This window comes from Culex quinquefasciatus, chromosome 1 (assembly GCF_015732765.1).
Source record: "Culex quinquefasciatus strain JHB chromosome 1, VPISU_Cqui_1.0_pri_paternal, whole genome shotgun sequence".
Classification (NCBI taxonomy): domain Eukaryota; kingdom Metazoa; phylum Arthropoda; class Insecta; order Diptera; family Culicidae; genus Culex; species Culex quinquefasciatus.
The window spans coordinates 28981909-29052758 of record NC_051861.1 but is presented as its reverse complement, the minus strand read 5'-3'; the positions used below and the strand labels follow the sequence as shown (position 1 = coordinate 29052758).

General features: G+C 39.0%; 6 protein-coding genes and 1 long non-coding RNA gene across 7 annotated transcripts; 5 read left to right on the top strand and 2 right to left on the bottom strand.

The window, feature by feature from the left end:
• Window positions 1–2299: 2299 nt before the first annotated feature.
• On the bottom strand, window positions 2300–3269 carry LOC6031897. The gene is made up of 3 exons (XR_005276649.1): window positions 3111–3269; window positions 2602–2807; window positions 2300–2541 (listed from the first exon to the last, which is right to left on the bottom strand). It is a non-coding gene; the product is annotated as an uncharacterized LOC6031897 (long non-coding RNA).
• Window positions 3270–10874: 7605 nt separating this feature from the next.
• Window positions 10875–12900, top strand: LOC6040699 (odorant receptor Or2). The gene is made up of 4 exons (XM_038248711.1): window positions 10875–11762; window positions 11819–11923; window positions 11985–12140; window positions 12201–12900. The coding sequence occupies exons 1-4, from the start codon at window positions 11445–11447 to the stop codon at window positions 12255–12257; spliced, it is 636 nt and encodes a 211-aa protein (XP_038104639.1). The 5' UTR covers window positions 10875–11444; the 3' UTR covers window positions 12258–12900.
• Window positions 12901–17729: 4829 nt separating this feature from the next.
• On the bottom strand, window positions 17730–38008 carry LOC6040700 (alkyldihydroxyacetonephosphate synthase). The gene is made up of 5 exons (XM_001850003.2): window positions 37428–38008; window positions 26139–26225; window positions 24890–26078; window positions 24586–24690; window positions 17730–18407 (listed from the first exon to the last, which is right to left on the bottom strand). The coding sequence occupies exons 1-5, from the start codon at window positions 37508–37510 to the stop codon at window positions 18042–18044; spliced, it is 1830 nt and encodes a 609-aa protein (XP_001850055.1). The 5' UTR covers window positions 37511–38008; the 3' UTR covers window positions 17730–18041.
• Window positions 38009–44538: 6530 nt separating this feature from the next.
• LOC6040701 (alkyldihydroxyacetonephosphate synthase) lies at window positions 44539–51546 on the top strand. The gene is made up of 4 exons (XM_038261979.1): window positions 44539–45894; window positions 45951–46401; window positions 51213–51386; window positions 51458–51546. Exons 1-4 carry the CDS (start codon window positions 44551–44553, stop codon window positions 51544–51546), a joined length of 2058 nt encoding a protein of 685 aa, XP_038117907.1. The 5' UTR covers window positions 44539–44550.
• A 3094-nt stretch (window positions 51547–54640) lies between these two features.
• LOC119769460 (uncharacterized protein K02A2.6-like) lies at window positions 54641–58923 on the top strand. The gene is made up of 4 exons (XM_038261967.1): window positions 54641–55530; window positions 55761–56097; window positions 56141–57758; window positions 58076–58923. Exons 1-4 carry the CDS (start codon window positions 54641–54643, stop codon window positions 58921–58923), a joined length of 3693 nt encoding a protein of 1230 aa, XP_038117895.1.
• Window positions 58924–61858: 2935 nt separating this feature from the next.
• Window positions 61859–62583, top strand: LOC6040704 (protein BUD31 homolog). The gene is given in 3 exon segments (XM_001850006.2): window positions 61859–62063; window positions 62147–62350; window positions 62353–62583. Coding segments are annotated over 3 exon segments (432 nt in total). The 5' UTR covers window positions 61859–61969; the 3' UTR covers window positions 62487–62583.
• A 649-nt stretch (window positions 62584–63232) lies between these two features.
• Window positions 63233–64535, top strand: LOC6040705 (integrator complex subunit 12). The gene is given in 4 exon segments (XM_038249620.1): window positions 63233–63265; window positions 63336–63393; window positions 63445–63910; window positions 63913–64535. Coding segments are annotated over 2 exon segments (1014 nt in total). The 5' UTR covers window positions 63233–63265; window positions 63336–63393; window positions 63445–63453; the 3' UTR covers window positions 64470–64535.
• Window positions 64536–70850: the final 6315 nt, after the last annotated feature.

Genomic DNA, 70850 nt, shown 5'->3' with positions numbered 1-70850 from the left:
CACGTGGTTTATGCGTTAGAAGTGGTTAAGTGTTTTCCATCTAGAAATCAATAAAATTCTCGGTTAAATCTTTCGCAACTTTTTCAAAACACGATTTTCATGCAAAACATGCTTTTGATCAATTTGTTGCGTAATAAAAGTTTTCTAGAGGAGTGTGTTGTTAGAGAAAAGTTTGAAGTGTCTTTTTGCCTGGTTGCATGGAGTTTTGACCGTTTAGGCAGGATTATTTGTTAAATTCAGCATTGAATTGTTGGGCAGAGAAGGTCTTCTTCTTCTTAGTCCCTAAACAATCTTTTCACTTTGTCGGCAGCTATGTCGACTGTCAGGGGCTAACTTCAAGGCCGAGCGAGCAAGCTAATGATGGGTTGCTCAGTTGCTGTGGGGCAAAGTGTCAGCACGTGACGTTTATTTTAGGTAAACGATTTGAATTATTGTGAAAATAAATAAAAATAGGGGAACAGCATCTAATTCCAGCGTGCCTGTAATGTTGCCATATCAGCTCTTTGACATTCAATTACAGCTCATTAAAAGCGTTTTCAACTGAAATCGAGTGATAAATAGCTCAATAGGAAGTGAGCAAGCAAGTTTCTTCAAAAAGTTTTGCAAAATTTGTTGTTTAAATAGTGAAAACCAGCCAATTGGACGGAGTTAGGAGCGAGTGCTTAACCTGCCAAACATACGAGAATTTCCCCTACTTGAACGGAAGGAGTTTCACTAGAGAAGAAGTTTCGTTTAAATCGTGTAGGCCGTCGAAGGTAAATATTTTTTTCGCGAGTGTGGGGCAAAGTCGGCATCGGAAGGGTGCACTGGAAGCAATTTTTATTTGCTGTGTTGGGCTTCAGCGTTTACACTGCTCAAGTCGTGCGAAGGCGGAAGAGGCGAGCCTGTGTTTAAAGGAGCTTTCCAGTCCGAAGGCAGCGATAAATTACAAAAAAAGTTCCTTGACTGGATAACCGATTCAAAGTTGGTGAGCGAGAGATGGATGAAATTCACAACGGTAGGGACTAGAAGACCTGTGATTAGAGGTAAGTTTTTCTAGTTTTCAGAGTGATTTGGCGTTTTATTTATTTACCAAGGTTAGTCCAGTTTTTTCGGTTAATTTTATGTGTACACTTTATAATATTTGTTTTTTATACTTCAAATCTTTTTTATTAATCAGTTCAATCTGGCTGAAATGTGTATGTTCTGTTTATTTATGTCTTTTCTTAATAATTATTCCAATATTATCTCATCAACAGAGAGCGAGTTGTGGCGCTATAACCATGGCAAATAGTGTCCAGGGCATTTGTGGAAATACTATGTCCCATCCTAGAGGGTCCCGGAGCACCAAAACTTCTTAGCATGGTGCTCCCAACGATAAATTGCCAAAACAAACAGGAACGTGAGCGGGGGATCCCCACGTTTCTTCCTCCCCTGTAGATTCAGAAATGTATTGCTGTTTGAACACTCGTGCTCAAACTCAATCCAATTCAACGAATCATCTTTGCGGTAAACTTTACGCAGTTGGCCTGGCCGCTTTAACGTTTGTGTTGTTTCAATGCATTCTAATGCAATGGCGCACTGCAAATGTTGATAATGACAAGAAGATGCTAGGCGTCAATCAACCTAAGGCATTCTCCAGGATGCCCTCGAAAGACTGGCTGCGCTAGGGTTAGATTAGATTAGATTAGATTAGATAAAAGTTTTCTAGAAATGCATAAAACATACAATTTAATTAATTTTCCATTCATTTTGTATATCATCATATAGTAGCAAGAACGGAATGACGTCATCACCAGAGGCATCGCGAATGTTGACACTGTTTTGCTTACTAACACTAAACCAAAGCGTTTTCAGCCGGACCTGTTAAATATACGGACATTGCCCGAGCAACACTCCAAAGAGAAGCATATGTTGGTGCTCTTTCACTCACTTTTCATCAAGCGTCCATGGCGCGGTGGTAGCGTGTCGGATCAATAACCAAGAAGTTGGTGGTTCAATCCTCGTTCTACTACACTGAAATAAAAAAAAAGTACAAAATTCCTTTATTCTAGGAATTTTGCCCCTTTTCCTTATTTAGTAATTTGGCTTCCTTCTTCGCAAGAAGTAACCAAATTCCTAAATTTGACAGCATGCTTTGCCAGCCTGAATTGACCAGTGGCGCCAACTTCATTTGATTAATTGAACTTCAGAAAAGTTCAGAAAAGCTTGAAAGCTCATCAAAGCGACATCTGGCGGTGGTGGAATGATTCTGAAGCTGAAAGCACGTTAGGCGACATCTGGTGCCAATCGGCAGAAATAAATTTGTTGTTGGTAAAAGTTGAGTTTGATTTTGGTAAAAATAAAAGAAAAACCAAAAACTCAAATTTATTCGACATTTTCCGTAATTACACATGAAAAATCGATACATTGTAATTATTAATACTATTCTTTTCACAAAATTCTGCCCGTCATGTATGCTCTTCCGAATTCCGCCATGAGGTTGAATCTTCGAGAAGCGAATGTCCATTTCCGGCCAGCCAGCCCATTCATCCGCTGAGAAGCATTCGTCCGGAACTGTGCCTAAAAGGACATTGAACATTGTTATTTCTTGTCTAAACTGCCACACGGCGTCGAACTTACTTTTTCGTGGAGGAAAACGGTTCCACGTCCATTTCTCCGGCTGACAGCCAGCGGATCAGCTACTGTTGTCATCAGATCCGTCAAAAGTCCGCAGAACAGGTGCCCGGACGTTGACTGAGCAGCTTGGCCATTGTTGGATTTCCGGCGGACGTCGATCTTGTCGGGGATGTCGAAATCCGGCAAAAAACCTTCGAAACTTGGCGTGACTGAAAAGATGAATCGCACTTTAATTATAGAAGCAATTGGCAAACAAATTTAAACTAGGGGAACTATACCCTTTCTCAGCCTATTTCTATTATCGGCCTATCAGCACTTTGATCATGAATTACAGCTTATAAAAAGTGTTTTTGACTGTTCCAAAGTAATAAATAGCTCAAATAAAAGTGAGCAAGCAACTCTCCATTGTTGAAACATCTGAAAATATTGATTTAATAGCAGAAACGGCAAAAGTGATGAGAATTGGTCGAACGGCTTAGTGTGATTAAAATGGGTATATTTCCCCTACCTACCATATTTTAGTCAAACAATCCAACGTAGATTCCGTGTGGACAACCGACGGAACAACCACCGGTACCGGAACGTTCCTGCTTGGGTTGTTCTTCGCAGCTCTTGCTCTGCGGCGTCGAAATTGTCATGGCACACTTTGACTTTGACAAGCCGCTTTTGTTCTGCAGAAGGGTACAAGCTTTAACCCTCATGAGTCCACGATATTAAAAAAATAACCCTTGACGAAACATGTGTAAATAAAAATATGTTTTAAACCAGGATTGAAATTTGAAATTTATTGTAGAAAAAATCTAAATTTGAAAAGGTGGTCATCCACAAATGACGTAGCATTTCAGGGGAGTTGGGGTTACGCTCTATATTGAGTAATTTAAAAAGAGTGAGTATTTTGATTTTTGTCTGCTTTCACAATATTCAAAATTTAAAATGCTAAATACAACTAAAAAAGTAAAAAACAAGATCAAAAATAGAAGAATTTCGAAACTCTTTAGAAATTGGAGGAATTGAAAAATAATTAAAAAAAATTCGAAAAACAAAAAATTCTAAAAATCTCAAATAAATAAATTCCATAAAAACTATTAAAAAAAAAATCACTTGGTTCTAAAATTCTAAAATTCTAAAATTCTAAAATTCTAAAATTCTAAAATTCTAAAATTCTAAAATTCTAAAATTCTAAAATTCTAAAATTCTAAAATTCTAAAATTCTAAAATTCTAAAATTCTAAAATTCTAAAATTTAAAATTCTAAAATTCTAAAATTCTAAAATTTAAAATTCTAAAATTCTAAAATTCTAAAATTTAAAATTTAAAATTTAAAATTTAAAATTTAAAATTCTAAAATTTAAAATTTAAAATTTAAAATTCTAAAATTTAAAATTCTAAAATTCTAAAATTTAAAATTCTAAAATTCTAAAATTTAAAATTCTAAAATTCTAAAATTCTAAAATTCTAAAATTCTGAAATTTAAAATTCTAAAATTCTAAAATTCTAAAATTTAAAATTTAAAATTCTAAAATTCTAAAATTCTAAAATTCTAAAATTTAAAATGCTAAAATTCTAAAATTCTAAAATTCTAAAATTCTAAAATTCTAAAATTCTAAAATTCTAAAATTCTAAAATTCTAAAATTCTAAAATTATAAAATTATAAAATTATAAAATTATAAAATTCTGAAATTCTAAAATTCTGAAATTCTTTCTAAAATTCTTAAATTCTAAATTTCTAAAATTCTTAAATTCTTAAATTCTCAAATTCTCAAATTCTCAAATTCTCAAATTCTCAAATTCTGAAATTCTGAAATTCTGAAATTCTGAAATTCTGAAATTAAAAATATTCAAATCATGCAAAGAATTTAAAGTATTAAAACAAAAAAAAGTAATTAAAGTTTTTAAAGTATTTACAGTATTTCAAGTATTTCAAGTATTTAATGTATTTAAAGTATTTAAAGTATTTAAAGTTATTAAAGTATTTAAAGTTTTCAAAATATTTAAAGTATTTAAAGTATTAAAAGTATTAATAGTATTTAAAGTATTTAAAGTATTTAAAGTATTTAAAGTATTTAAAGTATTTAAAGTATTTAAAGTATTTAAAGTATTTACAGTATTTAAAGTATTTAAAGTATTTAAAGTATTTAAAGTATTTAAAGTATTTAAAGTTTTTAAAGTATTTAAAGTATTTAAATACTTTAAAGTATTTAAAGTATTTAAAGTATTTAAAGTATTTAAAGTATTTCAAGTATTTAAAGTATTTAAAAACTTTCAAATATTTATAGTATTAAAAACATAAAATTCTTAAAACACTTAAAATACTTTAAAAAAAATTAAAAACTTGAAAATATTTAAAGTATTTAATACTTAAAATTCTTAAAATTCTTTACAAACCTAAAATTCTTTAAAAAATTTAAATACTTTAAATACCAAAAATATTTTAAATACCTTAAATACTTTAAATACTTTAAATACTTTAAATACATTAAATACATTAAATACATTAAATACATTAAACACTTTAAATATTTTAAATACTTTAAATACATTAAATACTTTAAATACTTTAAATACTTTAAATACTTTAAATACTTTAAATATTTTAAATACTTTAAATACTTTAAATACTTTAAATACTTTAAATACTTTAAAAACTTTAAATACTTCAAATACTTTAAAAACATTAAATACTTTAATTGCTTTAAATACTTTAAATACTTTAAATACTTTAAATACTTTAAAAACTTTAAATACTTTAAATACTTTAAATACTTTAATTGCTTTAAATACTTTAAATACTTTAAATACTTTAAATACTTTAAATACTTTGAATACTTTATATACTTTAAATACTTTAAATACTTTAAATACTTTAAATACTTTAAATACTTTAAAACTTTAAAACTTTAAATACTTCAAATACTTTAAATACATTAAATACTTTAATTGCTTTAAATACTTAAATTGCTTTAAATACTTTAAATACTTTAATACTTTAAATACTTTAAATACTTTAAATACTTTAAATACTTTAATTACTTTAATTACTTTAAATACTTTAAATACTTTAAATACTTTAAATACTTTAAATACTTTAAATACTTTGAATACTTTATATACTTTAAATACTTTAAATACTTTAAATACTTTAAATACTTTAAATACTTTAAATACTTTAAATACTTCAAATACTTTAAATACTTTAAATACTTTGAATACTTTATATACTTTAAATACTTTAATACTTTAAATACTTCAAATACTTTAAATACATTAAATACTTTAATTGCTTTAAATACTTTGAATACTTTATATACTTTAAATACTTTAAATACTTTAATACTTTAAATACTTTAAATACTTTAAATACTTTAAAAACATCAAATACTTTAATTGCTTTCAATACTTAAATTGCTTTAAATACTTTAAATACTTTAAATACTTTAAATACTTTAAATACTTTAAATACTTTAAATACTTTAAATACTTTAAATACTTTAAATACTTAGAATACTTTATATACTTTAAATACTTTAAATACTTTAAATACTTTAAATACTTTAAATACTTTATATACTTTAAATACTTCAAATACTTTAAATACTTTAAATACTTTGAATACTTTATATACTTTAAATACTTTAAATACTTTAATACTTTAAATACTTCAAAAACTTTAAATACATTAAATACTTTAATTGCTTTCAATACTTAAATTGCTTTAAATACTTTAAATACTTTAAATACTTTAAATACTTTAAATACTTTAAATACTTTAAATACTTTAAATACTTTAAATACTTAGAATACTTTATATACTTTAAATACTTTAAATACTTTAAATACTTTAAATACTTTAAATACTTTAAATACTTTAAATACTTTAAATACTTTAAATACTTTGAATACTTTGAATACTTTGAATACTTTATATACTTTAAATACTTTAAATACTTTAAATACTTTAAATACTTCAAATACTTTAAATACTTTAAATACTTTGAATACTTTATATACTTTAAATACTTTAAATACTTTTATACTTTAAATACTTCAAATACTTTAAATACATTGAATACTTTAATTGCTTTAAATACTTAAATTGCTTTAAATACTTTAAATACTTTAAATACTTTGAATACTTTATATACTTTAAATACTTTAAATACTTTAAATACTTTAAATACTTTAATACTTTAAATACTTCAAATACTTTAAATACATTAAATACTTTAATTGCTTTAAATACTTAAATTGCTTTAAATACTTTAAATACTTCAAATACTTTAAATACTTTAAATACTTTGAATACTTTAAATACTTTAAATACTTTAAATACGTCAAATACTTTCAATACTTTAAATACTTTGAATACTTTTTATACTTTTTATACTTTTTATACTTTTTATACTTTTTATACTTTTTAAACTTTTTATACTTTTTATACTTTTTATACTTTTAATACTTTGATATATAGTTTTTTATTTGAACGAATTATTAAATTTCCATTACACTCAAACCCCGATGGTTTGACACCAACTGTTGTCAAACGAACGGGGTCACTTTTTAGTTTGACACCCCTTTTACACGGAGTTCACACACACTACCAAACGTTTGTTTTGATAGTGTGCGTGAGGGCCGTGTAAAAAGTGACAGTTCGTCACTTTTTAGTTTGACTTTGACCAACCAACGGGGTACAAACTAAAAAAGTGTCAAACGAAAAAGTGACCAACCACCGGGGGTTGGGTGTATCTGAAAATATTTTTAAATGAAAAAGTATTATTCTGGCATTTATGTGGATCGATCATCAGAATCCTGTCGAAACAAGTCGAGTTTGAGCAGCTTCTCTCGAGAACAAAAGAAAGAGGAAAGTTCAGACTGTTAAGCTCTGAAGAATAATTCCGAGTTTCAATATCAGATGGCGCAGTTGAGCAAGATAAGCTTTGCTGTCAGTTTAAGCTCATTTTTCCAAAGAAGTATCAGAATTCCTAAATTGGGCCAGCAAATTTAGGAATTGGGTGACTTCTCTGGCAGAAGTTGGCAAATTCCTAAATTTTAGGAATTGGATTCCTTCTTTTTTTTCAGTGTAAGTGTTTTTTTTTTGTGAAATACAACCAAAAAGTCGTCGGTAATGTCGATAATTGTCGGTAACGGGCAAAAATGTCATACTCCTATATCGCAAAAAATGCATGAGGACAGATTTCATGCAGATTCTGATATACTTTCATGCCGCCATGCATCACAATCATGCGACTGCCAGTTGGGTGCACAAATAATGCTGGCAACACTTCAGAGAAAAGAGTATGTTGGTGCTCTTTCCCTCCCAACTCATCAAGCGTCCATGGCGCGATGGTAGCGTTACGGATCAGCAACTAAGAAGTTGATGGTTTAATCCTTGTACCATGCATGAGGGCAGATTCATGCAGAATCTGATTAACTTTGATGCCGCAATGCATCACAATCATGCGACCGCCGGTTGGGTGTATGAATGTATAAAATGACCATCCTTGTTACAATCTTCCGGACATAAGTCAAAAACATTTTTAGGCATAACTTTTGAAGTACTTTACTAAACTTCATGGTTTTCAAAAGGGACTTATGGGCTTCCAAGCCGCATCGAATGAGACCAAAGCGGTTAAAATCGGTTCAGCCAGTGCTGAGATAATCGAGTGCATATTTTTGGTGCACATACCAAAATCCCTACACCCAACCGGCGGTCGCATGATTTTGATGCATGGCAGCATGAAAGTATATCAGAATCTGCATGAAAACTGTCCTCATGCATTTTTTGCGATATAGGGGTATGACATTTTTGCCCGTTACCAACAATTATCGACATTACCGACGGCAGATTGATTGTATTGCAGAAAAAAAAAACCTTAACAGAACGAGAAGTGAACCATCAACTTCTAGGTTGCTGATCCGACACGCTACCACCGCGCCATGGACGCTTGATGAATGGTGAGGGACAGAGCGCGAACATAATGTTCTCTCTAGATTGTTGCTCGGGGACGCGCCAGCATTCTATGTGTTGGTGAGAACTGCAGATCGCTGACGTGTTTACACGCGGGCAAAAATGATCTATGGGCTTGCTGCAAAAAATGTAATAAAATATAACATTTTCTGCAGCAAATTCACTGTTGCAGATTTTGAGATATATTTTTCCTTTGGGTGTACACACACAGACATTTGCTTAGAATTTTAGTCGTTATGTATACGTATAGGTGGATCTAGGAGGTCAAATAAGAAAGTTTATTCAATGTGAAAAAGGCAAAATATAGACCCTTCAAATCTATTAATTTGAAACACTTTTTTTTTTCTTACTGATGTAAACCAACTTTAATTCCCTCCAATAGTGTATGTTTTATTACAAAATAATGACTTCATACACTGAAATCAATGAAACTCAAGCTTAGTTATGTTTTATGAATTATTGGATAACGTTTTTTGCCTACACTGAAAAAAACCAATTCTCGAAATCGTGAATTAAATTCACGAATGCGAGAACCACGAAGGAATATATTCACGTTTATAGTGCAAATGCACCATACTCATGAATAAATTCCTTCGTGGTTCTCACATTCGTGAACTTAATTCACGGTTACGAGAATTGATTTTTTTCTGTGTATCTTACTAAAGATAAGTATAGGGTTGAAATGAAGATTGTTTTGCTGCTCTTGCTAAAAAGAACATCTCTTACTAGTGAAATAGCAAGAGAATGTTCAAATAAAGATCATAAAAATAGTTGCCACACCAAATAAGGCAGCCTCACCAGCACGATCGGCAGATTTGAAGAAGTTAAAGAATGCCGAAGCGCTACCTGCAAAGCCAGGCAGTTTGAGCAAGGACGCTCAAAATTCGTCTGGAAACCAGTTCGCTACCCTCCCTGTGAACGTGAGCGAGAAGGAAGAATTTGAACGACGGGAAAAGTTGCCACCCATTTTTGTGAAAACATCGTCATCGGACTCGGTGCGAATGTGGCTGACGCCGTCTGAGCTGAAAGCAGTTCGGGCAATTTTCAACATCATCGTGACTTGGGAACGTTATCGTCCAGTGCACCGTGACGCAATGTTCGAACTGCTTGCAGTTTGGACATGGTGGAAGGAACTGTTACATCAAGAGTCGTTGTGCAACCTGCGGAGGTGAGCACAAAACTCAAGCTTGCAACACAATCAACGAGAACAACGAAGCCAAATGCTTCAATTGCGGTGGCGACCATTCGACCAAGAATCGAAGCTGCTCAAAACGTGCTGAGTTTGTGAAAATTCAGCAGCAAGCGACGACGAGGCATCTGCTTTGTGACTTGTTTTCACCACAAGAACTTCTGAACGTTTTCATCGAGATGACAACAACACTGCGTGGGTGCAAAACTCGTCAAAAACAAGTAAGAACGCTTGAACTGCCCACCATTGAAAAAACGGCTAATATCCACTTTTGGCAAAATCGAGATAGTAGCACCAGGTGGTAGAGGCTGTTCCAACGCATCTTCTAGAACTTGAATTTTACTGAAATAGTGTTTAGACTTGACTGCCGATGCGATAATGATTTTGAATAATTCAAAGTATTTTAATTTTAGTTTTAAGCTAGGATTGATTTTTTTTTTCTTTTTTACCCAAATGTATTCAATTCAATGCAAAAATGGAAAACAATTTGAAGTTAATAAATGAATGTGAACAGTTCATAATAAAACGAAAAATACAATTAATGAGGAGCATTAAGCCATACTACTTATCATGTAAAAGAAATGTAATTATTACAAGAAATTCAATAAAGACATATTTAATTTAAAAAAGTGCATATTGACAAATTATCACAAAATGTTCCGAGTTGGGTGGGTGTTCCAAAAAAGTGAGATGACTGTAATTTGTTTTTATTTTTTTATTTGTGGGACGAAATTGCCCTGCATTTTTCACAGCTTGCTTTTTGTTTATATAGGGCATTTATGTGATCATGGGTAGTGAATGATTTATTCGCAAATTGTTTTTTTTTCGATAATTTTAAATTTTTGATGGTTTGAATCTATCAATTCGATTTCAAAAAAATATTTCAATAATTTTCTTAAACGGCAAGTTCGAAATATTAACTTTGTTGTGCGACGTCAGGTCCCTTTTGTTGCAAATTACCATTCACGTAATTGATAATTTCTCCTCGTGCAGCAAATAATTGCCTTTTTCTGTTGTTTCAAGAGAAGTATCCAGAATTCCGCTGAAAATTCTAATTGTATGCTTTATAAAACAGGTACTTTTCTCAAATTAAAATCCACTCCATAAAGGGCACACCATGAAGCTGGTAGTTCAAATCCTCCAAGCTCTGGGCTTCACCAGTGAAAATGGTGACCGAGTTGCGCGAGCCAAAGCCTTTGTCGCCGTCACGGTGTTGTGGGTCATCCTGCCCGGACTGGTGTACGTTGTCCGCCAGCACAGTTCAAATTTCGGCGCAGCCATGAAGTCATTCGAAGAAGTTGTCCTGATCGCGAAAGTTGTTCTCCACGCGTCGAAAACGATTCGTAACCGAGTTGAGTTGGAGCAAATTTACAAAGATTTGGAGGAGGCGCTAGGGAGGACTTGTGATAAATTGAACGGGGAAATTCAGAGAAAGATGGCCGTGTTGGAACGAAGACTGAATTTTATGTTGAATGTATATTTAAGATTTGAGATGTTTGCTATCGTTGGATATTGCCTGCTGCCTCCAACGGTTTTCATAATTCGCTATTTGATTGAAACAGATCAACTTCTTGATTTTCCAAATACATCCTTTGAAGCAGAGTATGTGATAAATTTCCCAATTCTTCTAATAATTATTTTTTTAAACAAATTTTCAGTTTCTACTTTTTTGACTATAAGTCATCGTTGGCGATGTGGTTGGGCACAAGCTTCATCACTACAATAGTTGGTGCCATAGTCATCATATCTGGGGCAGCTTTGGATTGCTTCAGTTGGGGGTTGCTGTATCGAATTTCGGAACTGTTTCAAATTGTTGCGATGAGAATTCGCTGTTTGGATGAATTCAAAGAAACCGAAAAATTTCACGTTGAACTAACAAATCTAATTGATGTGCAGGAACTTGCCAACCGGAGTGCCAGGAAAATGGAGAATTTTCTTAGCGAATTGGTGTTATATCTCTTTGGAGTTTGCATTTGTGTGTTGTGTGCGATTATGTTGGTTCTGTCGATGGTAATTATTACTATTTCTAGCATAGTTTAAAGTGATTTTAAACCCTTATTTCCCAGTCCAATGTAGATCACCAACTGCTGTTGAGCATGGGTATTGCGCTATGGTACGTCTTGTTTCAACTATTTTCCTACTCAATGCTAGGAACAGCACTTATAACTGCGGTTCGTCCTATTTCATTACGTTTATTGAAACAATTATAAATTTAAGTTTTTTTTTATGTAGAGCACTTCAGTGGCAGAAGCTATTTATGAAACCAAGTGGTACGAGCGAATCAATTCTGAGCAACGAAACATCCTTTTTGTCTTAATGAGATCTCAGAAAATGGTACCGCTAACTGTGGGAAAATCTTTGACCGTGCATCGAGCGACATTTGGAGCGGTAATCTATTTGGACATGAAACTTGGAATTGCATTTTAAAATATATGTTTTTCGTTACAGGTACTGAGATCCGCATTTTCGTATTACTCAGTACTGAGACAGTTGTATAATGAATAAAATTAAAAAATAACGTAAGCGTCAACTGAGCTGAATTAATCCACATTAAATGAATAAGAACAGCTGCTCTGCCCATCTTAGAAAAAATGAATATTATTAACTTTTGGCAAAATCGAGATTCTGCTTTCAGATTGTAGAAGATGGAACGCATCTTCCGAAACTTGATTTTCACTAAAATATTGTTCAGATTTGGCTGCAAATGCTAAACACCAAAGACTAAGATCCCATTCCCTTTTGAAATTGGCATGTATTTAAGTATATTTTCAAACTTCAAATTTATTGCAGTTGAAATTGAAAAATAACTGTAAAATGTGTTCCATGATTGAAACGTATAACCATGTTAAATGTCGTTACTTACGATTTTTCTATTTAATGAAAAATAGAGTACCTTACAGTGAAGCCATTAAAAATTTTGAAGGAAAATGTATCGCTCCTCCATAATGTTTTGTATTGAATTCAATTCAACAAATTTTTGCATCATAATGAATGCTAAAAAAGTGCAAAATTGGAATAATCTTTTTTTCTGATTAGGCTAATTTTTGTGGAGCTCTTGATAACATTAAAACAAACAAGAATCATCCTAATCTTTTTCGTACCAGCCAAGGCTTAACATTTTTTGCGAAAATTGTTAAAACCCTCTACAATCACGTCTTTCCAGGGCTCATAAAAAAATGAAATAAATAAAAATCGATTTTTCGCTTTACAGTATTACCTTGGCGTCTTCGTTTGCATGAATCCTACTCGAAACTATAGGTGTAACATAAAATTTGCATTGCTTATGAAACATTATGTAATATTACACCCAAAAATATGTAGCCCATCAGTATGGAAACCTACTTGACCGATTTTTTGCTGTGCTTGAAACAGCTTTTGATGCTAACAACCCGAGCATGGGTAAATAACAAGGGAAATGCGTAATAATACCTTTGTCTGGTATCAATACCAAATTTTGGTATTCCTGGACCCTTTAAAATTTGTCTTAAGGATTATGCAAGCGCAAAATGTGCTATCATACCAATTTAAGGTAATGTTTTGATATTGCAAAATTGCAGTATTTTTAAATGGTCGAACACTACATTTGTATTATTTTGGTATTACAGTATTTTATCAAATTCCTCTGAAACTATGGGAAAATATTGACCAATTTTGACAAAATAATTATTTTTGCGCTAAAATGATGTCTCAAAGCGAATGCCTTCATTGAAAACCGGAAATGTCAAACTTGATTTTAAACATTTTGATAAACCCCCTAAAGAAATTACTTAAAATTGTGGAAAATTTTCAAAGTCAGGATGCCGTATTTTGGTATTATTTTGGAATTGAAAGGATTATTATTTTGGTATTGAAAGGTTTAATCAAATTCCTCTGAAACTACAGAATATTTTTTATAAATTTTGACGAGATAATTAATTTTTAATTGACTTGAAACCCAACAATGTTGAAGCTGATTTTCATATTTTTTTGATATACCTTCTAAGATTTTTTTTTTAAATGTAGAAATTTCTCTAAGTTGCGATAACCAAATACTTTGAAAAACGGGTTAATCAACAGATTATTGAATTTCGGTGAATTTCAATCCTTATTTTTCAATCTTGTTATTTTTCAGAATCTTCAAGAACTTCAAGCACAGGCCGTTCATCAATGACAAATGAATTCGATGTGGTGAAGAATATCACTAAGAACAACATGATATCATCAGGTGAGTAGATTTGACTGTTGCATATGGATCATTTCAGTTTTTTCACTAACTGCAACTGCTGCACTAAAAATGGTATGAAAATACCAAATTTTGGTATTACTTGTTCAAATACCAGCGACCATAATGTGCTCTTGGTTGCCCAGTAATAGATGGTAAAATACCATGAAATCATACCAAAATCATGTATGTGGAAGACCACAGGAATACCAAAATCTGATTTTCCAAGGGCGCGGGAATAGGGGAACGGCATCTAATTCCAGCGTGCCTCTCATGTTGGCAGGTCAGAACTTTGACATTCAATTAAAGCTAATTAAAAGCGTTTTCAACTGAAATCGAGTGATAAATAGCTCAATGAGAGCTGAGAGCTTCTATCAAAAGTTTTGCAAAATTAGTTGTTTAAATAGTGAAAATCAGCAAATTGGATGGAATTAGGAGCGAGTGCTTAACCTGCCAAACATACGAGAATTTCCCTTACCTAAAAATAAAACCATGGCAATATTTTTATTATTTTTATTTTCCACTAAATGTGTCAAACCAACACAATAGCATTAAAATTGAGAAAATTCTCTCCAACTTTCTCGAAGAAAAAGTGGTGCTATCTTGCTCCTGTCAAAAGATACAGCATCCTCAAAACTGGTATAACACGTGTTTTTTTTTGCTCGCAAATCTCGTTTTAGACCAGTTTTGAGCACGCTGTATCTTTTGCTAGGAGCAAGATAGCACAACACTTTCTTCAGGAAAGTTTTAGAGAATTTTCTCAATTTTAACGCTTTTGTGTTTCTTAGAAAAAATATTCGAAAACAAAAATGATAAAAATAAAAAATGTAAAAAAGGAGGTTTTCCGTACTAATTTCCATTCAAAATTGAAATGCAATGTGCAAAGTGTGGACACAACCAATTGCTTTCAAATTTTAGGGGGTTGTTTTGCGGCTCAAAAAGCATCAAAACTATGTTCTGGTTTGATTTGATCATTTTTTAAATTATCCATATAACGACGAGCCAGTCTAGTAGGGGAGAGTGGGGAGACTCGATCCCCGGGGACACTTGATCCCAAGCCAGTATCTCGTCAGCATGTGGGTAAAACAATTAGCTTTGTTCTAGAAAGTTGTGCGAAATTGACTAAAACTCATTGTAGAAAACAAAGAAAAAAATTAAAAATGTTTAGATTGAGTTACACACATTTTTCTGAAAAGTGCTACAAAAAACTTCTAAGAGATCTTTTTTCTTTGTTTTGATATGTATAGAAAACACTCAAAAATTATTCAAAAAAATATTTTTTCTACATGAATTGTTTGATAAACATATCAACTTCAAAACCCTTACGCATTTGACGTTAAATTTATCGTCTTACTATTTTTACAATCAATTGTTTAAAAAAGTGCGTTTAGGGAGACTTGATCCCTGCATTTTACTGTCACTGGAATCAGCCTCAAGATGAAATAATTGAGCTGGGTTTTCGTACATAGTTTCCTTCAGTATAGTTGTACATAACTTACTGCTGTTTGAACCGTTTTTCAAAAGTTTTGTGAACAAAAATTACCAGCTTTTGTAAACATACTCAATTTTGGTCTAAAATAGAAAATGTTATGTTTTTAAATATTTCGCATGCGAAACTTGTTATATTTTGAACACAAACGTACAGGTTTAATGTGAAATTGCTGTAACTTATTGAAAATTAACAGTTTGGATGAATAAAAACATTTTGCTTAATATTTCTTTAAAATGTTGAAAGGGGGATCAAATTACCCCCAACATTTTGAAAATGCCTGTTTAATTTTTTTTTTAAACGCTTGGCATGATTCGAAGAGTTTATCTGATGAAATACCCTTATCAGCCAAACATAGTTGAATGTTTAAGCTTTCAATTCATGCAAAAAGTTCATAGTTTTGTGAGAAATTGACAGAGTTATGTGCGATACAAAAAAAAGGGATCAAGTCTCCCCACTCTCACACATATTGTTGGTCTGAGTCTGTTCTAACCGAAAACAACCAGAAAAATCAAAATATTGTGCTCCTACATGGTTAAAACTGCTGTCCCAATTCACCCCATGTGTCCCGATTCGCCGGGTCATGTCGCTCAATTGGAACCCACATTTGACCGCTTGATTGGAACCCTGCGAGCAGGCCTGCAAATTGTTTCCAACCCAGCGTACACATGAAGCAAACCAAAATGTCAGTTCACTGCTAGCATGTGACTGTAAACCTACTGTGTCCGTTCAACCACTGCCGCCTGACTCGTACCGGTCGGCTGCTGGAGAATGAGAGACGTGAAAAAATGAGCTACACTCACTCAATTCGTGTCGTATGACTGACTCGTAAAATCCTCTCTTAACACTATTTTGACTATTTTTAAACAATTGAATGGTTCTAGACTGTGCAAAACACTTAAAACAACCATAACTTATATTCAAAATTACATTTCCACGCATAAATACGAACTTTTTGTGTAAAAACTTGTTTCTTTATGTGTGTGCCTGCAACGTCGAATGAGCGTTGGTCGACTACTGCCTCGCATTGCAGCTGCTCAGTGAGCTAGGGCACTCACGACTGAGTCGGGTTTGTTTATGTCACGGTTTTGCGGTTCAGTGAATGGATCTGAAAAAATCGTGTATGGGTCGCCGATTTTCGCGTCAGGACCCCTGACATTTTCAGCTCTGCCTGCGAGTATCATATCGCCTCTCCATGAGTTATGACTGATTACACCGACTAACGACATTTTTGTGCAGGTTTAATTCTCGCGGAAGCAAAAACTTTGGGGACCGCCCTAACACGAGCATTTTGAATTTTTCAAAAGTAGCCAGCTTTTTAAGCAAAAATGGCGTTCGTATGGTGAACGCACGAAATGTCAAAATCACGCAGCGGTACCAACATTACGAAAAAAGTGTGCCATGGCATGACAGTCACATTTTTTTCTAATGTTGGTGTCACTGCGCGATTTTGACATTTCGGACGTTCAACATTCGAACGCCATCTTCGCTTAAAAACCTGGATATAGATGTGGTCAAGTGGTTTTTTCTCAGGAGATTGTATAGAAAATTAGGGCGTTGCGTCGCTGTTGCATACAATCCAAAAAATTGCATGCAATATGTACAAGGAGAGAACCGGACTAATTATCCATACAAAACTATTTGTCCATGTCTTAATAGCAAGCTTCCCTGCACCGTGCGGTACACGCGGTTCGCTTGCACCTCGGGTTTGCTTTGCGCCTGCTTTGTTCGGTTTACACCCGTACCCGACTCACACGAGCCGAGGGTATTTTGGTTCATCGTACCAGCGCACCACGACACTCTCGGTTCGCCGCGTCGGTTTTGTGTCTGGCACTCACCCATGGCATGAACCCGGTGTATGATCCAAGGTGCTTCACTCGATACGAGCCGAGGTACGTGCCGTGGTACGCGCTGGCGGTACAAAACGGGTTCAATACCACGGCGCGTACCACGGCACACTGGGTTCATGCCATGGGTGAGTGCCAGACACAAAACCGATGGGGCGAGCCGAGAGTGTCGTGGTGCGCTGGTACGATGTACCAAGATACCAATACATAAATGGGTTCAGGCACGTACCGAAGCTAGAAAACCAAACCCGCGGTGTGCGTTGGCACTGGCGCATGGGAAGCTTGCTTAATAGTTTTGAATGATTCAATATGCTCGTGTGCACGTAATTCTGAGGACCCTAAAGTTCATGCTTCCCCTCGAGTTGGGCATGCAAAGTCATTTTTGTCATTTTTTGTAAGTCAGTGTTATCGACCTTCTTTCCAAAAATAAAAGAACATTACCCTTTTTACTAGTGTAATAATTTATTGCTAGCGATTCTAAGCCACGTGTCTAACATATTTAATTGTCTATTTGTAAAAGCATTTCAGAGCATGGTACATGGAAATGTGGAATGTTATTGCTGGTTACACCAAAAGTAAACTGAATACCGATTGTTATTTGACAAAAAAACAACATAAGAAAGAGAACCGCCTAAGCTAAAACACTGTTCTAAGCAACTCTGTGTCTGTTTGTCTATGTGTGTATGTGTGAGTCCATGTGTGTGTGTGTGTGTGTGAGCATCGTCCCTGAGCAGCAAATTTCCAGCAACATTTTACAGCTTGGCAAGCAGCTGAGCAGCGTCGTCGTCCTTGGCCGGCAGAAAGTTCCCGGTGGCGAAGATATTCTTCGGATCCAGCTCCACCTTGGCGGCCTGGTACAGTCCCACCCCGACGCGGGACACCGTCTGCGGGTACCACCGCGAGCGGATCTTCCCCACGCCGTGGTGGTGCGAGATGGACCCACCGGACGCGAGGATTTCGTTCCGGGCGTGGGCCTCGATCGTCTCGTACACGTGCACCGGATCGGCAAAGTCACTGTAGTTGAACCCGAAGTAGAAGTACACGCACGCGCCCGCGTCGTACGATTGCGTCACGCGGCACGAGATGAGGTAGTGGTGGATGTTGTGTTTGGCACATTCCTGTGAGAAAAAAAAAACAAAGAGCGCAACATTATAAGAATGACATACAAACAGGGCTGTGGAGTCGGAGTCGGTGGAGTCGGGTCTTTTTGAGAAGCCTGGAGTCGGAGTCGGAGTCGTAAAAACTCGAACAACTGGAGTCGAAGTCGGAGCCAGAGTCGGCTAAATTTTATAAGCTGGAGTCGGAGTCGGAGTCGGAGCCAAAAATTTCTGATTACCCGGAGTTGGAGTCGGAGTCGGAGTTGTCTTAAATTCAACAAAAAATGTGTTTATTTTTTATTTTTTAGTATTTGCTATGAAACAGATTAATTTACAAAACTTCTTATATTTTCAATGTTTTTTCAAGTTGCATGCGCTGCATTGCCATTTTTATTTTTATTTTTATTTTTAGAGATCACTAAATGATAACCTGTTTATCAGCTTTTACCGAAGTAGGTAGTATCATCATAACTAAAAAAAAAAACAAGTAGCGTAGTCAGAAATATTTAGTTGATTTTTGACTGCATCCTTTTGCCAATATTTATGTATCCTTTAAACTCAAATTTGACCAAATTTAATCTAGTTCTTTCTAAAAAAAAGTACACACACAGTCATCTTATACCCCGATAGTGAATGTCTTGGTGGTTTTAAGTAAATCAATGTTCAGGAAAAAAGTTACGAGGTACATCAAAAAATATAAATAATAATCACTATTTATGGAAATTGAAAACAAAAAAAAAATCACTGACAGGATAACTCTTCCAACAAATATTCAACGATTATAACAATCTATTACTTGGAACTCAACATGCGCATTTTGTTTATAACTTTGTACAAAAAATTAAAAGTGTCTGAGAATGTTGATCCTTAGGCAAACTATTTTGATATTGTTGCAAATTATCGTTAAACAAATCTCAAGATTTCAGGATAGGACAGGATTTCAAGATAAAAAAATATCCGTGACCTAGAAAATATTTATCCTGAGGATTTTTGTTTTTTATCCAATTTTAAGTTTTTTCATATATTTTCATGGAGGCGTACGACCATTCATAAAGCTTAGTTTTAGGTGAAGATGCAAGAAGTATTGCGCGCCTCCTTTTAAATATATAAAAAGATTAAATATTCAAATAAATCCAAAATTCCGAGGTAAAATATTTTCTAGGTCACGGATATTTGAAAAGGACCCCTTAAGCGTTCTTACCACTAAGATTTTTTTTAAGATAGATTGACTTGTAATAATGAACTTCTTCAGCCTTGGCGTCTTAAAAATTTCAATGGAGCTTTAAAAAATAGTTTCGTTTAAATTGTTATTTAAAAATACAAGGTGACTATGAAAGTCACTGTGCATCTTATAAATGTCAACTTAAAAGTGAGCAAATTGAATTTATATGTTAAATCAATCATTAAGGCCAGCTTTCTTTTAATGATCATTAAAAAAATAACAATTTAATATTTTAGCTTTTAATCAATTTAATGAAAATTTGAGGTTCTGAAAATGCCTTCAAAACTGGCGTTTTTTATTTCTGTTTCAATAGTGTCTAAAACTAGTAAAACTAGAAACTTTTTTCCGATTTTTTTCCACTTAAAGAATTTTTAAATAATCCTATTTATCAATGTTTTCGAAATAATAGTAAACTAATTTTTGAAATATTTAAAAATATGTGGAGTCGGAGTCGGAGTCGGAGCCAACCATTTTTTGAAAGCTGGAGTCGGAGTCGTTTAAAGTTGGTGGGCCGGAGTTGGAGTCGGAGTCGGAGTCGGTTGGATTTGAAAGCTGGAGTCGGAGTCGGAATCGGAGTCGCTTGAAATATGACCCGACTCCGCAGCCCTGCATACAAATGCTGGAATCCCAAGTTATGACTACAAATGTTTACAAATGTTGTTTATGACAAAAAAGCACGATAAGATTCAAACTTTTTTCAAATTAAAAATGACAAAAACGCTCGGAGTTTTTTTTTGATTTTATTGAATATCTCAGGATTGAAATCGAATTTTGGGGATCTGTGAAGGTCAAAAGGTAAGGTATTATGAGCTGCACAAAATTGCGTTCTTAACTAAATTTGGCCCAAAATGCTCGTACGACAAGTTAGCACACGACGGCGACGATTTTCAACTATAAACAAAATTAATTTGAAGACATTTAGTTGTATCATAGCCGACATACAGCTATTCAAAGATATCAGCTATTCTGTGATATCAGTTTCAAAAAACGGGTGGTTGGTGCCACGATATCTAAACACTGCTTCGACCAAATCGGCCTAAAATTTTGGGAAAGTTGTGCATGACGAAGGCCGATTTTCAAAAAGTTTATTTTAAAGAAGACAAAAATATATTTTTTTATTTTCATGTACCTATATGATCTTCAGTTATTGATTTTTGTAATTTTTTGAAAAACAAAATTTTAGCAAATGTTGTCCATCCTATCTCGGGATATCGTGGCACCCGTAAGTCAACTCAGTGTTTCGAGAAAAACGCTAAAAAAGGTTTCAAACTTAAATATCTTTATGAAACTTTCTGGAGTGATTGTAAATCATCTTTCGTGCGGATTTAATATTTTTTCTTAAACGTGAAATGTTGAGATGTTCGAAATGTATGTAACCCCTTAAATTCCCAAGCAACACACTTTGTCAGATAAACGTATTTCCTAACTGGTTGTATAACCGAACGGCCTCGTTACCACAACTTGTTCGACAACTCCTGTGCATTGGAAAAAGCGCACTTTTTTCTGTTGTATAACTTGCCAGAATAAGATGCAAGTTATCAGACTAAGTTGTACAAATGTATCTGACAACACTGTGCTAGCTAACAAGAGATTCAACGAAAAAAAGGGGGCGTGGTTAACGGCTGTGCTGTCAAATCAAAGCGCACACTGAAAAGGAAAGATAGATTGAAAACAGTTGCCTAACCGTTCACTCAAAAAAACATTCACGTTGATGTTACGTGAAAAGCTATGTGGTATTTTTCCACTAAAGTTTTCACGTAACTTCTACAAGATGACTCTAGTAGAAACGGAATTTATTTGGCCAGATCAGTTCACATCGATTTTACGTGTTTCACACGTAAAAGCTAAATGAATCAATTGACGATTTCTACGTGTTTGTTTTAGTAAACGTTATATGGTTTTTGTAGTAGTAGATTTCAGTTTTGCCTCACTTTATTTTATTTTTTCGAATAGAAATAAAAATGATTTCAGTTCAATTTGCACAAACTTGGTATATTTTTCAATAATTTACAAACATTATAAAGATTAGATTTTTTCGGAAACACCGATGAGACCATTTTACCAGTGGTTTAGTTAGCCGATTCTGCCGGCCTGCATGCACACGGGAACCCGTTTCAAGGCCAGGACGACGTTCGCAACGCATCCGGCCTAGACAATCTGACCACCAGCTGGATGCTCAAGAACGAGTTGTGCAATCTAGACTCGAAATCCTCCGGAGAACACTCAGCTAAACCCGTTGGTCTTGTCCATGCAATTTTCGGTGGCATTGAGCACCACGGCACCACCGGCCGCTAAGGTTGGAACGGGCCAGAATTCCTGTGGCCGCTGGGAATGAAGATGATTACTTCCAGAGGTCAGATTCTGCAAAAAAGGAAAAAATAGCTGTAATTATTAAAAATTTATCAAACTTAACTTAACTTACCGTCTGTTCCATTTTAAAATAAATTTGGCGAGAACAACTCCAGCTGCAGACCTTTGCCGTTCGCTATCAATTTTCATACTAAAATAATCACGTAGAAATTTCACAGAATAGCGCACTCGAGTCTCGTTGAAGTTACATTTCAAAACACATAAAAGCTACATGAATAAACCTAGTGGAAAAATACTATAAGGGGTTCCACGTAACTTCAAAGTGAACATATTTTTTTGCCAGAACACATTCACATTATTTTTACGTGCGTCACGTAAAACGGGCCTAGTGAGGGTAAAATCGAGGTTACGTGATTTTTCACGTAGCATCAACGTGTGGAGTTTTTTGAGTGTTACCCAACTTACATGTAAACAAACAGTTCTTATTAGAATTTCAATCAACGACGAAGCCAATATGAATAGTATCTCTGACTATTTTGGCACGCTTGTTTCTGGCCGATTTATTTAGAAAAAAATTGAAATTGCATGAAAAAAAATAATATTTTCGCGCTCTCTAACTGTGATTCATGTGAAACCCTCTTCATGGCGAACTTTTAGATTTTCATTTTTTGATGAACTTCGCCTTTCCCAAGATTCGATCCGATGACTTCGACGATTTGTTGTTATCTCCACGGCAGGTCCAGGCGCGCTTCCACATCTCTCCACGAGGCTTCATAGTAAACAAGCTGGCCTAAACGTCAATAAGAAGGCTGCGGTCAACTTTGTTATACAGCAGTGAGCTATACAACTTAACTCCAGAAAAGGTTGTCATTGGAAATTAAGTTATATAAGTTTGTTTCAAGTCAGTTTTTATAACTCCATTATGTAACTTTGTTATAACAAACCGTTTCAACTTTCATTTCGATTACCGTACCACGGAGTAACATTGCAAATTGGTGTGATTTTAATTTGTTGTTTTCTCTATCATGAATTCCGTAAGCTGATATTTTTTGTAGCTTTTACCGGCGATATTTTTATCCAGGTTTTTAAGCGAAGATGGCGTTCGAATGTTGAACGTCCGAAATGTCAAAATCGTGCAGTAGCACCAACATTAGAAAAAAAATTGCGGCCGTCATGCCATGGCACACTTTTTTCGTAATGTTGGTATCACTTCGTGATTTTGACATTTCGGACGTTCACCATTCGAACGCCATTTTCGCTTAAAAAGCTGGATAAATAATCGGTCAACAATCAAAATTATTGCAATCTTCGATAAATAAACATTATTGAAACGCTAAATACCTCACGTACAAATTTACACCACCTAACAACACGCAATGTCAAGTTGAATATGTTTGTTGAATATCAGTTATATAACCTGTTCTCCGATAACATTTGTGTAACAAAGCGAGAAAACCTAAGGTTATTTATAGAATGGTTGTCCACGCCCATTTTTTCAGAAGATGCCGTCACATGACTATGTTAGATAAGCAGTGAAACAAACAGTGCAATATTATTCTTATTCAACAAACTGTTTTCGAGGAAAACAATGCAGATGAGGGAACAGCACAAAGGGCAATTCACTTCTGATATTGCACCAATATGAAGCCAATATTGGAGTCGATACGGTATGCAGCCTAGGAATACTGCGCGAGTATTATGCGCGTATGATATTCACGCTGATATTTGGGTAGACATAACCTCATATGTGACGATTATGGGGTCTATATCGACAATACGGTATGCAGACAATGAGAATATTAGGTGCGTATGATACGCGTATGCAGTATACTCGAAGTGATTAACCCCTAGGAACAGCATCATGGCATATCAGGATTTTGACGTTTAATTACAGCTCATAAAAAGCGTTTTCGACTGAAATCAAGTGATAAATAACTCAAACGGAAGTGAGCAAGCAAGTTTCTATCGAAGGTGTTCCAAAATAAGTTGTTTAAACAGTGTAAATCAGCAAATTGGATGGAACCCCCCAAATAGGTGAGAATTTTTCCTATGTTGTGTTTTGTTGGAAAAGAGTGAAGTTGACTGTGTTTTAACACTTTTGTGGCACAAAACACGATAGTTACACAAGTCAGTTATACAAGCAGTGAAACAAACTGTTATTTGAGTTATGTTCAGATTTTTTCTCGTATGTTTATCAAAAACAATTGTCTAACTATTATTCAACAGTTGACAAGTTATGAGTGCTACTTGGGTTATGTATGCTTCAATTGAGAACAAGTTTCTATACCACGTTCTACACTAGAGTTGTTAAGAATCTGAGCCAAGGGATTTTTTTTATAATATGTATTTACTATCGAACTTTCAATTTATTTCATCGGTAAAATACACCCAATCTAAAAAAAGTGACGAACTGTCACTTTTCACACGGTGCTCACGCACAATATTAAAACAAACGTTTGGTAGTGTGTGTGAACTCCGTGTAAAAAGGGTATCAAACTAAAAAGTGATCCCGTTCGTTTGATAACAGTTGATGTCAAACCCTCGGGGTTTGAGTGTAGTGATTCAACTCCAAATATTTCAAAATGTTCAACATTATTGAGATAGAAGATTCAATTTCAAATATTTCTACGTATCGCAATGTTTCTAGTAAGAAATGACTGAACATACCTTCCTGACGCGATTCTTCACATTCACGCACAGCGTCTCGCAGCGATCCCAGGAGACGGAAGTCTCGAATGACTCCGCCACCACGTTATACTCGAGGGCCAGATCCTACAAAACAAACAAACACACACACACACATGTTAGGTTTAGGTCTATCCCACGTTAGTTAAAGGTTAAAACTGTTTTGATTGTGCAGAAAATCACAAGTTCATTATCGCGCCGAGTTGGCGTGCAAATATTGACGGAAATCAAACATACTTGTTGCATCGCGGAATTGCATTTGAGAGTGCAAATAGTTGGGACTCACCCTGATGTACGCGATCACGAAGGTGAGGATGTAACCCTTCTCGCCGTTGGTACTGCCAGCGGAGAAGCCGCCGTGTTTGCTGGCGATCGCGAAAATTTTCCGTTCGTGGAGCTTCACGTCGGCGGCGGTGCCCTCGAAGACCAGCGTAGCGATCGCGATCTTGTCGAGGGCCATGCCCTTCACTTTGGTGATGTAGCTCTTCTGGAGTGCACTTGCGAGGCCCGAGAACGCGCCCCCTTGAGGTTTGAGTGCCTGGCCGAACACGAACTGCTCGTTGTCGATGAGGCGGATGCTGGCCGGCTGGAGTCGTTCCTTGGCGACCTCCCGCAGACACCGGATGCCGGTGCCAAAGTCGGGGAAAACGAGCGAGCCGTACTTTTTCACCTCCGGTAATGGACGTAACTTTATCACAACCTCGGTTATCACTCCAAGGGAACCTTCCGAGCCCAGGATGATGTGGTCAAAGTCCGGGCCGCACGATATCCGCGGGACGAACACGTTCTTCTCCAGGACTCCCTTTGAAGTCACCATCTTCACCTTGACCACGATGTCTTCAATGTTTCCGTACTTGTTCTTCTTCATTCCGGACGCCCTGGTGGCGACCCAACCTCCGAGCGTCGAAAACTCGTAACTGTCCGGTTCATGGCCAGTGGTGAACCCAAGCGCTCGTACCTCCCGCTCCAGGTCTTGTCCAACGATCCCCGCTTCAAAGCACGCCACCAGATTCTCCCGGTCAACCCACAACATCCGGTTCATCTGGCTCGTATCCAGCACGGCAATCGGCCGGTCTTCCCGCTCCGGACACGTGGACGCCCCGGAAACGGAAGTCCCACCTCCGTACGGAATCACCACCACGTTGCACTCGTTCGCACAGCCAACGATCTGCACCACCTGGTCGTGACTGGTGGGAAACAGTACAACATCCGGAATTCGCTTGAACGTCCCCGTTCGCAGCGTGTAGATGTCGTGCAGTGTCTGGCCGTGGCACCGGATCAACCGATCTTCCCCCCTTTGACTCAGGTCGATTCCGAGCTCGCGAAGTTTTGCCAGAAACTCCGGACACGGCACCGGATCCGGATAGTCGGGTGGTAGCGGATTTCCGCGCTGTTTGTTCTTGAGGTTCACGTTCAGGTATTTCTCCACGTAGTCTTTGAAGTACGGTAGGGAGATGGAACCGCCGATGGGGTAGCTGTAATGCAAATTAACAATTAAACGAGGGTTTAAAATTTGCATGACAGTTAGATCTTACCGACTCCCGGTGAACACCAACGTGTCGTCCACATACTGAAAGCTGGAATCTTTGTAGCCCCAACCATTCCATTTGAGCAGTTCCTGTCTGGAAATGTAGTTTGGAGTTAGTTACGATGATAATGATTAGTTTTGGTTGCGTGACTTATGTAACTCAGACCACGTTTTCCCTTGTGATAGCTTATCGATAAGGGGGATTTATGGCGCCTATCAAGTTCCCCGTGGATATCTCTTTGTGACCAAATGACTTGTCTATCTCAAACTTAGGGAAAGAGAAATTACTATCTTTATTTGCACTATTGATAAGGCGGAGCTTGCAAACGGTCAGAATTATTGATGATTGATATAAACGGTCGTATTCCCAAAGGTTCGCAGCGAAAAAAGGCTAAACGATACGTCATCTCTTGCGCCAGTAGCCAGTACTAAATCACAATCAAATCAATTATTGAAGCTTCAATTAGCATGAAAGATGCATGGAACGATTTGCCGAGGTTTGCTTCCGTTACCTTAAGTGTCGTGTTGGTGTAACCTTTGCTTTAAATTATACACTATTTATGGTGGAGCAAACAACTATAAGCAATACGGGTTGAAAAGTTGTTGGAAGTGTTAAACCTAAACCATAAACATTTCTGATTAATTTATTCCTATATGCTTTGAGTTTTTTTAAATTTCATTTCCTTATCATGTCTAAAGCATTTCAGAATTTTGTGATAGTGTTTGCATTTGCTTACATTTTTTTGAAAACAAGCTATTTGTTTTTGATTCTTCGAACAAATATCAGCCCAAGTAAATAAAGTCTCATAAAAAACATCAAGTGCTTCCGTTTGAAGGACATTACCCCCCATCGATTCCATCATCGTCGGTTTCTTTCTATTTTTATCAGGAAAACGCTCGTTCGAGTGCTGTGTGTCCTTGTGTGTGAGTGTGTTCATTCCGTAGTTATGCGTTTATGAATGGTTTACACACTGCTCCTCACTCACTACAGCACAAGTGCGAGGCCAGGCTGTGGAAGAGGTGAGTCCGTTGCCGGTGATTTGCCGGCAAAAACAAACACAAACCACGAGGTTTACGTAAACAGTTCGTGCCGCCGCACACCTCCGGACCATCCTTCATTCACCGCTCACCGGACCGGGCGGGAAAATTATCTCTCTCCCTGTTCCTGGTTGCACTCTCCCACTCTCAGTTGGCTGTTTTTTTTTGATCTCTTTAGTTTTCCAGCAGATTTAGCGCTCTCTTTCGCTCGCACTTTCCCATCAACTTGCACTCTCATATTTTTTGGGAGTGTTTCATTCACGCGTAAAAATCTTTGGTTTTCCCCCCTCATTTCTGCGAATGTTTTTCGAAACTGTGGGCTAATGGTGAATATTTTTAATTTATTTAATATGTTTTGATCAGCCGGACTGAGGAAAAAGCCCTATTGACTGAGAAAACGATATCACGATCACATCAAACAGATTGCAGGAAAGTGAGGATTTATTATTCTTATATTCATTTTATATGGCAATAACAACTTATGTTGTTTTTTTAGAAAAAATGGTTAAGTTTGTTGAACGTTTGATTTTAGCTTATTTTAGCGAGTTTTTTTTTCACTTTCAAAACACACTTGTAACATGTGCTTTTCTGATTTTAAGTATTTTAAACTGGTGTTACCTAATTAGTTTTTTGTATCTACTCCAAACCATTCACAGTAAAAAAAAGAAGTAATCCAGCTGCGTGTTAAAGGCCTGAATGTTACATAAATTTTGTAATTTTTGAGAAATTTTAGGTAATATTGCAACCTGAAACATGTTAATATTTATTATCGCGGACTTTCTTTAATATAAAACAATGTACACTTGTTCCGTTGTACTTCAACTCTGCTCGTCTAAGGACGAGCTCACCTTTATTAAGTATTTCCATGTCGGTAGATCAACTACCTCCCTAGTAGTATAATTGACTACCTATCGACTTAACTTCATTTTATCTCCTAGATTTAGTCATTGCGTTTACCTGTTGACGTACATAAGTTTTATTGTCTTATATCGCCAAACAGAGATGGTAAATATGAGAAAAAGGGCGTGTTGTGGTTCAGGCCACAACAAACATAGGGGGATGGCGTTGCAATTTTTAGAACACGTTTTCCACTTTTTCTCCATCGAAACCGACTACTTTATCGACTTCATTTTGCTGGGCGAGATAGGACACCGTCTATTTTTAGACAAAAAAAAATAAAAATCAAATTATTCGCTCTACAGCATTGCCTTGGCGTTCTCGATTACGAGATTCCTATTCGAAACTAGGTGTTCGAAGGCTTGATTGTTGAGGCAATTGCAAACCTCTTTTTACACCTTAGCTTCCATCCATCCCGGGATTCGAACTGACGACCTTTGGATTGTTAGTCCAACTGCCTACAAGCGACTCCACCGAGACAGGACCCAGGGAGACGACTCCTACACCTGGACTGAGCTAACGACCTAACCTTCAGGTTAGTCCGGGGCCAACATTTACTTCCCGTCCGACGGAAGGCGTGATCAGACAAATCTCGTCTCGAAAAATGCCACCGGGACCGTCTGGGATCGAACCCAGGCCGACTGGGTGAGCCCACCCTTACCCCTCCACCACGGTCCCACGGTATTTTTAGACGGTACACAGCAAAAAATCCGATGGCAAAATCGCATACTGATGGGCTAGATATTTCAGGGTGTAAAATCACATAAAATTGCATAAAATAATGCAATGTTTATTGTGGACTTAGTTGGTAGCTGGATTTTCTGGCATCTTCTCACGGTCATTGAAAACGGTCGTGGATAGACCTAGGGGTTCTCAATTGGACTAAAAAAGTTCATGTTATAGAAAAAATATGGATTTAAATTTTGATTTTTAATCACTTCTCCGGAATAATTGTTTAAACATGCTTGCAAATTTTGTATTCAGACAGAAAAATATATTTTTTCTTGAAAAAGGTTAATTTTTAACCACATGATCATTACTAATTCTGACTCGATGCCGCCATCAAGCGACCGCGTGCTCCTTTTGTTTGTCAACAAAGCTGCAGCTGGATGGTGAGACAAAGTGAGAGAGGGAGAGGTTTTGACATTTTTATGCCCGCATCTGACCCGCCGCCTATTTCGTCGGTCGTTGAGCCGACTGTCGTTTCCAACGACCGAGTCTGGCAAGGTACTGATCGTACAATATTTTACACACAGGCCTTCTACACGCAGCTGGATTACTACTTTTTTAGCTGTGTATGCTGTGTTGTAATATCTACTCTAAGATTTTTATTAGGTGATTCTATGATAACACTGATCTATTGCCAATTTTGCACCTATTTCAACGCACAGCCAGAAAATATTCACCCTCAGAAAAACGTGCACTTTGTTTTTTCAAAAATATTAGACTGGGCCGAGACTGGTCCAAAATATGTATTTTTTGATTTTCGAGATTTTTTGATATGTTTCAGGGGACAAAACCCGCATTTTTTAGCCATAGAGAAGCATGGTCAAAAAAAATCTGCCGCCGAGTTATGATTTTTTGAAAAAATAGTGAATTCTGGAAAAAATCGAAATTACATGCAAAAACTAATTTGACGTATTTTTTTAATGTAAAATTGAACTTGCAATCGAAACGTTCTTCACAGATTTTTTGATAAAGGGATCTTTTTTCAAGATATAGCCACCGAAAGTTGAAATTTGGTGAAATATTTGCAGTTTTTCGATTTTCAAAAATAATGACCATGAGTAACCATTTCTAAAAATATTTTTTTGAAAGTTCAGAAAATTTGCTATAAAATTGTCTAAGTGACATTGAAGATTGGACCTCTGGTTACTGAGATACAGCCGCTTTAGCCCACCATTTTCTATTGTCGATATCTCAGCAACTAATGGTCCGATTTTCAATGTTAAAACATGAAACATACGTGAAATTTTCCGATCTCATAAAAAAAATATTTTGAAAAAAAAATAAACCAAGAATAGCATTTTGAATTGGCGTAAGATTCAATGTTTGGCCCTTTTAAAAAGTTAGTCTTGATTCAAAAGTTTAATTTGAAAAGTTCGGAAAATTTTACAAATGTTTCATGTTTTAAAATTGAAAATCGGACCATTAGTTGCTGAGATATCGACATTAGAAAATGGTGGGCTAAACTGCCGTTTTACGGCGATATGATGTATACGCCATTTTGGACATTTTCAATTTTATTGTACAGTCTGATAAACAATCTTAAAAGCTACCTCCTGACGAAAGAATTTTTCAAAAAACTGCTCTGGGGCCCATTTTATTAAGCAAACAAACAATGATGTATGCGCCAATTTTACTCATCATGATGTTGATAAAAGTCAAATTAAATACTGTTTAAATGTTGATTTGTGATTTTGGGACCAAATCAAGACTTGGCAATATTTGATTACATTATTTCGATTTAATTCTTAAAGGGACGTCCATTAGGTGTCATCCATAAAGTACGTCACGTTCTGAGGGAAGAGGGGGATTTTGAGCAAGCGTGAAATTGCATGTTAAAAGTATAGGGAAATCGTGACAAAGGGGAGTGGAGTAGATTTTGGCTGATTTTAATGTGACGTACTTAATGGATGGCACCTTATCCACATCCACGTAGACACTTTTTTGATAATTCTAGACCCACCCACCTCCCTTGCGGACAATTGTTCATGCAAAAAATGTGTTTATGGAGCGTAGACAATCACTAAGGGAGCGTTCTTAAATTACGTAACGCAAAAAAACGGTTTTTAGACCCCCTCCCCCCCCCTCGTAACAAAATGTCCATACAAATTTTAAAAATGTTGCATGGAGCGTAACACGGCCTCCGACCCCCTCCCCCCCAGCTGCGTTACGTAATACAAGAACGCTACCTAAAACCCTCCCCCCCCTTAAAGTATCCACGTGGACAATTCATTAAGGGATTCGCTCAGCTGTAAAAATAGCTGGCACAAACAATATAGCCAGCTTTGATCGAGCAATGTATACATACATCATTGGGAAGGAAAAGTAGTGATTTTTTATTGGTATTTTTTCGGCCAAATGATGTTTGTGGTTTAAAATCGTAGAGAATAGGAAAAAACAAGAAATTTTGTAAGGGCCACATTTTTATTGTACTTTTTATCAGTTTCTACAGAGCAGACCTTAAATTAGTCATTTTAAATTGAAAAAATGAACAAAAACAGTAAATCGTGTCTACAGCAAAATCACCTCAATGGCGTATACATCATATCGCCGTAAAACGGCAGTAAAGCGGCTGTATCTCAGTAACCAGAGGTCCAATCTTCAATGTCTCTTAGACAATTTTATAGAAAATTTTCTGAACCTTTAAAAAAAATATTTTTGGGAATGGGCACTCATGGTCACTATTTTTAAGAATCGAAGAATTGCAAATATTTCACTAAAATCCAACTTTCGGTGGCTATATCTTGAAAATAGAGCCCTTTATTGACAAAATCTGTAGAGTACTTTTCGATTGCAATTTCAACTTTACAATAAAAAATTACGTCAAATTAGTTTTTGCATAAAATTTCGATTTTTTCCAAAAAAAAATTTAAACCATGTTTCTCTATGGCTCAAAAGTTGCGGGGTTTTGTCCCCTAAAACATATCAAAAAATCTCAAAAATAAAAAAAATACATATTTAGGGAAATTGAGTTTTTGAAAAAAAAAATAAGTAGTTTAAAAAATCGGCTATTTTTTTCCGTGTACCTTTTTATTCCCAATAGTCCTCAACAATACCTACAACCTACAACATTGCTGAAGACTCCAAATTGATCAGAAAAATCACTCAAATCACAGCTGTTTGAATATTTACGTACCATTTTCGTGTGGACAGCAGCCAAAATTGTATGAAGACTTGTATGGGTGAACCAATGACACAAAATAGCTTGTTTGGTCATAGGGAAGGCCCCCACAAAGTTTGAGCCAAATAAAAAAAATACAAATAAAATCCATTTCCGGTTTTGGTAGAGAATTGCTCAAATTCATCAATTTACTAACCTTTCCACTGCAAAAGATCAGATTCCTTTTCATGGCTACAAGAAATTTTTAAACAGCTGGAATTAAATTGTGAGAAAATGTTATAAAAGTACATTTACGCGATAAATGTTATGTGATAGAATTTAAGGCCGTTTAATGTTATGTCCCCGAAAATCGGTCCGAAAAATCAGGGGGCAATCAGAACAAATATATATTTTTATTTCAATGGAAATAGAAGTTAAATCAACTGAAACAGTTTGCATTTTCCTAGGAATAAAATCGTATTCAGCATTTTTGGGATCGATAACAAATATTGGAATTTCTTGTTTTTGTTAAATTTCGATGTACAGTACTGCAAAAGGACTTGTTTCACGAAGAACTTTTTGTTACTTTTCAATAACACAGTAATTTTATTTTGAAATTGATGTTTTAGTTATGACACCTCACAAAAGTATCTGTGTCTATAACTCGTATACGAACATACGTGAAATAGTTGAAATCATTACTTTACTGCACCTGTTCCGTCACACCGACGATGAATTGCGTTGAGTGCATTGTCGTGTTGACCTGCAAATTCACTTTACTGTAACTTAGTCACTGTTATCAATACAGTCTAGTCTTGATTATCCGAAGTTTAAAAAGTTCAAGATGGTATGTCAGAGACATAACCGAAAGACATAGGACCAAACAATTTGAATGTGTTTTTGGATTGCTAGTGAAATCTGAAATAAGATTATTTTATTTTGTTTCATAGATTTGTCGGCAAAATTGTCATAAATGTTCTCCCAAGGTGAACCTTCTATGAGGGCACCGGCAACTCCAGGTTGTGGCCACTACGGTCGAAATGTCAATTTTCATGTTCAGTATCAAAACCATGAATTTTGATATCCATATTGCCATCGTATGGTTGTGTTAAAGACCCTCCGGGCCCCGGGGAAACCTGCTTTGAGATCACCGGTCACTCAAGGTTGTGGCCACTACTGTCGGAATGCCAATTTTCATGTACAGTATCAAAAACCATGAATTTTGATACCAATATGCCTCAACTCGTATGGTTCTGTAAAAAGTCCTCCGGGCCCCGGGGGAACCTGCTTTAAGGGCACCGGCCACTCCAGGTTGTGGCCACTACTGTCGAAATGGCCATTATGTTCAGTATCAAAAACCATGAATTTTGATACCCATATTGCCACAACTCGTATGTTTCTGTAAATGTCCCCCCAGGCCCCGGGGGAACCTTCTTTGAGGGCACCGGCCACTCCAGGTTGTGGCCACTACTGTCGAAATGGCCATTATTATGTTCAGTATCAAAAACCATGAATTTTGATACCCATATTGCCACAACTCGTATGTTTCTGTAAATGTCCCCCCAGGCCCCGGGGGAACCTTCTTTGAGGGCACCGGCCACTCCAGGTTGTGGCCACTACTGTCAAAATGGCCATTATTATGTTCAGTATCAAAAACCATGAATTTTGATACCCATATTGCCACAACTCGTATGTTTCTGTAAATGTCCCCCCAGGCCCCGGAGGAACCTTCTTTAAGGGCACCGGCCACTCCAGGTTGTGGCCACTACTGTCGAAATGGCCATTATTATGTTCAGTATCAAAAACCATGAATTTTGATACCCATATTGCCACAACTCGTATGTTTCTGTAAATGTCCCCCCAGGCCCCGGGGGAACCTTCTTTGAGGGCACCGGCCACTCCAGGTTGTGGCCACTACTGTCGAAATGGCCATTATTATGTTCAGTATCAAAAACCATGAATTTTGATACCCATATTGCCACAACTCGTATGTTTCTGTAAATGTCCCCCCAGGCCCCGGGGAACCTTCTTTGAGGGCACCGGCCACTCCAGGTTGTGGCCACTACTGTCGAAATGGCCATTATTATGTTCAGTATCAAAAACCATGAATTTTGATACCCATATTGCCACAACTCGTATGTTTCTGTAAATGTCCCCCAGGCCCCGGGGAACCTTCTTTGAGGGCACCGGCCACTCCAGGTTGTGGCCACTACTGTCGAAATGGCCATTATTATGTTCAGTATCAAAACCATGAATTTTGATACCCATATTGCCACAACTCGTATGTTTCTGTAAATGTCCCCCAGGCCCCGGGAACCTTCTTTGAGGGCACCGGCCACTCCAGGTTGTGGCCACTACTGTCGAAATGGCCATTATTATGTTCAGTATCAAAACCATGAATTTTGATACCCATATTGCCACAACTCGTATGTTTCTGTAAATGTCCCCCAGGCCCCGGGGAACCTTCTTTGAGGGCACCGGCCACTCCAGGTTGTGGCCACTACTGTCGAAATGGCCATTATTATGTTCAGTATAAAAACCATGAATTTTGATACCCATATTGCCACAACTCGTATGTTTCTGTAAATGTCCCCCAGGCCCCGGGGAACCTTCTTTGAGGGCACCGGCCACTCCAGGTTGTGGCCACTACTGTCGAAATGGCCATTATTATGTTCAGTATCAAAACCATGAATTTTGATACCCATATTGCCACAACTCGTATGTTTCTGTAAATGTCCCCCAGGCCCCGGGGAACCTTCTTTAAGGGCACCGGCCACTCCAGGTTGTGGCCACTACTGTCGAAATGGCCATTATTATGTTCAGTATCAAAAACCATGAATTTTGATACCCATATTGCCACAACTCGTATGTTTCTGTAAATGTCCCCCCAGGCCCCGGGGAACCTTCTTTGAGGGCACCGGCCACTCCAGGTTGTGGCCACTACTGTCAAAATGGCCATTATTATGTTCAGTATCAAAAACCATGAATTTTGATACCCATATTGCCACAACTCGTATGTTTCTGTAAATGTCCCCCCAGGCCCCGGAGGAACCTTCTTTAAGGGCACCGGCCACTCCAGGTTGTGGCCACTACTGTCGAAATGGCCATTATTATGTTCAGTATCAAAAACCATGAATTTTGATACCCATATTGCCACAACTCGTATGTTTCTGTAAATGTCCCCCCAGGCCCCGGGGGAACCTTCTTTGAGGGCACCGGCCACTCCAGGTTGTGGCCACTACTGTCGAAATGGCCATTATTATGTTCAGTATAAAAACCATGAATTTTGATACCCATATTGCCACAACTCGTATGTTTCTGTAAATGTCCCCCCAGGCCCCGGGGAACCTTCTTTGAGGGCACCGGCCACTCCAGGTTGTGGCCACTACTGTCGAAATGGCCATTATTATGTTCAGTATCAAAACCATGAATTTTGATACCCATATTGCCACAACTCGTATGTTTCTGTAAATGTCCCCCAGGCCCGGGGAACCTTCTTTGAGGGCACCGGCCACTCCAGGTTGTGGCCACTACTGTCGAAATGGCCATTATTATGTTCAGTATCAAAAACCATGAATTTTGATACCCATATTGCCACAACTCGTATGTTTCTGTAAATGTCCCCCCAGGCCCCGGGGGAACCTTCTTTGAAGGCACCGGCCACTCCTGGTTGTGGCCACTACTGTCGAAATGGCCATTATTATGTTCAGTATCAAAAACCATGAATTTTGATACCCATATTGCCACAACTCGTATGTTTCTGTAAATGTCCCCCCAGGCCCCGGGGGAACCTTCTTTGAGGGCACCGGCCACTCCAGGTTGTGGCCACTACTGTCGAAATGGCCATTATTATGTTCAGTATCAAAACCATGAATTTTGATACCCATATTGCCACAACTCGTATGTTTCTGTAAATGTCCCCCAGGCCCCGGGGAACCTTCTTTGAGGGCACCGGCCACTCCAGGTTGTGGCCACTACTGTCGAAATGGCCATTATTATGTTCAGTATAAAAACCATGAATTTTGATACCCATATTGCCACAACTCGTATGTTTCTGTAAATGTCCCCCAGGCCCGGGGAACCTTCTTTGAGGGCACCGGCCACTCCTGGTTGTGGCCACTACTGTCGTAATGGCCATTATTATGTTCAGTATCAAAAACCATGAATTTTGATACCCATATTGCCACAACTCGTATGTTTCTGTAAATGTCCCCCCACGCCCCGGGGGAACCTTCTTTGAGGCCACCGGCCACTCCTGGTTTTGGCCACCACTGTCGAATTGGCCATTTTTCATGAGAACCGCCGCATCATAGCGACTTCCACGCCGTCCGCTTCGCTCGAATTTCCTCCTTCTGCTGCCGGTGGTTCTTCCTTCAGGTTGCTGGTCCTCTTCTTCTATTGGCCGCTGCTGCTGCTGCTCCGCGCCGGCCCGACGTGCACAGTTCGAGTGCTCGTTCCAAAGTGACTTGCTTTTGCGAAATTTTCTGCTTAAATAGCGGCACAGCCGGAGAACGGCACAAAAGGGGCGCGGCCTCCAATGCATACGCTCGCTCTGATTGGTCATCTGTCCGATTTGTACTGAAAAATTACTCATTTTGATTGCATGTTTTAAGTGCTTTAACTATGTTTAGTCAGACTATCTATGTAGTTAAACAATAGCTGAAGTCTTCCTCTTTCGATTGGTGGTCCAACCGTCTGGATTGATTCACAGGGAAAAAAGATATAAGCGTTCAAAATGTCCCCTTTTTTAACGCTTAAAAGTGACGCTTTGGATCGAATTTCTGAACTGGCCCCCCAATATAGTAAGTAGAGACATAGTCCTATGTCAAAAAAAAAACACTTCGAATAATCGATACTAAAAAAATGCCATTCTCTTTTTTTTGTCTTTTTTTAATGAAGACATTTTACCACGTTTAAATTCAATTCAATTTGTGTTTTTATTAGAATTTAGCAGTTCTGTTCCAGGATGTTACATTTGCAATTCAGAGATTTGGAGAACCTTTCAACTGAGATCAATTCATAAGCCTTTGCAGGGAGAGTACATATTTCTACGTTTAGATTTTGCTAGCTGAGTGCTCTTTTAGGGAAAATAAATATTGAGAAAAAACCCTAGATCTATGAACCACGTTTATTTGTTGGGCTGGACTGTATTAATATTGCTCATGAAATTTTTCTGTTCTTTATTACAGTGACATTGTTTTTTTTCACTTGTTTAAATTCAGTACAGCCCATTGTGCCTCACAATCTGCAGGTACATTTTCAAAGGGGCGGTAAAAAGGCGATAAATCAAGTGTTGTCAATACACCAAGTGTCGATGCTAGGTATTTCGAATGATTGACATTTTCTTTTCTTGAATTTAAAATTCAGCAGCACCTGCTGCTGTTGTCGTGCTATCAACACAATTTCCCATCACTGAATGCCACAATTGGCCTGAGAACATCCCCAGGCCTTGCCAAGTGTCACGCAACCAAATCTCGCGCACACCCAACATTTCTGTCCTCAATTGTCGCGTCCTGGGGAGTGGCGCGCCCTTACCGTTGCTTCGGAATGACGCTGACCACCTTCTTGCCGGCACTCGGTTCCAGCCGGACCGGGTCCTCCTCCTTTCCGGCGGACATTTCACCACTTTACCGCACACCACACTGGACCTGTCCCGACACTGCCACCCTCGTTTCCTTCTACCACGAGCACTTGGCTTTTCCTCGTCGTCGATTTTGGTATCGATTTTTCCGTGACAGGTCGTCGCTTTTTTCCCTACAAGTTAGCACAAACGGGGGTTTCCGGCGTTCCTACTTGTGAATATTTCACAACCTTCTGAACTCTACAACTTCGCGAGACTAATTAAAAACGGTGGCACTTGCGACAGACCCTCGTGTTATCGTGCCCTTTTTTGTTAACTACTAATGCCTTTAATTAGGGCTAACGCACTTAGGGCAAGTTGTAGTCACACAAACAAAAAAGACGGTGACTTGTCGCGCGAATGACCGACGACCCTTTTTTTTTTGCTTGCTTGCTTGCTTCCCTATGTAGCCAGAACGCGACTTGGACGTCACAATTCCGGAGGTTAGTTACTGACTAACTGGATTCTAATCGTGCAAAAAGAAAAGAACGCGACGACGCACGGTTCTGCTGGATTGCTAGTTGGAACTACTAAGTGAACACGCGCCGTGGAGAGGACCTGCCGGTGAGAGCAGGAGTTTGCCTACCGATACGATGGAACATTGAGAGGGAGAGTTTTTCCCCCTCGCGCGTTGTGAGTTGAGAGTGTTGGCGATCGATTTTGGACTGCGGAGGAAAGCGAGGAAGGGAGGGTGTGTTTTTGGTGGGTGGGTGCAAGGCGCACGCGGTCTGCGACGGGATGTAGGTCATCGCTGGGAGGGAGGATGGGATGGTTGTTTCCCCGGAGGAGGTGGTGACTGGTGGAAATTTGGCTCCTTTAGGGTGAGGTGGTGGATTGCGGGACGCACAGGCTGGATGGAAATTCTTTAGCTGTATTAACTTCGGTGTTTGATTTTAAAATTTTGAATTTAGTTTGAATGTTATTCCATAAAATGTGTTTTGCCTTCCTCATAGAAATATTGCTGCTCTAAAAAAACTGATCATTTAAAGTTCGTAGACCCAGGACAGGTATTTGCAAGACCTTTCCATTATAAGCTTACCGTATCTCAATATATAATTATGGGTGTACTCTTTTTCGATGCAGGATATCAAAATCGTTGACGACTATAAAGTCCGGATCTACAATGCGTTCCTTCTTTGAAAGAAGTTCTTTCAATAATCAATCATCAAAATCAACAAAAAAAAATTTTTTTTTTCGCGAAAAAAAAACACTTCTTGCGTTACTGTACATAGGAATTTCAAGTCGGTTGTTCAAACCTGGGTGCAGAATAGTGGTTCGCCAAGCGGCCTCAATTTAGAACTGTCAAAGCGGAACCAATCTACTGTTCGCAAAATGCTACCAAGAAATTGCAAGTATTGTGATCGATCTATAATTAATTTTGTTTTGTCAAAACTTGGAAAACAAAAAAAGGCCTCTTTTGGCCTCCCATCGTTTAGTCTACGAAGAAAAAGAGCTCGAAGCACTTAATTTTTCAGAGAAAACTTTAATATCATCAAATTCAAAATGTTTCAAAACAATTCACTTCAGCAGCAATATGTCAAGCTTGAGCTTGAACATAGCCTTCTATTTTGTTTATGTTTACAGCTGTAGTGCAGCTGTATTAGTGGGGAGCTTTCGAAAATCACGTTACGCATTCTGTCTTTTCAGCACCCAGGTTCAAACTACACTCAAACCCCGGTGGTTTGACACCAATTGTTGTCAAACGAACGGGGTCACTTTTTAGTTTGACACCCCTTTTACACGGAGTTCACACACACTACCAAACGTTTGTTTTGATAGTGTGCGTGAGCGTCGTGTAAAAAGTGACAGTTCGTCACTTTTTAGTTTGACTTTGACCAACCAACGGGGTACAAACTAAAAAAGTGTCAAACGAAAAAGTGACCAACCACCGGGGGTTGAGTGTATCAAATTTTCGATAGGACCTTTTCAAAAATCAAGATTTAGACAGAGAATTTTAAATAAATGAAGAGCAAAAAGATGATATAAACAAAAAGATGCATTTTGTGTAAACCAGGGGTTCACAACCAATTCTCTACCGAAATCGGAAATGGAATATATTTGTATTTTTTTTTATTTGACTAAAACATTGTGGGGGCCTTCCCAAGAAGCTATTTTGTGTCGTTGGTTCTCCCATACAAGTAAATATAGAAACAACTGTAACTTTTGAGTGAATTTTTAACCATAGAGAAGTATGGCCAAAAATCTGCTGCCAAGTTATAATTTTTTGATAAAATAATGATTTTTGGGAATAAAACGAAACTTCACACAATAAAAAATCTAGACAATTGTTTTTTATATGTAAAATTGAACTTTTAACCGAAAAGTTCTTAGCAGATTTCTTGATAAGGGGTTCCGTTTTCAAGGTATAGCCACTGAAAGTTTGATTTTAGCGAAATATTGTCAGTTTTTCAATTTTGAAAAATAGTGACCATTTCTAAAAATATATTTTTAAGGTTCAGAAAATTTACTATAAAATTGTAAAAGAGTCATTGAAGATTGGTCCTCTGGTTGCTGAGATACAGCGGCTTCAAGAAAAAGAAATAGTAAAATTGAAATTCCCTTTCAAACAACCAACCATTTTCTAATGTCGATATCTCAGCAACTCCGATTGTCAATGTTAAAACATGAAATAGTTGTCAAATTCGTGAAATATTGTCAAAGTTTTTGAATAAAGACTAACATTTTGAAAGGGCGTAATATTGAATGATTGGCCTTTTCAAAAAGTTAGTCTTGATTAAAAAAGTCAAAAACATATGAGCAACTCTCTACGAAATCGGCCGATTTCGACCATTTTTTTTGTATTTTTTAATAGGCTCAAACTTTGTGGGGGCCTTCCCTATGACCAAATAAGCTATTTTGTGTGATAGGTTCATCCATACAAGTCTCCATACAATTTTGGCTGCTGTCCATACAAAAATGGTTTTTTTTTTTATAAAGACCGAATTACGCACATCCAACTGGAAGTTGGAACATTCATCTACTCCATTCGGAGTTAGGCTCGGTTTGTCTTATTTTTCATATTCTGATATTCTGATTATTTCTTTTTTTATGGAGTAGGGCTACATGCCCTCTCATCTTTTCATCGATCTTTACATTTTTCATTAATACTGCAGCACGTGCCAGTGAGCCAGAGCTCCTTTAAGGCAGTGCTGTAAATATTCAAACAGCTTTAACTTTTGAGTGAATTTTCTGATCAATTTGGTGTCTTCGGCAAAGTTGTAGGTATTGTTGAGGACTATTGAGAAAAAAAATAGGTACACGGAAATTTTTTTTGCACATTTTGTTATCAACTTTTTTCACTAAAACTCAATTTCCCAAAATACGTATTTTTTTATTTTCGAGATTTTTTGATATGTTTTAGGGGACAAAAATCCGCAACTTTTGAGCCATAGAGAAACATGGTCAAAAAATCTGCCGCCAAGTTATGATTTAAAAAAAAACGTGATTTTTGGAAAAAAAAAATCGAAATTTAATGCAAAAACAAGTTTGACATTATTTTTTAATGCAAAATTTAATTTGCAATCGGAAAGTACTCTACAGATTTTTTGATAAAGGTTTCCGTTTTCAAGATATAGCCACCGAAAGTTTGATTTTAGCGAAATATTTGCAGTTTTTCAATTTTTAAAAATAGTGACCATAAGTGACCATTTCTAAAAATATTTTTTTTTGAAAAGTTCAGAAAATTTGCTCTAAAATTGTCTAAGAGACATTGAAGATTGGACCTCGGGTTGCTGAGATAGAGCCGCTTTAAGAAAAAGAAACACGAAAATTGAAGTTTTCTTAATCTCACCAAAACAACCCACCATTTTGTAATGACCATATCTCAGCAACTAATGGTCCGATTTTCAATGTTAATAGATGAAAAAATCGTGAAATTTTCCGATCTTTTCGAAAAAAAATATTTTGAAAATTTTTAAATCAAAACTAGCATTTTAAATGGGCGTTATATTCAATGTTTTTGCATGAAATTTCGATTTTTTCCAAAAATCACTGTTTTTTCAAAAATTCATAACTTGGCGGCAGATTTTTTGAACATGTTTCTCTATGGCTCAAAAGTTGCGGATTTTTGTCCCCTAAAACATATCAAAAAATCTCGAAAATCAAAAAATACGTATTTTGGGAAATTGAGTTTTAGTGAAAAAAAGTTGATAAAAAAATGCAATTTTTTTTTCCGTGTACTTATTTTTTCTCAAAAGTCCTCAACAATACCTACAACTTTGCCGAAGACACCAATTTGATCAGAAAATTCACTCAAAAGTTACAGTTGTTTGAATATTTACATACCATTTTTGTATGGACAGCAGCCAAAATTGTATGGAGACTTGTATGGGTGAACCAATGGCGCAAAATAGCTTATTTGGTCATAGGGAAGGCCCCCACAAAATTTGAGCCTAATCAAAAAATACAAATAAAATCCATTTCCGGTTTTGGTAGAGAATTGCTCATATTTAAGAAATGGTCACAAATGGACACTATTTTTCAAAGTCCAAAAACTGCAAATATTTTAACATTTTTTTTTGCAATTTTACATAAAAAATCGGGTCAAAATTTTTTTTGCCAGAATTTTTTTCAAAAAATCATAAGGCCGTTGAAAATATTTTTCAAAGTTTATGTCGATCCCCCCCCCCTCCCCCCTTAAAAACGCTCCGAAAAATCAGGGGGCAAAAAAATATTTTTTTCAAAAAACTTATTATTTTTTAAATAAACAGATATCTTATCAACTGAAAACAATCTTAAATGCATTTTCCCGAGTTTTTAATCATATTTAGCATGTCCGAGATCTTTTAAAAATATTTTCAATTTTTGTGGAATTCCAATGTACAGCACCGCAAAAAGTTTTTTTTTCTGCGAACATATAAAATCTCTCCAATACTTGGATATTTTGAAAACTAATGATTGTAAAACAACTGGGCAGGTGTAAAATGCATTTTAAAACACTTTTTCCATTCAAATGTTAATACCATGCCCCCCCCCCTCGACTTTGGCCAGAGTCGAGGGACATAAACTTCAATTTTTTTTTCAACGGCCTAACTTGACGGCAAGTTTTTTTGACCATACTTCTCTAAAGTTGCGGGGTTTTTTCCACTAAAACATATCAAAAAATCTCGAAAATCTAAAAAACCCTTTTTAAATTAAGTTCTTGTAAAAAAAAGTTAATTAAAAATTTAGGATTTTTTTTGTGTACCTATTTTTTCCCAATAGTCCTCAACGATACCTACAAATATTTAAGAATACCTTTAAATAATTGGTTCTGAAATATATAAATTAGAAATAGATAAGAATAAACTTGAAACAAATAATACATGGATTTAACCACGATTGCATTGACATAAAAAGCATAAATATAGCAAATAGTGTTTCTAACTTATTTTGAAAATTTGATCGCATTTTTTTTTAAATAGACACTCAACTTAATTATTCTAAATATTTTATGAACAGCCTAAAGGAACAGTAATAGAACAATTTGTTTATTTGTTCGAAATATAAAAAGCATTTTCAATACTCGTAAAATCCGATTTATGATGATTGTTTTAACAGCGAATTTTTCCACGAACTTATTACTTAAAATAAGCCTCGAGTCTTAAGATTTTCTAAAGTGTTTATGCGTGCAGATATAAACTCAGTGTTTAAATATGAATTACTTATTATTGTCTTTTTCTATAAATATGCAAAAGGGTCCCAAAGCCCTACGTCAATTTTAAGGTACAACGGAAAAATCCACGCCTAAGAACACTATTTTATTTTATTTTATTTTAATGCAAATCAAAAATCTAAATCAAATTATTCGCTCTACAGCATTGCCTTGGCGTTCTCGATTGCGAGATTCCTACTCGAAACTAGGTGTTCGTAGGCTTGATTTTTGAGGCAATTGCAAATCTCTTTTGACACCTCAGCTTCCATCCACCCCGAAATTCGACCTGACGACCTTTGGATTGTTAGTTCAACTGCCTACCAGGACCCAGGGAGACGACCGGGGGCCAACATTTACTTCCCCGTCCGACGGAAGGCGTGGTCAGGCAATGCCACCGGGACCGGTAACCACGTTTACCCCTACACCGCGGTCCCGGATTTTAATGCAGACAAGTTAAATTGAAAAGACAACATGTTAAGATAAATCAACTATGGTCTGTGGGCTTAATGAGCTCGTGCACAAATCACGTGGCCTTCAAATTAAAAATTGTCTACCCCCCTTGAATGTAGCCTTGTGTTGAAAAAAAAAGTTGCAAATTGGGTACTAAAGCCCTATGTCAATTTTTATGTACAACGGTAAAAAACACGATTAAAAACCATTTCTGATCACTATTTTTAATTTTAATGCAAAATTTTTTTTTGACAAGACAACATTTTTTCGATGGATCAACTATGGTCCCCTTGGAACGAGCTGTCAAGTAGGAGCTTTTCTGTCAAGAAGGACCGCGAGGTTAATTTTTCAAAATTGATTTAAAAATCCATTTTAAACTCATTGTGGTTGTACAAAGGGTCATTGTACTCAGAAAAATAAGCTTTATCGCTGTAAACAATACTATCAGCAATCTATGCTTCATTTTAGGACCCAATTGGCTTCTTTTGACTTAGGAGTACAAAATTAAAAATAAGGAAAAATATTTGGAAAATTCAAGCGTTGTGTGACAAAACAACACATAAAATTAACGTCAGTCACATGAGTTAAAGAATGCTGTTTGAATTTATAAACAAACCATTTTCTCTAATTATAACTGTACAAAGTACAGTTTAAGTTGCGATCTTACGAAAGAAATCACACAAAAAACTTCAATGACAACAAACTACACTGTAACTGTTGCAGATGCACTCAACGGCGGCGCATTCTCTACCGTCACACCGCTAAGAACCTCTCGGGTCATCTCGGTTTACTTAAACCGTGTTTACTACTATCCTTTTTGCTACTTTACTGTCTAGTCCCACTGATGAAGCTGGTATAACCCTTTTTATTACCTTTGCACCTTACTCGGGGGGGGTCGCGACTACCGCGTGGGTTCTTTCGTGCGTCAGTATCCACGAGCACTTCCTCCGACCAAGATGAGTTCATCCTCTAGCAACGGATTTCCCCGCCAGATCACCCCGTCGATTCCGATACGACGCCAGGACGTGATCCGCTGGGACGGTTGGGGCTACAAAGACTCCCGGTTTGAACTTGTGGGAAAAGAGGACAGTTTGCGGTTTTCTGGAAAGCGATACCCGATAGCCGGTGGAGCTTGGCTGAACGGGTTCAAGACGTGGGTTGAGGAGTACTTTGGCGTAAAGGCTAGTGAACGAGCGCCGGAAGCTAGGATGCCGGTGGAGTTTCCGGATCCGGTTCGGAGTGAGGGGTTTCTGCGGGGTTTGGAGGATCGCGGAGTGAGGCACTCCGAGGACGGGATGGACCGGTTGATGCGAAGTCACGGGCAAACGCTGGAGGACATTGAGCGGGTTCGTGGTAGTAGTTACACGAAGATCCCGGATGTGGTGGTGTGGCCAAGCGGACACGATCAGGTAATGGAAGTGGTTCAGTTGGCGCAGGAATTTGAAGTAGCGATTATACCGGTTGGAGGGAACTCGTCGGTGTCGGAAGCTGTGACGACTCCAAACATCGTTGGAAGAACAATAGTGTCGTTGGATATGACGCAGATGAATCGGCTGTTGTGGTTGAACGTCGATAATATGACGGCTTGCTTTGAAGCTGGTGTAACGGGACAAGATATCGAGCGTGAGCTGGCTAAAGAGGGGTTAACCTTGGGTCACGAACCAGATTCGTACGAGTTCTCGACTTTAGGAGGTTGGATCGCAACACGTGCTTCCGGGATGAAGAAGAACACTTACGGAAACATTGAAGATCTGGTCGTGCGAATCAAGATGGTCACCGGAGTAGGAGTACTAGAAAAGCAGATCCTAGCTCCACGGGTTTCCTGTGGGCCAGATCTCAATCACGTGATATTCGGATCTGAGGGAACACTAGGAGTGATCACCGAGGCGGTCATCAAAGTGCGATCACTTCCGGAGGTTCGTCGATACGGGTCATTAGTATTCCGCGATTTTGATACGGGCGTTGGATTTCTGCGTGAAATTGCCGCTAAGCGGCTTCAACCCGCAAGTATTCGTCTCATGGACAACATGCAGTTTCAACTTGGCCAACACCTTCAGCCCGATGGAACCTGGTTCAACAATATCGTCAAAAGTGTTACCAAGACCTACTTGAGCACAATCCGTAGATTTAAACTTGACTCAGTAGCTGTTGTTACGCTCATGTTCGAAGGAACTTCAGAAGAAGTGAAAGCACACGAGAAGAAAATCTATGAAGTAGCCTCTACGCACGGGGCCATTAACGGGGGTTCCAAGGGTGGCGAGAAGGGCTACACCATGACCTTCGTGATCGCTTACATTCGGGTAACGCTTGTTCAATCCCCTCATCCAACCTAATTCAAAACAACTTTTTCTTACAGGACTTTGCCATGGAGTTTAACATCATGGCGGAATCGTTCGAGACGTCCCTCCCGTGGGACAAGTGTCTCACCCTTTGCCGCAACGTCAAAAGCCGCGTCACCGAAGACTGCCACCAACGAGGGATAACCCGACTGATGATCGCCTGTCGCGTGACCCAGGTCTACGACGACGGCTGTTGCGTGTACTTCTACCTCGCGTACAAACATCCCGAACACCTCGGCGACACGATTCCCGTCCAGCTGTTCAAGACCGTCGAGGATCGTGCCCGAGATGAAATTCTAGCTTCCGGTGGGACGCTGTCCCATCATCACGGGGTAGGAAAGGTGCGGAGTCGGTGGTATTCGCAAAGTGTTTCAACGACGGGAGTAACGGTGTTGCAAGCGGTCAAACGGGCGCTCGATCCGAAGAATACCTTTGCGGCGGGGAATTTGGTCGGGGAAGAGCCGAAGTGTAAGATGTAATAAAGGTTTGCGAAATTGCGAGTGTGTTTGTTTCATTCTAATCCTTAACCTGGTTTAAAAGATACTCAATTTAAATATAAAGGCAAGATTCTGTGAAGGTCAAAAGATGAGGCATTGTGAGCTGCACAAAATGGCGTTCGTCACTCAGATTGGCCCAAAATGCACGTACGACAAATTAGCACGACGGCGATGAAATGCTGTTGTTTCAAATACAATTACATTGTTGTTCGGTAACTGGGCGTTGTTTAACTGGGCTGCTTTTTAACTGGGCGCTCGATAACTGGGCCCTAGCCCAGTTAAAAAGCAGACAAACGTCAAAAAACCAAAACAAACCGAAATCACCGAGGGGTTAACGGATGCAAAAATCATGTTCAACGCATAAAAAAACATTTTTAAAACGTTCATGTAATTTCAAGTTAAAATCAAGAAATATGATAAGTAATCATTGTAAATAAATTTTAGTAATTTTTATTTTTATATTTCTTCAACAAAATATTATGCATCGGTAGTCCCCTCGTTATTTTTCGTTCAGCCCAGTTAGCGAGCAGCATTCGGTTGCTGGGCTACGTACTCAGCCCAGTTACCGAACAACTACTGTACCTCAAGCATGGATTGATTTAATTTTTCAAAGTGATTTAAAAATCCATTGTAAACCCTTTGTGGTTAGAAGAATAATCTTTATCGTTGTGAACAACATTAGTGTATCAGAAATCTAAGCATAATTTTAGGACCCAATTAGGCTTAAATTTGTGATACACTGAAAAAATCAGACATAGTAAATTCATGTGCTTTTTCCCGTGAGCTGCTCCAAAAATCAACACGATAATTTGCCATGCTTTTCCCTTGACAAAGATGTGTTTTTCATGTGACGTTTATGTGATAATCATTTGAAATCAGCTGATCGCAAGCGAAATGTTTTTCATTCTTTTATCGCTTGGAGTTCACTTTGGATTTAACAGAATTTCACTTGGATTTGCCCCATTTGACTTTTCCCATGATTTCAAAGTGAAAAACACGTGAGAATGAAATGTGTTGGTATTTGAAGTTGTTTGATGAAATGTCCTTATTCGTAAGATGGCGTCGGACGACGGCAGTCCAATTTGCGATTTCTTCTGTCGAATTTATCGTTTAAATTCATAATTTTGCTTAACATTCAAGCCTACTAGAACTTTTTGGTAAGTATTTAATAGAAAAACTGTGAAAATTTACACAAAGGCTAACATTCAGCAATGAATTTTCAGGAAAAACTCCGGCGAAGGGTTGGCTTCTGAATTCGTTTTTTTTCAGCACTGACTGGCTGCGGTACGATTCGCGTTCCGGAACTCACAACATGTACAACCATCGGCAGTTACGTGATGCGGTGCTGGCCACTCGATCCAGATCATCAAGGTCGAGTCGGTGGAGGCCTCCAAGAACCGTCGTTAAGCAGTTTCTCGGCTCGATGGTCCGGTTGTTTTGATTCAAATGATTTTTAATTTCAAGTATAAAAAAAATGTTTAAGATAACTTATAATCGTATTATATTTTTTTATAAATCTAAAATCAAACGCAATATTCAGCTCCCATGAACATCACTGGAAAACCATTACATTTATACTAAAAAATAATTTGAAATTCATATGCACACCATTCAAAAGTCATGGGAGCTTTCACGTTAAACTCACGTGTTTTGCATTTGGATTTGCCGGTTTGCGCGATTGATATTTTCAAGTGATTTCCACGTCACATTCACAGACTAAGTAGTATGGGGTGGATTCATGTGCAAAACATGTGATATTGCTATGTGCTTTTCTTTCAGTGTAGTATCCCTAATAAAATCGGTGTGCCTGACAATTAATTTCCCATATAGTAAATACTATTTGTGGTACAGTTCAGTATGCCACAAATTATTTGTCACTACAGTCAACCCCAGTGGTTGTTCACTTTTTCGTTTGACCCTTTTTTAGTTTGTATTGTCCGTTTCTTTCAAAGGTACACGCCGTACGGCATTTCAGAATATGTCATAGGCATTGTTGCCAGCAATTTTCTACACTTTTGGTGCAATATAAAATATACTTGGCAACAATGCCAGGCGATTTAAAGAAGAAGATCAACAAAATCAAAAAGCGCAGTATGGGATTTGACAGCACGCATTTGCCGAAAGTGCGGCGCGTCGTTTCGAGGCTGGTTTGCCGCGGTGGCAGTGCGTGGCCGAATGGCTACGCTGTTCGCTTTGTAAGCGGATAATTCTGGGTTCGATTCCCATCTGCTGCAACCTTCCATCGGATGAGGAAGTAAAATGTCGGTCCCGGCCTTGGTTGTTAGGCCGTTAAGTCATTCCAGGTGTAGGAGTCGTCTCCATGCCATAAGTACAAACAACACACCAAACCAAGCCTACTCCGGTGGAATCGCTGGCGGCGGTTGGACTCGCAATCCGAAGGTCGTCAGTTCAAACACAGGGGTGGAAGGTTCCTTGGAGTAGAAAGAGGTTTGGGTGCTCTCCCCATTCAAGCCTTCGGACTCCTAGGTTCGAGCAGAAACTTGCAACAGAGACCACAAAAGACCCGGGGGTCGTTAATGTGGATGGTTTGGTTTTTGATTTTGATTGCCACGTGTCTTTCTCAGGAATACGCGCAATAAAATGGATTTTGAATTCAATAATTTCTTTTCGATCAAAAAGGTCCTACTTGACAGATCTTTCCAAGAGGACTACATTAGACCTTAAATGTTGTCTTGTCAATTTAGGGTACCGTAATCTGGGGTGAATCGGGACTACAGTCTGAATAGGGACAGCAGTTTTTAGAGCACTTAAAGCTTTCAAATTTGAAAATGGATGTACACATTTTGTTGGCCTGACTCTGTTCTCACCGAAACCAACCAGAAAAATCAAAATATTGTGCTCCAACATGGTTAAAACTGCTGTCCCAATTCGCCCCATGTGTCCCGATTGACCCCAGTTTACGGTACGTTATCCCTTTCCTATAGTGGACCCTCTGAAGGGTTTTTGATGAAAAATTCAATAAAATCACAATTTCAAGCGTGTTGTTGTCTACAAATCTTTTATTTGGCATGTTCAGCATCATTTAAACCAATGTTGACTGATATTTAACTGTCCTTTTCATCAAAATAAGTGTTTTGAGTTCGACATCTGAAATCAGCCATGGCCACAAGCATTTTCACAACAAAACTGCATTTATATTTTATGATTGAATTAACTATCCAATCATTTTTTGACTGATTATTCAACTTCAGCAAGTCGAAATAATGTAAGTTTAAGGAACTTTACTAAAATAAAGCGAAGAACTGCTCATTTTCGAGCAAAAATTAGGGGGGTCCAATATAGGAAAACGAAAATCCAAACATTTCCAAAAGTGGACCTCTGTTAATTAAACCTTCAAAAATGAAGAAAACTGTGTATTTAACCAAAATTTTCTCTTAAATATACAATGAATGCTTGTTGTTATCAACTTAAACACATATATCTTTCAATTATGAGTATAAATATAGCTGTTTCATGTTAAAAGTACCAAAAATGCTGAAGCCTTAAAAAATTATAGTTAATCAAAACTATAGTCCATTATACTTAACTGAAGCATCATAATTGCAGTTTGAAATTATATTTTATAATAATAAATCAAGAACAAAACATTTTTGTTAAATAAACATGCGTGATTTTATCAGCAACTGTAAACAAATCTATTGTTTAGTTTTGGTCAACCATTTATGTAATTAATATGAAAAAATGTGCATCAAAATTACTTTTTTTAAATAATTTTATGTTTACAGTGGTTTTCGAAACGTTTTCTCTGATCTTTTTCGGAAATAAATGTGTTTAAATGTCTGTTTGGTTTTGTTGTTGTTTGAAGCCAAATTTGTTAACAAAACATATTTGTTTATGATAAAAAGTGAGTAGAATCCATCTTTTATTCATTATATGTATCATTAGACCTACACCATGCATCAAAACATCAAATATCGGTTAAATTTGGTTTAAAAATAACAGTTTGCCTATAGTGGACCCGGGTCCACAATCGAATTATGGACCCGGGTCCACTATAGGAAAAGGGGGTCCATAAAAGAAAAAAAAAACCTTTTTTTTCCAATGGCTATTTTTCTGCTTAAAAACAAATAAACTGATGAAACAAACAGTCAAAATTGTTCAAAAGAGTTCAGTTTTCACTGTTTTGTACAAAAAGTTATGAAAAAGTGCTTAAAATATTGAAATTTTTTGAAAAATGTGCTTCGGCTCAACTAGGGGGTCCACTAATGGTTAAAATACCCTATTTGTTTGCAATAAAAAAAGTGATCACAAATGGATTTCAATCACGTTTTCAATCGGGGTTTTACTTGTTTTATTAAATAAATTAAACAGGGCTTTAGGACCCAATTTGTGTTTTTTTTAATTTTTTGAGACCATCTACTTTATCGACGAAACCATGATGGCGCTTTCATGACATGACAGTTCTCAACTCCCTGTTTGAAAAATGTCGCACGTCGTACAAGCTGTCGCGCGGTTTTGGTTTTACCGTTTCGATATCGATTGGTCGAAAGGACGACAAACGTACGACAAACACTCGACATGCCCGACATTGTTTTTTCCATCGATTTCCCTTCAATTCGACGTCACGATTTTCGTCGACGCAAACAGTTTGACAGTTCTCTTCAGTTTGTCTTGTTTGGACTTGAATGCAACCGAATCGAACCAGTTATTGTTGATGTTGGGCTTCGGAAGGATTTTGACCGGTAAGTTGTGCTTCTTTTTCTGTCGGAAAGTTCCGGCCGGAGTGGGCAAGTGGCCAAATTATAGTTTCTTATGTTCCAGATATTCAGAATTCTGTCTTCGTGGCGGTGGAGGAGGAGGACGAGACGCATGAATCCGGCGGGCCAGGTCTTCGTGGCGGAAGACAGGACCGGGAGGAACCGAGCTTATGGAGGATATGGTTCATTCCAAAGGAGGAGGAGGATGAATCACCGAATGTCAAAAGTTCTACCCAAGGTAAGAGAAAAGGGGTACAGAATAATCATCTCGTGGCGGTGTTTCTGATCCACCGGATTTTTAATCAATAGAACTGTTGCTTCAAGTCATTGAAATGATGGAAGAGGCGCATTTCAAAGTATCGGGAGTGAGCTTGGAAGACCGGAAGTATGAGGGCTAATATTGGGTGTTATGATTATTGGACTTCAGAATTGTATAATAAAAACTCTAACATTTGACTAATCAAAAATTAACTCCTTAAGGAAAATTTTAGTATCTCTGATTTAACCCTTTAAGGCCCAGAACTTTTATACAGTTTTTATTACCTAAAAAGTAGTTAACATTGAAAAACGGATTTTGGAATGGTGTAAGTGCTCCGCCAGGAACATCTTGATGATGAGTTGCAATATTTAAAAACTACCAACATCCTGAATTCTCTAATATTTTACAGTTTTTTTTATATTTTTTTACCGAAAAAATAAAATTAATTTAAATAAAAAAAGGTTGAAAACAAATCAGATTACAAAAAAAAATTTTTTTTTTATTCTTTATTATAGAGTTTTTCAGCCGATTACAAAAAAAATTAATTATTTTTAAAAGGTTTACAAAAATATTTTTTTAAATGAAAAAAATATTTATAATAAAATTATAACAAATTGAAAAAATGCAGATTACAAAAAGGTAAAAGCAATACCTTTTTTTATTTCAAACACTTAGAATAAAATTCTAATATAATTCTAAAATTCTAAAAATCTAAAATTCTAAAATTCTAAAATTCTAAAATTCTAAAATTCTAAAATTCTAAAATTCTAAAATTCTAAAATTCTAAAATTCTAAAATTCTAAAATTCTAAAATTTAAAATTCTAAAATTCTAAAATTTAAAATTCTAAAATTCTAAAATTTAAAATTCTAAAATTCTAAAATTTAAAATTCTAAAATTTAAAATTCTAAAATTCTAAAATTCTAAAATTCTAAAATTCTAAAATTCTAAAATTTAAAATTCTAAAATTTAAAATTCTAAAATTTAAAATTCTAAAATTCTAAAATTTAAAATTCTAAAATTCTAAAATTCTAAAATTCTAAAATTCTAAAATTTAAAATTTAAAATTTAAAATTCTAAAATTCTAAAATTCTAAAATTCTAAAATTCTAAAATTCTAAAATTCTAAAATTCTAAAATTCTAAAATTCTAAAATTCTAAAATTCTAAAATTCTAAAATTCTAAAATTCTAAAATTCTAAAATTCTAAAATTCTAAAATTCTAAAATTCTAAAATTCTAAAATTCTAAAATTCTAAAATTCTAAAATTCTAAAATTCTAAAATTCTAAAATTCTAAAATTCAAAAATTCAAAAATTCAAAAATGTGGGGCACGTAATGAATGAATGCTCCCTACTGTCAAACTAGCCCCCCGTCGAAGGTCGATCAACCAGTCGACGAAGCAGGGTCGACAAGCCGAAGTGGGCTCGCGCTCGTGCACGTCGTTGACTCGGCCTCTTTCCGGTACAAGCATTCAACGAGGTAGGTCGCTCCTGGGGCAAGCTCTCCCGGACCAGGCGAGTTCCTACATTGGCGATCCTGCCAGAGTTGCTTTTAGCAATTTTGGAGGTTAGTTTGAGAAAGAACCTGCGCGGCTTCCTGAAGAGCTTGCCCCGATCTGGAGGATTGAACTTTGGTGTGAAATTGGAAAGCATCGTGTTCGAGAAAGAAAAGAAGAAATCGTCGATTTTTTGTGTTATTCCTGGTGCGGTGCTGTTTCATTTGTTCGGTTCCGCCATTTTTTTTTATCTCTTTTTCGTAGCCATATTGTTGGTTTGGTTTTGCCAGCCAGCCATCCGACTTAAAAAAGGAAAAGGGAGAAAGTGTGCTTCTTTGTTCAAGGTGTTGGTGTGCAGCGCGTAGAATTCCATAGAATTCCTTTGAAAACGAAATATTGTTCCGGCGCGTAGGGACTACCGTCGAGGGTAGGTTTTGATCTGGAAATGTTGAATCATGGCGCGTAGGAACTACCGTCACGAAATAATGTTCCGGCGCGTAGGGACTACCGTCGAGGTTAGGTTTTGATTTGGAATTAGTGAATCTTGGCGCGTAGGAACTACCGTCACGAAATAATGTTCCGGCGCGTAGGGACTACCGTCGAGGTTAGGTTTTGATTTGGAATTAGTGAATCTTGGCGCGTAGGAACTACCGTCACGAAATATTGTTCCGGCGCGTAGGGACTACCGTCGAGTTTTTTGGCTTTGATTCTAGCGCGTAGGAACTACCGCTACAGAATTAGCGAAAATGGCGCGTAGGAACTACCGTCATACATATTGTTCCGGCGCGTAGGGACTACCGTCGACGTTAGGTTTTATTTGGATGTGATGAATTCTGGCGCGTAGGAACTACCGTCACGAAATAATGTTCCGGCGCGTAGGAACTACCGTCGAGGTTTGGCTTTGATTCTAACGCGTAGGAACTACCGTTAACGAATATAGCGAAAATGGCGCGTAGGGACTACCGCGACTACGAACCATCATCCGACGAGAAGTCGGTGAACTCTGGCGTGTAGGGACTACCGTCACGGTGATATTTGATGAGAGGAAACTCCCGCCAATGAACACAAAAAAAATGACAGGGAATCATTTAATTTTGACGTGTAGGAACTACCGTCAAGTGTCAAGAGAGGAAGACTCAGGAAGTTGTTTATTCTCTTGTTACAGAAAGTGTACTAAGAATGGCTGGCCGATACGTGCGGGCGCCGCAGGGTTTCTGCGACGAGTTGGAATCACCCGACATCGGCGCGGTGGAAGAGGTGTATGGGAGTGATATGGAGGATGCCGAGGAAGAGGAGGCCTCGGGTCACGCAAGAGACGATGAACTGGAAGACGGGGACACGGAAGAGTCCTCGGGTGATAGGGAAGGCCAAGGAGGAGACGAAGTGGAGGAACAAGTTCGCGCGCCCGATGATCCTCCCGCAAGAACGAAGGAAGCAGGGACAAGTGGGCAAGGTTTGGAAGGTCCGTCGGTCAGAGAGGAACAGCCATACTCCGAGCTAGCAGCTAAGGTCGATAGGATCGAAAGGATTCTCCTCGCATACCTGGAGAAAGGAGAACTCCTCAGCCGAACCAACAAATGGGTCAGCCCGTTCAGGAAGACCAAGCGCGCGCAAGCGAAGAGTTCGTAGCTGCAGGAGCCAGTCGGGATCAGTTTTCGGAGCGGCCTCATCCGACACGCCAGCTGGAACAGCCAGTCACGGGAGGCGAAACACCTGCACGCGTGGCTCTGGATTCCGCGATGGAGACAGCAGGTGTTCGTTGGGACCAGTTCCCAAAGTTCCCCAAGGACGTTGCTACCACCAAGCTTTGGGAGGAGTGGCAGCAGTTTTATGAGGACTTCGAGATGGCAACGGACGTGGCCAATGTTCGGGATCCATACCAGCGCTGCAAAGTGCTCCAGCTTTCTCTCGGCGGTCAGCTGAAAGCGATTGTCAAGGCCGCGGGTTTGATACCGTTCTCAAATTCGGCCGACTGCTACGACACGTTAGTCAAGGGCATTAACGAACACTTGTTTGACCTGACCGATTCCGAAGCCGCACATCAAAATTTTACGAGCATGAAACAAGCTCCCGGGGAGTCTGTCGCCGCTTATCACGCCCGGGTGACTGTGTCGGTTAAGCTCTGCAAGTACAGCGAGGACGATCGCGGAAGATTCGTGAGGACGCAAATGATAAACGGAATGGCCAATAAGCAGCTCGCGAAAGAGGCCAGGACGCACAACTGGACAACCAACTACTTGGTTCAGGCCGCCTCCAGAGTTGAAGCGCTCCCACCGGCTATTGACGAAAACGAGACCGTGATGGCGGTTGCTCAGCAGCGCCCCTCCAATTATGGCTCGACCCCGCGTGAGCAACCCGGAGCGGATGAGCGTTTCAGAGGAAAGTGGTCAACTAAGAGACAGCCCGCCAGGAAGCCGAATTATCACGCAGGACGCTATCGCGAGCCGCAGCAGCGTGGAGAGCCACAGCAGCGTGGAGAGCCACAGCAGCGTGAGAGCCGCAGCAGCGTGGAGGGCCACGGCGGCGTGGGGAGCCACAGCAACGTGGCAGAGGGCGTCGTTTCCGTTGCCCAAGATGCGACAAACTGGCCCATCGGCCGACACTCCCTGTCCAGCGTTGTCCAGGAAGTGCAATTCTTGCGGAGAACTAGGCCACTTTGCCGTGTTGTGCCGCCCAGGGATGAATTCTGCCAATCTTGTTGAGAAGCGCGAGGATTTTGAAGACGACGAGGTATGAATTAAACTACCTTTCTTTGGAAAACGTACTTAAATAAAACTGATCCGATCATATTAGTGGTTTACATTATTTTATTTTCTCTTATCGTAATGTTCCAGTATATCAATTCGATCTCCCTTGAAGATGTGATGGTGGAGTGCAAAATCGGAGCTTCTGGACCAATCCGTTTTTAATTGATTCTGGCGCGGATGTCAATGTGATTGGAGGCAGGGATTGGGAGCAAATTAAAAGTGATGAAAGCGACATTAAGATGATCGACCATCAGCAGGGTAGGAAGCTTCGATCCTATGCCACGGAGACCCCGCTATCAATCCACTGCGCATTCCGTGCCAGGGTGGACGTGGTCCACGCGGCAAAACCGTCGGTCACTGCCGACTTCATCGTCGTAAAAGAAGGACGGCAGTCGCTTCTTGGACGGACGACAGCGGGCGAAATGAAACTGTTGCAGGTCGGTTTCGAGGTGAACCGTTGTTCGGCTGAAAACGAGTTCAACATTTCCCAAGATGCCGGGCGTAAAGGTCAAGTTCAGCGTGGACAAAACGATACCCCCCGAGCGAAACGCATATTATAATGTGCCCGCAGCCTACCGAGAGGCTGCTCGTCTTCGTTTGCAAGAAATGGAAGATTTGGGGATCATCGAGCGCGTTGTGTCAGCACCGGAGTGGATAAGCGGGATGTCTGCGGTGCCAAAGGGCAATAGCGATTTCCGTCTCGTTGTAAACATGAGGGGTCCGAACCGTGCCATCAAGCGCGAATACTTTCGCCTTCCACTCATGGACGAAATCAGGGTCAAGCTGCACGGGTCCAAGTTCTTCTCTAAGTTGGACCTTACCAACGCGTATTATCATTTGGAACTGAGCAAGGAATCCCGGGACTTAACAACTTTCCTCACAGAAAACGGAATGTTTCGTTTTACGCGTCTCATGTTTGGGGTAAACGCAGCGCCCGAAATTTTTCAAAGAGAAATGTGCCGCCTGCTGGAAGAGATTCCGAATGTGATCATCTATATCGACGATGTCCTGATATACGCCGACTCGCTGGAAGAACTACGTGAGACCACGGCCAAGGTTATGCGGATCCTGCGTAATAACAATCTCACGCTGAACACGACGAAGTGCGAACTTGACAAGACGAGAATAAAATTCTTGGGGCACGAACTCGACGCTGATGGATTCCATGTGGATGAAGCCAAAATCAAAGACGTTCGCCAATTCCGTCCACCCAAAACGGTATCCGAGTTACGAAGTTTTCTGGGTTTGGCTTCATTCCTGAGCCCCCACTTGGAGAATTACGCAGACTTAACGAGCCCACTCTGGGCAGTAGCGAACAAGAACACTTGGAAGTGGGAAGCCGAACAGGCCGCAGCGTTTGAGCTCACCAAGGAGCGGATCGTGCAGTGTACTGTTACGCTGGGCTACTTTTCGGACGAAGATAAGACAATCCTGTACACTGACGCTTCTCCCAACGCACTCGGGGCAGTCTTGGTGCAAGAAAGTGCTGGGAAGCCCCCCCGCGTGATCAGTTTCGCATCGAAAGCATTGTCCGAGACAGAAAAACGATACGCTCAAAACCAACGTGAAGCACTTGGGGCGGTGTGGGCTGTCGAACACTTCGCCTATTTTCTGCTCGGCCGGGAATTTACGCTGCGAACAGATGCGAAAGGTGTTTCGTTTATCCTCAACCGGTCGCGAGAAAGCTCCAAGCGCGCTCTGACAAGAGCGGACGGATGGGCTCTGCGCTTGAGCCCATACAGGTGTTGGGTAGAGTTCGTGCGTGGTCGTGACAACATTGCTGATCCGTCATCTCGGCTTTACATTGGCTGTGACGCGCCCTTCGACGACCAGCATAGTCCTTGGGAGATCGGCAGGTTGGAGGCAAACACAGTTGGATTCCTGACAGAGCGAGAACTACGGGAAGCTACTTCGAAGGACCGTGAACTTCAGAAGGTTATTGACGCAGTCGAATGTGGAGATTGGCCAAAGGAACTGAAAAGGTTTCATGCCTTGGCCGACGACCTGACGATTCAAAATGGAATCCTGGTGAAAAGCGGATGCGCTGTAGTCCCGACCGTACTTCGTAGGAAGACGCTTGAATTGGCCCACGATGGGCACCCCATGGCAGGTAAACTTTTATTAATTTGTCGGGTCATATATGTATATATTCTATATAAACAATGGCAGGTAAACTGAAGAGTATCCTCCGCGAGCGGGTCTGGTGGCCAGGAATAACTGCGGACGCTGAAGAATGGGTAAAATCCTGCCAGACATGCGCGACCAACGGTAGGCCGGAACGGCCCACTCCGATGAAGAGATCCTTGGTTCCTGGTGTGGCTTGGGAGAGTATTGCGATAGATTTCAACGGCCCCTACGCCAAACTTGGTGGAATTTCCATTCTTGTCGTGATTGATTATCGGTCTCGCTACCTTATTGCTCGCCCAGTGAAGTCTACGAGTTTTGAATGTACCAGGAAAGTGCTAGACGATATCTTTGAACGAGAAGGTTTTCCCAAATCCATTCGATCCGACAACGGACCACCCTTCAACGGGGCTGAGTACGGGAAGTACTGTGCGGAGAGAGGAATAGAGACCATCTTTTCGACGCCTTTGTTCCCTCAACAAAACGGTCTGGTCGAAAACTCGATGAAAATCGTAAACAAAGCGACAAGTACAGCTATTTCGGAGAAGACCAACTACATCGAGGAACTACGATCGGCGGTCAACGCCCACAACGCGGCTGCACACTCCGTGACCGGGGTACCACCGGAAGAGGTGATGATGGGCCGGAAAATAAAACGTCGTCTACCCCTTCTGTCACATGCGAAGGCGAAGCATAGTGAAAGTGACATTGATACCCGAGATAAACGAGCAAAACTAGCATCGAAGGTCAAGGAGGATGCACGCAGAGGAGCACGGCCATGTCGAATTGGCCCCGGAGATACCGTGATTGTGGAGCGCAACGTCCGCCAAAAAGGCGACACCCGGTTCGATCCAACGCGGTACACGGTTCTTGAAGAAAGGGATGGGAACCTGATGTTGACCAATGACTCGGGAAACATTCTTAAGCGTCATGTATCCCAAACCAAAAAGGTGTTCGGGTGGCGTACTTCGGCGGAATGTGAAGCACAACTCAACTTGCGACCAGACCGCGCAAGGAATTCATCTGGTGGAAACCGAAACTCGACGGATGAGGAACGCGATCCAGAACTAGAACCGGTACGTCGTTCAACTCGTGAGAAGAAAAAGCCTAGTTACTTGGATCAGTTTGTGCGACGTGTTGATCGTGTATAGGGCGCGCTGATGAGTTTATTTACCTCATCTGGAAATATAATGTGAGACTACCTTTTTTTTTTTCTTGACAAATTTTGCCTTTTTTTACGAGTGTATTTAAATAAATGGGTTACCTACTTTTTTTTGTGTTTTTTTTTCTACTGGGAGGAAGGGAGATGTGGGGCACGTAATGAATGAATGCTCCCTACTGTCAAACTAGCCCCCCGTCGAAGGTCGATCAACCAGTCGACGAAGCAGGGTCGACAAGCCGAAGTGGGCTCGCGCTCGTGCACGTCGTTGACTCGGCCTCTTTCCGGTACAAGCATTCAACGAGGTAGGTCGCTCCTGGGGCAAGCTCTCCCGGACCAGGCGAGTTCCTACAAAAAATTCTAAAATTCTAAAATTCTAAAATTCTAAAATTCTAAAATTCTAAAATTCTAAAATTCTAAAATTCTAAAATTCTAAATTTCTAAAATTCTAAAATTCTAAAATTCTAAAATTCTAAAATTCTAAAATTCTAAAATTCTAAAATTCTAAAATTCTAAAATTCTAAAATTTAAAATTCTAAAATTCTAAAATTCTAAAATTCTAAAATTCTAAAATTTAAAATTCTAAAATTCTAAAATTTAAAATTTAAAATTCTAAAATTTAAAATTCTAAAATTTAAAATTCTAAAATTCTAAAATTCTAAAATTCTAAAATTTAAAATTTAAAATTCTAAAATTTAAAATTCTAAAATTCTAAAATTCTAAAATTTAAAATTCTAAAATTCTAAAATTCTAAAATTTAAAATTCTAAAATTCTAAAATTTAAAATTTAAAATTTAAAATTTAAAATTTAAAATTCTAAAATTCTAAAATTTAAAATTCTAAAATTCTATAATTCTAAAATTCTAAAATTTAAAATTCTAAAATTTAAAATTTAAAATTCTAAAATTCTAAAATTTAAAATTTAAAATTTAAAATTCTAAAATTCTAAAATTTAAAATTCTAAAATTCTAAAATTCTAAAATTCTAAAATTTAAAATTTAAAATTCTAAAATTCTAAAATTTAAAATTTAAAATTCTAAAATTTAAAATTCTAAAATTCTAAAATTCTAAAATTCTAAAATTTAAAATTTAAAATTTAAAATTTAAAATTCTAAAATTCTAAAATTCTAAAATTCTAAAATTCTGAAATTCTGAAATTCTAAAATTCTAAAATTCTAAAATTCTAAAATTCTAAAATTCTAAAATTCTAAAATTCTAAAATTCTAAAATTCTAAAATTCTAAAATTCTAAAATTCTAAAATTTTAGAATTTTTTAGATTTTTTTAGAATTTTTAGATTTTTTTAGAATTTTAGGAATATTTTTTTTTAATTTTAGAATTTTGTGATCTTAAAATTTTAGAATTAAAGATTTATAGAAATTAACAATTTTAGTGTTTCAGAATTTTAAAGTTCTAAAACTCTAAATTCTAAAAAAAAAAATTTATAATTTTGAATTCTTAGGTTCTACAATTTTTAATCTCTTAAATTTTTATGTTGTATTACACTCAGCCCCCGGTGGTTGGTCACTTTTTCGTTTGTAAAATGGGTGTCAAACTAAAAAGTGACCCCTTTCGTTTGACAACAGTTTGTGTCAAACCATCGGGTTTTGAGTGTATTCTTTTAATTCTTGATATTTGTAAATTTCAAAAATATCAAACATTAAATTTCATTTTTAAATTATTCAGATATTTTGAATTTTTACGATTAATTTAAACATTCGAACATTTTAAAATTATTTAAAGTCTTTTAAGTTCTTAGCTTCTTCAAAGCATGAAGACCCCAAGTCTTCAGAAACACATGCATTTTAATTTAAAAAAATCAAAAATATTTAAACAGGTCCAGATGGGGTTTCTCCATGAAACTTGCGTTAATGTTGATTTTTAATTTGAAATTTAAAATGTTAGAATATTTTGTTGTCTTAAATTTGCTTTAATCTTTATTTTCTGAATAAAATAAGGTTTAATTAACTACTTTTTTAATTAATTTGTTTTCAAAATTTTACATTGAAAGTTAAACTTTTGAATATTCCACAATTAATTATTTTATGAATTTACACAGATTTTTTGAGTATGATATCTGTCATGAGATTCCCTTTGTTTCAACAACAAAACTCTAGATATGATTTGGATATGATTATTCAGCCGAATGACGTTATCTTTTTTCAGGTAACCAAACATATTCCAATCTGATCCTGCTAACAACCCAGCGTCTCCGTGTTGTTCCACGCAGCTTGTTGAACGGAAGCTGTAACGACCGCAAAAACACCTGCTCCAGAAGTTCGTAAACCGACGTTGTCCCGTACTCCGGTGGCCATCAATCCATGGGACATAAACGGTGGCGCCGCACCCCGCCGTATCTGCGGCTAGTCGAGGAGCAATAGTCCTTCTTGATCAAGATGCTGCCCCGCACGCTGGCGTCGGCTCGAAAAGATGGCTGACAAAATCCGGACCCGGAAGACAACGCCAAAAAAATTCCGGCCAAGATGCCGAGCGACGAGGAGAACTGGAAGACCAACCGGAAGACGACACCAAGATGTACGTGAAGATCCGCGACACAACAAGTATAATGAAATAATTGATTTTTTACTGTGGGGAAATGTGCAAATTACACGAAAAAATAAAATAAATTAAAAATAAACAATCATCTATTTTTTAACTGCAACATAACCTAAAAACCTGAAAAAACAGCACACGACAAAGGCACGACAACCTAAATAACAAAACCGTGCGACGTCGGTCGAATGTCGTACGACAATGTCGAACAATTTCGATGATCGATCGCACGACAAATACGACATTTTGGTGCAAAAACGTATGACATTCGTGCGAATGTCGCACGACATTGTCGTGCGACGTCGTACGGTTGCACGGACGACAAACGACGGACGTCCGACGGACTTTTCAGTCAGGGTTTTGTTGTTGCTTTCGTTCGCGCTTCTGTTGACAGATCAAAAATTGTTTATTTCCAAACACAAGTGTGACTCCGCGATTTTCTCGCACAATTTCTGAAGTTTACGATACTCAAAAGCATACCGCGAGATGCCAAAAGTACGCCGCAGCCGGAAACAACCGCCGGAAGGCTGGGAACTAATCGAACCAACCCTGGAAGAGCTGGAACAGAAAATGCGCGAAGGTAAGACGTTTGGCGTGAAAAATCGTAAACAAAACGTTTTAAAAATGGTTTCTTCCGTGTTTCCCCCCCCCCCCTTCCAACAGCCGAAACGGAACCGCACGAGGGCAAACGCATCACGGAGTCGCTGTGGCCCATCTTCAAGATCCACCACCAAAAGTCGCGCTACATTTACGATCTGTTCTACCGGCGGAAAGCAATCAGCCGGGAACTGTACGAGTACTGCCTGAAGGAGAAGATCGCCGACGGGAATCTGATTGCCAAGTGGAAAAAGTCCGGCTACGAGAACCTGTGTGCCTGCGGTGCATCCAGACGCGGGACACCAACTTCGGGACGAATTGCATCTGCCGGGTGCCCAAGTCGAAGCTGGAGGAGGGCCGCGTCGTCGAGTGTGTCCACTGCGGGTGCCGGGGCTGTTCCGGTTGAGGCAGGTTGCGGGTGCTCGACCGTGTGGGCGTGTGTTTGACTTGTGCTTTTATTGTAATACAATTATTTTAGAATAAATGTAATGGAAAAACAAACAGTCAAGAATGATCTTGAGATCCGGATATTTTATATTCGTTTGAAAAAACGTTGCACTTATGTGCTTACAACTTTTAATGGGGTTTTCAGATCTTCAATCTTTTGAACTCGTTGGAAAGGTCTTTTGATTACCTATTAAACTACAGGTTGCATGATAGATCCGGACAACGTTTTCCTGAAAATATCTGAGATCCGGCCTCCAAAAAGTGCATTAACAACTCATAAATTTTGATAAAAAACGAAGTTTACGTTATAGCTGTCGGCTACTATTGCTTTGATCAACTTCCCACCACACGCATACATTTGAATTTGTCGATATCAATAGTCATCGCAAAATAATTATAAAGTCCTCAACAAATCGCTAGTACTTGTGTTAGTACTTCAGTATCTTATTAAATCGCTAATAATTCAATTAACGCTATGTTTCAGGCAGTCAATGTACATGGAACACTTCGAAAGGTTAGCAATTTGATGGCGTTTTTTAAATAAATGCGTGAAATTTCATAACACATAAAATATTATCAATATTCTTCGAATACAAACTAGCACCACCCACTCTGTGTTAGCACTTTTCCCCTATAATGTTGAGAACTCAACAGTGTTCTGCTTTACCGATAAGATGCGGCCGGTGTTTTTGTTTTGAACTGTCAAAAATATTGTGTTTACAAATCGTTTCAGTCGAAGTGCTTTTTTTTTTCCTTTGCTCTGTCTGTTGACGTCTAAGACCGTAGAAGATCCATCTCGACAGTCGAAGTGCTTTGAACAGTTACTGCTCAGATTGATTCAACTTGATTAGGATTTTATTGAAAAAGTAAGGGAAAATGTTTTTACACAAATTAGATCTAACAAACTTTTGTTGCAGTCACTCTCCATGATGTCCTCGGCGGTCGACGTCGACCCAACGTTCAAGCACGCCCTCAAGCTGCTGCACTCGTCCAACTCGGACTCGGCCGAAAAGATCCGGAACCTGCTGGACGAGCTGATAAAGCAGCGCTTCGGCGGCAGCAAAACTCTGGCCAGTACGCTCACTAAGAAGCACCTCGGCGAGGAGAGTCTGGCTCCGGGAAGCAACCTGTACGTGCGCAAGCAAAAACCGGCTGCCGTTGTTCCGGTGGTCATTACGTTGCCCGACTCGAAGCAGCAATCACCGGCCAAGAGTGAGCCGGAGAGTGCCGTTCCGACGCCCCCGCCGCAATCGGGCCCAATCATTCTGTCCCTGTCGGACGTCGAAGGGAACGACGAGGACGATGACGTCGTCATGGAGGAGGACCAGCTGAAGGAGCTGGAAGATTTGATGTGTATCGTGTGCCGCCGGATGGACGTTAGCGCCGGAACCGGTTGGTCGAGTGTGCCGATTGTCACTCGCTGTACCACCAGGAGTGCCACAAGCCGGCCATCTCCGAGGCGGATGCCAACGATCAGGAGAACGCCTGGTTCTGCACACTGTGCAAGGGCAAATCCATCGGAAAGTCCTCCTCGTCAACATCCGGAAGCTCGTCCCGCAAGCCGGAACCCACTCCCACGTCATCATCCTCATCTCACTCAAAATCTTCCAGCAGCAAGAACTACGAATCGTCATCGTCTTCGTCCTCGTCGTCGAAGCACAAGAGCTCAAAGTCTTCAAGCAGTCGCGAAGGTTCGTCGCAGCGTTCGTCGGAGCGGTCCGACCGAGACCGCGAAAAAGACAAGGAAAAGTCGTCCAAAAGCAGCAGCAGCAGCAGTTCCAGTGTGGCTGCAGCGGGATCATCATCGGCGGCCGCGGCCGCGTCATCTTCGAGCGGTGGCGCTGGGACGCCGAATATCAATATTATCAGCGCGGACAAGCGGCTGCAGATGATGAAGAAAAAGGCGGCTAAAATGCACGATAGCAAGCGGAAGCATAAATAAAATATTACTATTAAGGTTCACTGAGAAAAAATAAAAGAGTTTTCTGATGAAAATGCTTCATTTTAACTGTAACTCAAAATTGAGAATGTCTGGAACGAAATATGAGATTTAAGTTTTTCCCAAATTTGAAAGGTGTCTCCACGTTCTCGACACAAAAAAAACTACTACTGCGGAAAGATCATCGTTTTGCATACAGTCCGGGCGCAACCGAAATCCAAACAAACAAATTTGGTTTCTTTGTGTTGTTTGTAGAAGCATTTTGCCTTCCTCACTGAGGTAAGGCTATAATCCTGCTCTAAAAATGAACTTTTTATTTAAAGCTCAAAGACCCACCTTCATGTATACATATCGACTAAGAATCGAAAATTGAACAAATGTCTGTGTGTATGTGTGTGTGTGTATGTGGTCAATAATGTCACTCAGTTTTCTCTGCACTGGCTGAACCGATTTTGACCAAACCAGTCGCATTCGACTTGGTTTAAGGTCCCATACGGTGCTATTGAATTGTTTGAAGTTTCGATAAGTAGTTTAAAAGTTATGTATAAAAAGGTGTTTTCGCATGTTTTCGGAAGTTGAATAAATGGCAGTAAACTGAACCAAACATCATCATGTTATACATCGTTAGTTGAAAGACCTTTGGGAGCGTTCTTTTATTACGTAACGCAGTTAGGGGGGGAGGGGGTGTCGGTGTCTGTTACGAAATGTTACGAAAATTGGGGGAGGGGGGGTGTTCTGAAAAATTCTGTTACGTAACGCAAAATTTTCATATAAGCACTCATAAAAATTTGCAAAAAGACCTTGCGTTACGCGTTACAGGGGGGGTAGGGAGGATGGCTCATCTGTTACGATTTGTTACAAAGGGGGGGGGGGTCAAAAATCCCAAATTTTGCGTTACGTAATAAAAGAACGCTCCCTTTCCAACGAGTCTAAAACATTGATGATCTGGCAACCCTGTCGCGAGTTCTGACCACTTAAGTGATATTTATGTACTTTTTGACAAAGAACTTTGTCCTAAGGGCTCTATTCTGGTGAGGTGTCAATCCAGAAAAACGAAAAATGTCGCGCGTTACGAAAATGTTGCATGCTTGGTACTGCGGAAGGGGTCTGCAACGAATGAAATGTGGCAACAATGGTGCAACATCCTCGCGTGACAGTTCCAAGAAAGCAGTAGACGAAGCAAAATTTGCACCATGTTGCCACATTTCATGCGAACTATATAAGCTAACAGATAGCCTCTGAAAAATTTCAGTTTTGATCGAAAATCCGTCAGGGACGGATCGACGGTGGTAATTTTATTGCTCACACACACATGCACACATTGAAAGACACAGGTTGTGCACCAACTTGGGAGGAATTCTGTTCTAACGAAGATTGTTAGAACGGTCACTCGAAAACCAGAATGATTTAAGGCAATGGGGTTGAGACCAAACTGGTAGGATATTGGCCACACCCGGAGTGGCCATGGCCCTGAGGGAAGGTTCTACCGAGGGGACATTTATCGAACCATTCGACTTGGGGCAATATGGGTATCAAAATTCATGGTTTTTGATACTGGTGATGAAAATTGCCATTTTGATCACCTGTATTGGCCACACTCGGAGTGGCCATGGCCCTGAGGGAAGGTTCTACCGGGGGAACATTTACGAACCATTCAACTTGTGGCAATATGGGTATCAAAATTCATGGTTTTTGATACTGGTAGTGAAAATGGCCATTTTGACAGGATTGGCCACACCCGGCGTGGCCAGTGCCCTGAAGAAGGTTCTACCGGGAGAACATTTATCGAACCATTCGACTTGGGGCAATATGGGCAATTTATATCCACAGAGGTGCCATTGATTGAAAATATTTAATTAGAATTAATTATTCAGGATTAAATAAATTGGCAAAGAATTAAAAAATATAAATATTGATCCTTGCACTTTAACTTGGATTTGGCCCGCACTTTTCTCTCGCACTTTTGACAACAAAATTTCCAAAAACTAGGCAACCAGCAGTTGTTTATTTACATTTCCAGTCGCAGTTTCCACCAAACTGGACATTCGCACTTTAAAATTGCGATTGACAGGAGAGCAACATCGGCTCGCTTTGATCATTTTTTGAGAAAATTAAAATTTCTCAAGCCAGTTTGACAAGTCGCAATAGTGCGATCGATAGCAATAATTTAGTGCGAAGTCCAAGTTAGTGAGAATTGCGCAATAAAAATAGCATGATTTTTAGAGTTTGTACAAAGTTCTTTGTCATATTGGTCATGTAGAACATAACCACCTGCACCTTTTTTGTAGCCGGATCTCACTTAAATGTATTTAAAAAATGTCCGGATCCATCATCCGACCCATCGTTGGTTAGGTAATTGAAAGACCTTCCAACGAGGTTAAAACATTGAAGATCTGGCAACCCTGTCTCAAGCTATGGGCCGGACCGGTTATTGGGAGGTTCAGCGCCCACCAGCAGACGAACGAGAACGGCCTACGACTCATCGATTTCGCTACCTCCCGAAACATGGCCATACGTAGTACCTTCTTCCAGCACACCTCCCTATACAAGTACACCTGGAGATCACCAAACGACACGGAGACGCAAATCGACCATGTTCTCATTGATGGTCGGCACTTCTCGGACATAATCGACGTCAGAACCTACCGTGGCGCGGACATCGACTCGGACCACTACCTGGTGGTGGCTAAGCTGCGCCAACGCCTGTCTGAGGTCAACAAGATCCGGTACCGTCGCCGCAGCGGTATAATCTGGAGCGGCTCAAGGACCATGAGGTCGCTACCCAGTACGCGCGGGAACTCGAAGCTGCGTTGCCTGACGAGGGTGAGCTTGCCGAAGCCCCTCTGGAGGCCTGCTGGAGCCATATGGAAGCAGCCATCAACGCAGCGGCATCGAGCGCCATCGGGTACGTGGACCGAGTTCGACGGAACGGCTGGTTCGACGAGGAATGTCAGGCGATTTGGGACGAGAAGAAAGCAGCGCGGGACAAGTGGCTGCTGCACAACACCCGTGGGAACAAGGAGTCGTACAAACAGTTGCGAAGACAGCAAACCCATCTCTTTCGGGACAAGAAGCGCCGCCTGGAAGAGTTGGAGTGCCAGGACATGGAACAGCTGTATCGCTCCAACGAAACGCGTAAGTTCTTCAAGAAACTTAGTCAATCCCGGAAAGGCTTCATGCCGCGGGCCGAAATGTGCCGGGATAAGGACGGAGGCATCTTGACGGACGAGCGCGAGGTGATCGAAAGGTGGAAGCAGCACTTCGACGAGCACCTGAACGGCCCAGAGGCGGAGTACCAGGGCGACGGGGGAAACGACGTCAGCGGTATGGTGGACGGTGGGGACGAGCCAGCACCCACGATGAGGGAAGTTAAGGATGCCATCAAGAAGCTGAAGAACAACAAAGCAGCGGGTAAGGATGGTATCGGTGCTGAACTCATCAAGATGGGCCCGGACAAGCTGGCGGCCTGCCTACACCGGCTGATAGTCAAGGTCTGGGACACAGAACAGCTACCGGAGGAGTGGAAAGAGGGAGTAATATGCCCGATCTACAAGAAGGGGGACAAGTTGGAATGTGAGAACTATCGAGCCATCACTATTCTCAACGCGGCCTACAAAGTGCTGTCGCAGATCATCTTCTGTCGTCTGTCGGAGCGAGCAAAGGATTTCGTTGGGACGTACCAAGCCGGTTTTGTGGAGGGGAAATCGACGACGGACCAAATCTTTTTGCTACGCCAAATCCTCCAAAAGTGTCGCGAGTACCAGATCCCGACGCACCACCTATTCATCGATTTCAAAGCCGCGTACGACTCGGTCGATCGCGATGAGCTATGGAAGATCATGTACGAGAACGGCTTTCCCGGGAAGCTGATCAGACTGGTGAAATCAACGATGGATGGTGCACGGTGCAGCGTGAAGATTTCGGGAGCGATGTCCGACCCAATCGAATCGCGCAAGGGACTGCGACAAGGCGACGGTATCTCCGGCCTCTGTTTCAACATTGGGCTTGAAGGTGTCATGAGGCGAGCGGGCTTCAACATGCGGGGCACGATTATCAACCGGTCCAGCCAGTTCATCTGCTATGCCGACGACATGGACATTGTCGGCAGGACGTTCGAGGAGGTGGCTAAGCGGTACACCGAATTGAAGCGGGAAGCGGATAAGGTTGGATTGAAGGTGAATGTTGCGAAGACGAAGTATCTGCTGGCAGGAGGAACCGAGTCCCTTAGGGCTCGCATAGGACCGAGCGTGACGATCGACGGCGACGAGTTCGAGGTCGTGGAGGAGTTTGTGTACCTCGGATCATTGGTAACGTCGGACAACAACTGCAGCAGAGAAATTCGGAGGCGCATCATCACCGGTAGTCGTGCCTACTACGGACTCCACAAAACCTTACGGTCTGGTCACCTTTCCCGGCGTACAAAGTGTACCATGTACGAAACGCTGATAAGACCCGTCGTCCTCTACGGGCACGAGACGTGGACGATGCTCGAGGAGGACCTGCAAGCGCTTGAAGTTTTCGAACGGCGAGTGCTTAGGACGATCTTTGGCGGCGTGCGTGAGAACACTGTATGGAGGAGAAGGATGAACCACGAGCTGGCGCAACTCTACGGCAAGCCAAGTATTCGGAAGGTCGCCAAGGCTGGCCGGATCAGGTGGGCCGGACACGTCGCGAGAATGCCGGACGCGCTGGATGCGCGCCAACCGAACCAGACTCTCAATCCGGTGAAGTTGGTGTTCAATTCGGAGCCGGTTGGAACGCGGCGGAGGGGGGCGCAACGAGCAAGGTGGTTGAACCAAGTGGAGGAAGATCGGGAAAGTGTGGGAGTTCCGCAGCGGAATTGGAGAGAAGCAGCCCAGGACCGAGTTAGATGGCAACGCATCTGGAGACAGCTCATGACCCGGAGGTTGTACGAGCAGTAAAAGTAAAGTAAAAGTAAAGTAAGTAAGTCTCAAGCTATGACCACTTATGATGCCACTTATGAGCCCTTGAGTGATATTTGTGTTTTTTTTTGTATTCCGAAACTTAACGAAATTAGACGAAATTTGTGTCCAAATCCATCATATCACATATCACCCATTGTTGGAAAAGAGTGAGGAAGGCACCAACCACATAGTTTGTTTTAAAGGTCCAATAAACATATGAAAGACAATTCGCGATCAAAAGCTTAAAAATTCCGACAGATGGCGCACAGCATCGAAGAATGACGATTAAAATTTTCGCTGTTCGGTTACATAGGAACGCAAACTTAAAATTGAATTTACAGCTCTTAGAACAACTTTTGAGAAAAAATTCAAGTAGTACGATTGTCAACTTTTTGCCTTCTATAAATTAAAAACATTTTGAAAAAATTATTTTGAAAAAAATGTTCAAAATGATAGAGCATCAAAGTACCAGCTCGAATTTTTGCTCAAAAGTTGTTTTCAACGCTGGAATTTAACAAAACAGAATTCGCATACATAACCTCAAAGGGCGGAAATTTCAATCGACATTCTTCGCTCTGATCTGCTACTCAACACTAGGTGTCGCATGTAGTTTGGCTCTTGAACGGCAATTGGCATTCATAAGCTAAACGACATGCGACATCTAGTAATGAGTAGCAGAACAAAGCGAAGGATGTCGATTGAATTTTTTGCCCTTTGTGGTTATGTATGCGAATTCTGTTTTGTTAAATTCCAGCGTTCAAAACAACTTTTGAGCAAAAATTCGAGCTGATACTTTGTTAAATTTTAATGCTCTATCATTTTAAACAATATTTTTTTTCAAAATTATTTTTTTTCAAAATGTTTTTAATGCCTTAATTTATAGAGGGCAAAAAGTTTACACTCGTACTACTTGAATTTTTTCTCAAAAGTTGTTCTAAGAGCTGTAAATTCAATTTTAAGTTTGCATTCCTATATAACCGAACAGCAAAAATTTGAATCGTCATTCTTCGATGCTTTGCGCCATCTGTCGGAATTATGGAGCTTTTAATCGCGAATAGCTTACTGTTTCTCCGGACCTTGAAATCAGAACCATCATTGAGAGTCATTTGCTCAAGAGATGATTCCAATTTTACGACATGAATACATTGTTTTTAGTTTAAACAATTCCAATTAAATAAGTAAACATCAAAATATTCACCAAATATTTTTGGAAGTGTTTGGAAAACTTTCAAATTTAAAAACTGTAATAAAAGAAAAAAATTAAATATTACATATCATCATCAAAAGAAAATCTTTGGACGTTCGTCAAGAGAAAAAATCCAAAAGGAGCATGGCTCTCCTCTCTCGCGCACGAAAGATCGGTAAAAAGGAATCTAAAAAAATCATCATCTTGATTATTCGGTGGAACATCTTTTTCACTACTACACTTGCATGTGTAACGTCACAGGTCGAACAATAA

Excerpts from the sequence above, each read along its gene's own strand:
- LOC6040699 (XM_038248711.1), top strand. The coding sequence starts at position 11,445 with ATGTGGTTGGGCACAAGCTTCATCACTACAATAGTTGGTGCCATAGTC. Across the intron at positions 11,763-11,818 it reads TTATGTTGGTTCTGTCGATG|TCCAATGTAGATCACCAACT; the intron begins GTAATTATTACT and ends CTTATTTCCCAG. Across the intron at positions 12,141-12,200 it reads ATCGAGCGACATTTGGAGCG|GTACTGAGATCCGCATTTTC; the intron begins GTAATCTATTTG and ends TTTTCGTTACAG.
- LOC6040700 (XM_001850003.2), bottom strand. The coding sequence starts at position 37,510 with ATGTCCGCCGGAAAGGAGGAGGACCCGGTCCGGCTGGAACCGAGTGCC. Across the intron at positions 26,226-37,427 it reads AGCGTCATTCCGAAGCAACG|ACAGGAACTGCTCAAATGGA; the intron begins GTAAGGGCGCGC and ends CTACATTTCCAG. Across the intron at positions 18,408-24,585 it reads TGAAGAATCGCGTCAGGAAG|GAATGTGCCAAACACAACAT; the intron begins GTATGTTCAGTC and ends TTTTTCTCACAG.
- LOC6040701 (XM_038261979.1), top strand. The coding sequence starts at position 44,551 with ATGAGTTCATCCTCTAGCAACGGATTTCCCCGCCAGATCACCCCGTCG. Across the intron at positions 45,895-45,950 it reads TCGTGATCGCTTACATTCGG|GACTTTGCCATGGAGTTTAA; the intron begins GTAACGCTTGTT and ends TTTTTCTTACAG. Across the intron at positions 51,387-51,457 it reads TGTCAAAAGTTCTACCCAAG|AACTGTTGCTTCAAGTCATT; the intron begins GTAAGAGAAAAG and ends TTTAATCAATAG.
- LOC119769460 (XM_038261967.1), top strand. The coding sequence starts at position 54,641 with ATGGAGACAGCAGGTGTTCGTTGGGACCAGTTCCCAAAGTTCCCCAAG. Across the intron at positions 55,531-55,760 it reads TCCAGCGTTGTCCAGGAAGT|ATGTGATGGTGGAGTGCAAA; the intron begins GCAATTCTTGCG and ends TCTCCCTTGAAG. Across the intron at positions 56,098-56,140 it reads TGTTGCAGGTCGGTTTCGAG|ATGCCGGGCGTAAAGGTCAA; the intron begins GTGAACCGTTGT and ends ACATTTCCCAAG.